This window comes from Enhydra lutris, unplaced genomic scaffold (assembly GCF_002288905.1).
Source record: "Enhydra lutris kenyoni isolate GAN:26980312 unplaced genomic scaffold, ASM228890v2 scaffoldscaffold39, whole genome shotgun sequence".
Classification (NCBI taxonomy): domain Eukaryota; kingdom Metazoa; phylum Chordata; class Mammalia; order Carnivora; family Mustelidae; genus Enhydra; species Enhydra lutris.
The window spans coordinates 27960112-28022991 of record NW_019154123.1 but is presented as its reverse complement, the minus strand read 5'-3'; the positions used below and the strand labels follow the sequence as shown (position 1 = coordinate 28022991).

At 51.3% G+C, this 62880-nt stretch overlaps 1 protein-coding gene across 6 annotated transcripts; it reads left to right on the top strand.

Moving 5' to 3' along the window:
* Positions 1-10740: 10740 nt before the first annotated feature.
* LOC111154990 (tyrosine kinase non receptor 2) lies at positions 10741-57082 on the top strand. Of its 6 annotated transcripts, XM_022514964.1 has the most exons (15): positions 34180-34421; positions 38477-38657; positions 39731-39801; positions 41740-41961; positions 42969-43121; positions 43602-43879; positions 45327-45453; positions 45845-45991; positions 46076-46170; positions 50989-51183; positions 52498-52589; positions 53929-55283; positions 55403-55498; positions 55685-55812; positions 56260-57082. In XM_022514964.1, the coding sequence occupies exons 1-15, from the start codon at positions 34344-34346 to the stop codon at positions 56264-56266; spliced, it is 3225 nt and encodes a 1074-aa protein (XP_022370672.1). In that variant the 5' UTR covers positions 34180-34343; the 3' UTR covers positions 56267-57082. The 6 variants fall into 6 exon arrangements, with proteins under 6 accessions (XP_022370677.1, XP_022370674.1, XP_022370672.1 ...); XM_022514969.1 differs by lacking the exons at positions 34180-34421; positions 38477-38657 and adding an exon at positions 10741-11978; XM_022514966.1 differs by lacking the exons at positions 34180-34421; positions 55403-55498; positions 56260-57082 and adding exons at positions 31508-31690; positions 53153-53197 and having other exon boundaries at positions 55685-55816.
* The last annotated feature ends 5798 nt before the right edge of the window (positions 57083-62880 follow it).

The following is a 62880-nucleotide window of genomic DNA, read 5'->3' as shown; positions in this document are numbered from 1 at the left end:
GTTGGAAGCCATTCCTTCACCTCAGTAGCTATCGAACTGGCAAGAACTGTCTAAAGTAACTTTTGGAACTCAAATCTAGTTGAACATTCACAATGGCCAGGGTAGACTTTGATGAAGAGGCTAGTAAATTTCAGTAAATTCTAGTTAATATTGGCCTTTCACATAGTGGCTACCATCCCCCTACTTCCCAGCCTCAGCAAGTAGTTGGAAGGAGAGACAGTGGCCCACATTCCTTGTGAAGCTTCCTGGAGACAGAGTTAGCAATAAGGATCTTGTCCTCTAAACTAAAGATTTTATTTATTTGTCAGAGAGAGAGAGCGAGAGCACACAAGTACAAGCAGGGCGAATGGCAAGCAGGGAGAAGCAGGCTCCCTGCTCACAGTAGGACTGATGATGCAGGATGCCGTCCCAGGACCCTGAGATCATGACCTGAGCTGAAGGCAGATGCTTAACTGACTGAGCCACACCCGGGTGTGGCTCAGTCAGTTAACCACTTTTTTAAAAAGATTTATTTTAGACCACTTTTTAAAAAAAGATTTATTTATTTTAGAGAGAGCATGTGCACGGGGATGCAGAGGGAGAGAATCTCAAGCAGACTCCCTGCTGAGCATGGAGCTCAATCCTGTGATCCATGAGATCATGACCTGAGCTGTAACCAAGAGTTAGTCACTTAACTGAGCCACCCAGGCACCCCTGCTCCTGATCACTTTGATTGTTTGTACCCCTATGGGCTGAAGTGACTTACAAGGGATTTAAAAAGACAATATTTCTCTTTGGGAGCCAGACATTTAAGGAAATTTGTATCAGGTCACTGGCTGGCTGCAGAGATAACAGAAACTTGAATGACACAACAAGCAATTCACACTTTGCAAAACTAATTTGGAAACATCACAAACACACAGCTCTAGTTCTCAACAAGCAAGATTTAACAATCCTTAAGGAGAATTAGATTTTCAGAATCACTACATCATGCTCGGTATGTCAAGTTCTCAATTAAAAAAAAAAAAAAAAAGGAAAAAGAAAATACAGCCACACTGGGGGATAATGATTTGAAAAATGACTACTTTAAATGTGTTGAATGAGCTAAAGAAACCATCGTCAAAGACCTAAAGGAAATCAGGAAAACTAAAACAAATGAGAGTATCAGTAAAGAAATAGAAATTATAAAAAGGAACTAAACATTCTGGAGCTGAGAGGTAAAATAACTGAAATGAAAAACTCAGAGGTATTCAGTGGCAAATTTGAGCAGGTAGAAGAAAGAATCTGTGAACTTAAAAGACAAGACAATTGAAATTATCCAGTATGAGGAGCAGGAAGAAAAAAGAGGAAGAAAAATGAACAGTGCCTGAGGTACCCATGGGACACCATCAAATGTACCAACATAGGCATTAGTAGAGTCCCAGAAGAGAGACATATGGAGCAGAAAAAACATTTGAAGAAATGATGGTTTAAAACTTACCAAGCCTGGGGTGCCTGGCAGACTCAGTCGGTAGACCATGTGACTCTTGAACTCTGGGTTCTAAGTTTGAGCCCCACGCTGGGTGTAGAAATTACTTAAAAATCTTAAACACACACACAAAAAACAAAACAAAACAACAAAAACAAAAACCTTTTCCAAATTTGAGGAAAGACATAAATCTCCATATCCAAGTTCAGTGAACTCCAAAAAAGATAAACTCCAAAAGATGACACATTATATTTAAATTTTCACAACCAGAAGAAAAAGGAAGAAGTCTGAAAGCAGCAAGAGAAGTAACTCCTCTCATACCAGAAAACCTCAATAAAATTAACAGCTGATTACCTCTGGAAGCTATGAAGGCCAGAAGGTAATGGGATGGCATATTTAAAGTCCTGAAAGAACTATCAACCAAGAATTCTGTCTGGCAAGACTTTTTTTTTTTTTTTTTTTTTTTTTCCCAAGAATGAAAGAGAAATTAACACATTGCAGGTAAGGTGCCTGGGTGGCTCAGTTGGTTAAGTGTCTGCTCAGGTCATGATCCCCAGGTCCTGGGATGGAGCCCTGCATTAGACTCCTGCACAGCAGGTAGTCTGCTTCTCCTTCTACCCCTTCCCCTGCTCATGGTCTCTCTCTCTCTCTCTCTGAATAAGTAATTATTTATTCTCTCTATAAATAATTATTTATAAATAATAAATTATTATTCTCTCTTAATAAATAATTAAATCTTTTAAAAAAAGACATCACATGTGAAAACTGAGGGACTTCATTATCAATAGACCTGATGTTCAAGAAACGCTAAAGGGAGACACAGAGACTGAAATGATAGAACACTAGAAAATAACAAAGAGACATGAGGAAAAATATAGGACCCTGGTAAAGGTAACTAGGTAAACATGAACGCCAGTATTCTTGTACTTCTGGTATGGTATGTAATTTCTCTCCCTATATGTTTTAATATGCAAATGCATAAAACAATAATTATATATCTATGTTAACGGACATACAATATATAAAGGTGTAATCTGTGACAACAACAGTATAAAGAGGGAAGGATGGAAATGTATAGGAGCAGAGTGTTTGTATCCTATTGAAACTAAATTGGTATTCAAACTAGGTTGTCCTAAATTTAAGATGTTAATTGTAATCCCTAAGGTAACCATTAAGAAAATAATTTAAAGGGCGCCTGCGTGGCTCAGTTGGTTAAGCATCTACCTTGGCTCAGGTCATGAACTCAGGGTCCTGGGATCTCATGTCAGACTCCCTGCTCAGTGAGGACTCTGCTTGTCCCACTCTCTATGCCCCTACACCCACTTGTGTGTGCCCTCTCTTTCAAATAAATAACATTTTAAACAAATAATTTAAAAATATACAGAAAAGGAAAGAAGGGAATTAGAATGTCACAGTACAGAAAATAAATACAAAAAGGGGCAGAAATAGGGGAATTGAGGAACAAAAAACCATAAAACACATATAGAAACCAAATGCAGGATACATGGCAGAAGAAAATCCTATTTTATCAGTAATAACATGAAACGTAAATGGATTAAACTCTCATCAAAAGGCAGGATTGGCAGATTGGAATAAAAAAACAGGATCCATCTATATGCCATCTACAAAAGACTTCCTTTAGATGTAAAGACACAGCAAAAAAGTTGAAAGTAAAAGAATGGGGAAAGATAATCTACGTAAATTGTAACCAAAAGAAAACTGGGTGGCTATATTATTATCAGACAAAACGGACTTTAAATAAAAAACAAAGCCAAAACAGGTGCATTGTGGGCAAAGATGGATAAACCAATTTTATACAAATTATGGTTGCATGGCCAAGAAGTAGCACAAACCAATCCTAAGGTAATTGACAAACTGATAAAAAGTATTTTCTCCACACATGAAAGGCTTCCTTAATATCTAAAGAGGTTCTATAGTAGCTTTTGATACAGCATCACTCCCCTGTCTCCTCCTTTTCTCTGTACTTGCTGCCTGTTTCCTGTTCCTCTCCCTGCTGAATAGTCTGTCCTACACAAGTGCCCACACCAAGGACCAGGAACCTCATCAGCTCAAACTGTGACTCTTATCTATGTCAGCTACCAGTATTCAAGAAGAGAGTGTATGTGGGTATGTTCATGTATGTGTAAGTTGGAGGGTAACAGGGAGGTCCTAATGGTCTAACCAGTCCCTGTGCTAGAATCCAGTCCTAGCCTCTCTCGATATCCAGCTGGTCCCTTCAACAAATCCCTTAAAGTGCTTTCTCAACACTCCCAACCAAGTGTATAGAGACCAGGCCACCATATTTAATCCTTATATATAAGTCCTAAACTCCATTAAAATATTTTTATTTTATTTTATTTATTTTTTATTTTTTATATTTTTTAGAAGGAGAGAGTGCACACAAGCCAGTGGTGGGGGGTCAAGGAGTGTAGAGGGAGAAGGAGAGAATCATAAGTGTGGAGCCTGATGCAGGGCTCGATCTCACGACCCTGAGATCATGACCTGAGCCAAAATCAGGAGTCGGGTGCCTACCAGGTGCTCCTCCACTAAAATATTTTCACTCTCTTAGCTTTGTTTTTGCAACTCAGCTTTGGCATGGCATACATATATGTGCTAGAGGGGCTAGGGAGTCAGGTGAAAGAAAATTAGAGTTGGTATCTGGGTCATGGAGATTCTAATCCAAGTGGAATCACCACTCTTAAATTGTTGGGTGTCCTTGGGTGACCTACTATGCCCCTCAGTTCCCTCACTTTGGGGGTGAGGCCTGATGTTCTCTGATAGCCTTTCTAGCTCTCACATAAAATCCTTCTCCCACTGAGAATGTGCATTTCCTCTTTCAACCCCAGATTTAGTTTTTTCCTTTAAGGGTACCATTATAATCCTTTCTTCCCCTTCCCAAGAGTACAGTTGTGCTATTGATGGGACTGTGTTAATCTGAACTTATCTTGTAGGCAATCTCAGGCACCTGTCCAGGTGTGTTGGGGGTTCCCCTTGGCCTCACCATCTGATCACCTCCTTTGAGGCTGTTGATACTGAGGTGTCTTAGACAACTAAAACTAATGTTTCTAGAACTTGCCTTTTTACTATGGACAAGCCCACTGTTGTAGGAGTTATAGGTTAGTGTCTTAGCTGGCTGGTGACTTGTATCTGCTGTTCTAGCTGCACCTCTCATTTCCAACATACTGACCGCCTTGTCTTCTGGAAACAGAATTTTCTTGTTTTCTAACCCGCAGAACTGTCTTGACCTCTAGTTTCAGCCTGTTGGCCCATCTGGACCCAATTTCTCATTGTTGCCAGGATGAATCACCTGCTGTGATTTGCAGACTACTTAGGGGGAACTGGGGAGCAATGAAAAGTTCTTGAGTAAGGGAGTAATATGATTAACAGGTATTTTAGAAACATTAATAGAGAATTAACAAGGAGGCAAAGAGACAAGTCGGTAAGGTCATGAAAGGACATTTGCGGTAAAACACCATCCACGGGATACACATATCACAGTATCATCTTGTCGAATCCATACCCTCTTCTAGGGAAGGGAGAAACAGAGGCCCACTGAGGAACGCATTTGTTCACCTCACAGGGAATTCAATGTGTAGGTAGATGTCTGGGTCCTTGATTACCACTTAAATGAAGAAGGTGGGCCCTGGGCCCAGATTCTCCCTAACAACACTGAGGTGGTGGCTGAGAGGACGCTAGGAGAGGAGGCAGGAGGGATGGTGGAACCCTACAATGTTTGGGGTCTGCAGAGAGTGGTGACAGACCAGATGAGTAAAGAGGTTGCCAAAGACCTGAGTCCGGTTTCTGGGCAAGTTTCTAGGGGAGTAAGGGAGACAGAGCTGGATTTGAGTTTGGATTCCGTTGCTACTTCCTCGGATCAGTGTAACCAAATCTAAGTGTCTGGGAGTCAATGAACATCGTCACTTGTCACTCCCGCGGGGGCCGCAGATGCGGGAGGCTCTGTCCATACAGGCCTCATTAACCCGGATGTGTGCGGGTTAGTGGATGTGAGCTTACCAAGCTGAGAGGGTGTCTCAAAAAGCAGCCGGAAGGGGCTTCTCCGCGATGGTCATCGTTGGAGCAGAAGGAGAGAAGAACAGGCAGCAAAGGACTGTGCTGTGTCTACACTACCAATGGGGCGATCTGAACAAAGAAGGAGAGATGCAAAAGTGATAAAATATCTTGCCATTTAAGGGTAAGCCCTGACAGCTTCTCATTTCTAAACTTAGGACAGTGAATTCCAGGGGTGGAATTCAGATTTCAGGCGTAAAGGAGTAATAGAGCATAAAAGGAGCCAGTCTTTCATATGCCCAGTCAGTAGCAGTTTCTGGATTATGCCATGGGGCCATGTCTTACACAACTGTGCGGGGCACTGGCTGGGCACAGGATAAATTGTGGGAGACCTGTACCCACGGGTCCGTTTGTTGGTTACTAAACTTTAATTCTAGGTGTCCACCAGGGGGCGTCAGAACCCAGGGCTGCGGTGCTCCGTTGTGAATAGCCACTGTTGATGGAGGGTTTGAAATCTGTTGGCTCATTTGGCCTTTTCTGTGGCTGGGCAGAAGGGGCAGGCGCGTGGGAGCAGCTGGCAGCACTCCTCCCGGTGCCCCAGTAAGGTTTTGAAACTGTCTGACTTTGCCTGGGGGCACGTGAGCCCCGCCCATCTGAGCAGTTCCAGGGAGCTCTGACTTGCCTGATAGGGAAAGGCACGGTATGTTCTTAGTCCTGGGAGACGTGGCCTGGGTTAGCAGATAGCCTCATGCCTCAGAATTCCTTCAGAAATCCCTCTCCTCATCTCCACTAAGAGAGAGATTGTCCCTTCCTGACTAAGAAATCTTCTGCCCTTTGTCAAATTGAATTGTTTGCTAGGATACCAGTCGGGACCCCACGCCTCACTCCCCTCCTCCCTCAGCTCAAGCTTTCTCCTAGGCACTGGGGCTGTGCGGGGGACCAAGCCACTGCCTTTTCTGGTGGCTTCCTGGAATCACTGAGCAACGTTTGAAAACTGTGGATGCTGAGCCTCACCCCAGAGATGAGAATTTAATGACTCTGGAGTAGAGAGCCTGGGCAGTCTGTGTTTTAGTTTTGTTTTTTGTTTTGAGTAGGCTCCACACCCAATGGGAGGCTTGAACTCATGACCCTGAGATTAAGAGTCACGTGCTGTACCGATGGACGGACCCCCTCCCTCCCCTGAGCCAGCCAGGCGCCCCTGGGCATCAGTGTTTTTTAAAAGCTTCTCATGTGATTCTCATGTGCAGCATTATAAAAAATCTCTGGGTCCAGCATGCCTGGGTGGCACAGTCGAGTAAGCATCTGCCTTTGGCTCAGGTCATGATCCCAGCGTCCTGGGATCAAGTTCCACATCGGGCTCCTTGCTTGGCAGGGAGCCTGTTTCTCCCTCCGCTCCTGCCTGCCTGTGCCCTCTCTCTCTGACAAATAAATAAATAAAAATACTTTTTAAAAAAAGGTAGGGGGGAGCGCCTGGGTGGCTCAGTGGGTTGAGCCTCTGCCTTCTGCTCAGGTCACGATCTCAGGGTCTTGGGATCAAGCCCTGAGTCTGGCTCTCTGCTCAGTGGGGAGCCTCCCCCGCCCTGCATCTCTGCCTACTTGTGATCTCTCTCTCTGTCAAATAAATAAATAAAATCTTTAAAAAAATTAAAAAAAAAAAAAAAGAAAATCTCTGGGTCCAAAGCCTTGCTCTTCAAAGTATACAAGCTTCATAGAAATGTAGAATCTTAGCATCCCCTTCTGTACTTGCTGAATCAGAATACGCATTTCAACAAGATCCCCAGGTCCCTTGGTTGCTGAATGACACTGAAGTTGGAGAAGGGCTGATGTCATAATACCCTGGCTGCTCCCCCGTGCTCTCACCTGGCCTGAATCACAGCCTCCACAATGCTGTCAAGCTGGAGCAGGGGTTTTTGGGAGCACAAGTTTTTGACTGTGACCTACAGAAATGGATTTACTATCAAGGAGCAGAGCACATGTGTATATTTAATGGAACGAAAAGATGTCACAAGAAAAACCCCTTTACTACCTGTAAATGCAGAAAGAACCCTCCATCATTGTGCATTTGGGGAGGAAGGAGGGTCATCAGAGAGAAGTAAATCCTGAGGATGAAGGGCATGCTAGATTAATATAATACTTACTTAAAAAATTAAATGTGGAGGTCCATCTAGATGCTCATTATATATGCTCTGTTTCTTGATCTGGGTGCTGGGTATATTCAACTTTGTAAGGTGTGCATGTTTTTACACTTCCCTGGATGTATGTCACACTTTAATAAAAAGGTCAAAAAATTACATTCTCATATTTTCTATTTCATTATTGTCCTCTTCCACTAAAAAAGGGAAAAAAATCCAGTCAAAACCCACTGAACCCATTGAATTCAGGTCACCTCCCGCTCACAGGTTGCAACAGTAGTTTAAAAAAAATTTCTCTATTAAAAAAAAGAAAGAGAACAAAAACCTTCAGCCCAATCACTCAGCAGCATCCACTGCTCTTGGCTGAGCACCAGTTTGCAGGTATGAGCCAGGCGGCCCGTCACTGCCCCACGGTTGCCTTCCTTGGCCTCCTGTATACCCCTCAGTGCAGCCATCTCACGGTGGAGTCTTAAAGGCACCCCCACAATCTTGCCTCAGGCAGCTTGGTCTGCCTCCACTTAGAACGAGACCCAACAAGCCCTTCCCCCGCTCCACAGTCACTCTGCTGTGGGCAACTCTCAAGTTCCCCATCTGGGAAGAGACTGGTACAGGCATGTTACAGGGTTGGGGTTTATCCCCACAGCTGCCTTCTGAAGCTCCCGAGTTTTAGGCTTCTAGACTATGTCTCACTTCCTCCCATAAGCTGTCAGCTCCCTGGGGGCAGAGCAGTCTCCCTGGGTGTCTCCAGGCTACTAGTAGTACTGGGCTCGCAGAACAGTGCAGAGGAGACAGACGGCCTCAGATACCTCTCAGTACAGCCCCCAGGGCTCAGTGGTGGTTGGGGGGACAGTCCAGGAGTTGGGACTAGGCCGGATGAGGAAAGGGAGCAGGAGACCTCTTTTTTGTGAAACTAAAGCTCCAGATAACCTTGCACTAGGAATGTAAGAGGCGTGGATCTGGCTTGTGGGCAACTGGAGGGGAGGTGGAAGAAAGGGGAGTTGGCCTCCCTAGACAAATACCTAGCAGGGCAGACCAGGATACAAGTGCCTCGACCTCTTGCTTTGTTTGATTTGGAGCTTGATTTATAGGCTTGCATTTTTTGATCCCCCAAATCTAGTCAGCCCCAATTCATCCCAAGGTGAGGCTCCTGGGTTTGGCATTGCTTTCTGTGTGTTTGTGCTTTTGAGCGGACTCTGGAGTCAAAAACTGGATCAGGATTCTGACTTTAATACTACCAGCTGTACGACCCTGTGCAAGTTACTTAATGAGGTAAAGTCCGTCTTTAAAATGAGGTTTGTAGGGGGCGCCTGGGTGGCTCAGTCCTTAGGTGGCTGCCTTTAGCTCGGGTCATGATCCCAGAGTCCTGGGATGGGATCTAGCCTTGAGCCTGAGCCTTGTGTTGGACTCCCTGCTCTGCAGGAAGCCTGTTTCTCCCTCTTCCACTCCCCCTGCTTGTGTTCCCTCTCTCGCTGTCTCTCTCTCTCTGTGTCAAATAAATCAATAAAATCTTAAAAAAAGTGAAGATGGTAATGAGCACCTCATTCGATTGTGGCGGAGGTTAGATGGGAATACATGCCAAGTAGGGCCTTACCCACAGGAAGCTTCCCTAAACCTTAGCAAGGGTCATTACGGAGGTAGTGTGAAGGAATTTGGGAGAGGACGCCTCTCAGATTCCTTCCCCTCTGGCTTTTCCCCCTGAGATCAGGCAAGAGGGTCAGTCCTGCCTGCCCTAGACTCTCTTTTGGACCAGGTAGGGTGTATTCACCCTCTGCTCCGTGGCTCTGGCTTCCTGATTAAGGCAAGCTGCTCCACACACCATTATCAAATGATTTAGTGGAGGGGCACCTGGTGGCTTGATGAAGCATCTGACTCTTGACTCTTGATTTCGGCTCAGGTCATGATCTCAGCGTGGGATCAAGCCTTGCACTGGGCTCTGTGCTTACCAGGAGGCAGCTTGAGATTCTCTCCCTCTCCCTCAGCCCCTCCCCCTGCTTATGCTCTGCCCTCTTTCTCACTCTTCAAAAATAAATAAATCTTAAAAAAAAAAAATCATTTAGTGGAAAGTTGCCCTGCCTACCTCAGAGGGCAAGATACCATGTGCAAATCCACCCCATCCAGCCCCCCATATGTGTCTGGAACCCATCCCTTTTTCATTGCCCTCCTGCCCTCTGGCCAGGGCCCTGGGGCCCAATGCCCGACAATAGGGGTGCTGAAAGAGCCATCCTTACACAGATTGTTGATGTCTGATCCTTGGGACAGTTCTCTTTGGACTTGTTTTATTATTGTACCCATTTTATAGATGAGGCAGTCAGTAACAGTGCCAAATGGCCTTAAGCTTTTGGGTTCTAGGCACCACGGCTCAAGGCTGCCTTCAGCTAGCTAGGATCTGGGTCTGAGGGCTGCACTACCACTGGGGGGAGGAGCTCTGAATTTCCTCCTTCTTTGTGGCTACAGGGAGGAGAACACCCAAGAGGGAGCGGGGCAGGAGGGAGGAAGGCCCCTTTGCCAGGAAAGGAAGTGTCAAAGCCTGAAACCACCTCTCCCTTGTTGAAATGTCCTCCCTTGGCCCCAGGGAAAGTATGGGGGTGTCCTAGGTTCCCAGGCCTCTGGGCTCCTGCTGAGAGATGAGTCCCGCTCTGCAAACACTCACTGGACTGTGGCCTTGGAAACTTTCCAATCCAGCCTCCCCATTTTAGAAACAAAGCAACTGAGACCAGATGGAAGTGACTTTTCATACTGTTCACAAGGTAAGTCGGCAGCAGCTGAACTGCTGCTACTGAGAATTCAAGACTCCTGTTTCAGTGCTCCTCCACTGGGCCTGGTTGACTGCAAAGTCTCAGCGTGAACTCCTACTTTCGGCTTCACCTCTGTCTGTAGGCACTTAAGAAAGCACAAGGTGGATCTGGGGCGGGGAGATTTCTGCCGCGAGAAGAAGAGGCATTGGTGGTGGGACTGAAGAAAGGAAAGAGGGGAGGAGCAAGCGAGACCTGGCCCCCTTAAGAGGGCGGGCCAACCCCGACGGACCCCGCCCCCCTGGGGCGGCGCACGCGCAGGCGGGCTCCAGGAACTCAGGCGGGAGGGAGGGAGCTCCTGGCTCGCGGGCCGGCGCGCGGGGCCGCAGCACCTGCGGGGGCCGGCGCTGGGCGCGGCGCCCGGCGGGCGGACGTCGACGCCGGGAGGCTAGGGCTAGGAGGCAGGCCTGGGACGTGGGGGTGGCCGCGGAACCCGAGGGGGCGCCAACGCGCAGCCCCCTCCCCAGGGGTACGGGGCGGAAGGACCCGGGCGGTGGGCGGTGTGAGCGCGCGCCGAGGGCAGCACCATCTGGAGGGGTGGGACCGCGCGGCCTCTTGGGGGCAGGCGAGTGCGCTGGGCAGTGCGGGCGGGGGGCGTCGGGCGGGGAGCGCAGGAAGAGCACGGTGGGCTCAGCCCGGCGCTGCCGGAGCAGCAGCCACAACGGGTCGGGGTTCTCAGCTGGGGCCCGCAGCTGCTCCGCGGGCTGAAGCTCGGCGTGGAGGAGCAGGGGGGCGTGGGTCCGGCCGTGCAGGAGGAGGGCGGGGTGGGCCTGGGGGTGCAGGAACGGGGCGGCCGTGGCAGGGAGCCCAGCCTGGGGGTGGTGTGGGGTCTGTCGGACGGCGCGGACTGGAGGCGCCCGCCGCGGTGGACGGGCTCGGCGGGCTGGCCTGTGGTGCAGGAGGAGGGGCTGGGGCCCCGCAAGCAGCACCAGGAAAAGGGGGGAGGCAGCCCCGCAGTGCAGGAGCGTGGGGAGGCCCGCGCCGGGGTGCAGGAGCAGGGGGAGGGGAGCCCACGCAGGTTGCTGCAGCAGCCGGAGCCGCTCTCCGAGTTCGGGGACCGCTCCTGGGAGCGCGGGGAGGGGCTCGAAAGTTCTGGGGAGCAGGGGGGGCGGTACTGGGAGAGCTGCGGGCACCTCAGGCGGGAGGCGGTGGTCTTGGGAGCGGCCCCAGCACGCCGGGAGAGACTCGAGCTAGTGGGGAGGGCCCGGCCTGTGGGGCCCCAGGGGCCTGAGGGGGAGGGGCGCCTGGGGGTGCAGGAAGCAAATTGGCTTCCTGGGGTGCAGGAAGGACAGGTGGTGCGGGCTGTCCAGGAGACATACCTGGACGAAAAGGGGTCGAGGGAGGGAGAGGGGCCCCCTGAGGGGCCCAGGATCCGGAGGCGCCGGCGGAGGAGGAGGTGGTAACCTGCAGGCCGGCTGCCCCGCACCGGGATCGCTCCGGGGTCGAGGGGAGCGCAAGATGTAGGGGTTTGGGGATCGGAGCGTCGGAGCGTTGGAACCCACTGCGCGAGAGCAGGCAGTGTGTCCTACTGGATCTTCTGCCACCTCAGCCTGGACCTGATCGAAACTGTGTCGGCGGGGAGGCAGCAGAAGGCAGCAGGTAAGGAAACCGAATTCTCTTCGCAGCGGGAGTTGGTGTGTTTTGAAGCAGGGGGCTGCAGTTATTTCAGGAGAGGGTGGTCTCCAGACTGCTCGCGTCCCCCCTCCTGTGTTTAAACCTGGGGAGGGAGGAAGCAGTGCAGTTTTTGAACAGTAAGACTGGATCCCTCCCCCAACCACTAAAAATGCCAACTGGAGTGATGGGGCATTTCCTTAGAGTCTAGACTGGAGATGAGAGTGTCTGGGCCGCTGCCAGGCCTGGGCAGAAGGCAGAGAGGGGTAGCCCCAGGCTGAGGTTGCAGAGGCCTAGGTGGTCACCCCTCCAGCTGTCTACCCCTGTTGATGGGGTGCCTCCTGCCAGGGCCAAGATGGTGCAATCAACACAGGTTTCCTCAGGTCCTCCAGACACATTCCATAAAAGGGAAGGGGCAGCATTGCTTTAACAGGACCTTATCTAGGAACCCTCTTTGCCACGTGATCTGAGATGTGAGTGTGGCCGCTGGGGACTTGAGCACGAACCTGACCTGCTCCCATCACACCTTCTATTCACAGCTGATTAATAACCCAGGGCCCAGGGCCAAGGATGAACAGGGACAGAAGGGCAGAGAACTGCCGGTGAGGCCTTCTCCATGTGGGCTCTCAGGAGGGGTGGTTGAGGAGGGGATGTCCGTTCTGCTGGACTCTGGGCATCATCTGGGGCCCAGAGCTCAGCCTCACCCCATGGAGGTGGACAGAGGGGCAGCTGCGGCATCCTGAATTCTGTACCAGCCCGGGCCAGCTCCTAGCCCAGCCTAGAAATGCGGGCTTGCAGGGATGGGGACTAAATTTGGCTTCTTGTGGTCCCCCATGGCCTGGGTGCCAGACCTACTGATTCCTGGCCCAGAGGGGCTTTGTTGGCCGGTTTATGGACCTCATCTTCCTAGGGTTGTTCACCTCCTGGCACCATGTGAATTCCTGCTGCTTTCTCTAGCCCTTGGGTCAGGGTGGGTGCCGGGTTGCTGCCGGCCTTAGCTGGGTCCCTTCTTTGACCCAACCAAAAGTGTGGTCTTGGAGTAAGATGGGTCCCCCAGACCCTTGTCCGAGCCTGTGTGGGTGGAGGTAGTGCTTTCTTGTTGGGGCGGAGGGCCCGGCAAAGCCTTCTGCAGGTGGCTGCTGGAACAGTGCTGGAGGAGCCGGTTAGTCTGCTCCTCATGCAAAGCCCAGACCGGCTGTCAGCTTCGTCCCACGCCTGCTTGTCACCCCGCCACCCCCAAACACTCCTGCACTGGAAGTTCAGCTGCTGTGTCCATGGTGCCTGGCTCTTCTGGGATGGCCAGACTGGTTCTGGCTCTCTGGCTTTGGGGAGACTTGTCTGTTCTAAACACAGACACACAACCATTTATCTTTATCATATTTCAGGTCAGCTTTTTTTTTTTTTTTTAATTTTATTTATTTATTTGACAGAGAGAGATCACAGTAGACAGAGAGGCAGGCAGAGAGAGAGAGAGAGAGGGAAGCAGGCTCCCTGCTGAGCAGAGAGGCCGATGCGGGACTCGATCCCAGGGCCCCGATATCATGACCTGAGCCGAAGGCAGCGGCTTAACCCACTGAGCCACCCAGGTGCCCCTCAGGTCATCTTTTTTGAGTTTGTGGTAGATGAGGAGAAGCACTTTGACAGACCCAAGTTTAGGCCACTTACTAGCTGTGTAACCTCCCGGGGCAAGATAATGTCTCTGGGCTCCAGTTTCCATGCAGGACACTCTGAGTCCTGAGTGTAGAGGGCTCAGACGCCTCTCTGGCAGCCTGGTTCCCCTTTTCTCAGGGACCCTGGCTCCTCCTGGCAGAGGTTGGAGAGGAGGTGTCATGCTCCCAGATCTTGTCCTCTGGTTCCTAAGTCCAAGATTAGGCCCTGCCCTGGGCTTCAGTCTGAAAAATGAAGTGTTTATTCTTTTCGTTTTTTAATAACAGCTTTATTGAGGTGTAATGATATACAGTGAATGGAACATATTTAAAACAATAAGTTTTAACATATGTGTATATCTGGGAAGCCATCACCACAATCAAGACAATGAACATACCCATTATTCCCAAACTTCCAAAAGTTTTTTTGCCTCTCCCCGATTCCTTCATCCTGCCCCTCCTTTGCTCTCCCTTTTCCCCAGGCAATAGACCGGTCTGCTTTCTGTCTCTCTGTGTTAGTCTGCATTACCTGAAATTTTATGTCAATGGAATCAGACAGCGTGTTCCCTTTTTTTGCCTGGCTTTTTTCCACTAAGCATAATTATTTTGAGATTCATTCATGTTGTGTATTTCAGTAAGTCATTCTTTTTGATTGCTGAGTAGCATCCCATTATATGTATAAACCACAGTCTATCCATCCTCCTGTTAATGGGTTCTTTTTAGTTTTTGGTTATTACAAATAAAACTGTGAACATATGTATTAGTTTTTCTGTGGAGATCTTTTTTTTTTAATCTCTCTTTGGTGAATCCTTAGGACTGGAATTGTGAGTCATACGGTAGGGATACATCTAACTTTTAAAGAAATTGCCAGACTGTTTTCCAAAGTGGCTGTACTATTTTACATACCTGCCAACTGAGGATGAAAGTTCTAGTTTGTCCACTTTTTTGTCAACACTTGGTGTGATCAGTCTCTTTAATGTTAGATATTCTAATAGGTCTGTAGTGATTATCTCATTGTGATTTTAATGTGCATTTCCCCAGTGGCTAGTATTACTGAGCATCTTTTCATGTGCTAGATTGCCATTTGTGTATCTGGTGACGTGTCTGTGTGTCTGTTCGGATTGTTTACCCAGGGGCACCTGGGTGGCTCAGTTGTTAAGCATGTGCCTTCAGCTCAGATCATGATCCCAGAGTCCTGGGTTCGAGCTGACATCGGGCTCCCAGCTCAGCAGGAAGGCTGCTTGTCCTTCTCCCTCTGCCTGTTCCCCCACTTGTGCGCGTGCACGTGGTCTCTCTGTGTCAAATAAATAAATAATCTTTTAAAAACAACAACAAAAAAACCCAAATAGTTTACCCATTTTTCACTTGTGGGTTTTTTTCATATTCAGTTTTATGAGTTCTTTATATTTTCTGCATACAAACTCTTTGTTGAATATGTTGGGATTGTGTATGTTTGATTTGCAAATATTTCCTTCCAGTCTTTGGCTTGCATTTTAATTCTGTTAACAGTGTCTTTTGACAAGCGGAAGTTTTCAATTTTAATGAACTCCAGTTTAACAATTTTTTAAAAAAATTTTTATTAACAATTTGTTCTTTTATGGTTTTGCTTTTGGTGTCATGTCCAAGAAATCTTTGCCTAACCCAAGTACAACGGTTTTCTCCTATTTTTCTTCTAGAAGTTTTATTATTATTTTTAAAGATTTTGTTTTTAAGTAATCTCTACACCAGTGTGGGGGCTTAAACTCACAGTCCCAAGATCAAGAGTCACTCTACTGGCTGAGCCAGCCTGGTGCCCCCTTCTAGAAGATTTATAGTTACGGTTTTGCATTTAGGTCTGTGATCCATTTGGAGTTAATTCTTATCTATGGTGCAAGATAGGAATTGAAGTTCAGCTTTTTGCTTGTGGAGATCCAGCTATTCCACCATTTGTTGGAAAGCCTTGTCTTTCTGTGGAATTGCCTTTGCACCTTTGTCAAATATCAATGTCTGTGTATGGGTAGATGTAATTCTGGACTCTCTTTTTGTTCCATTGATCAATTTGTCTGTCTTTATCCTAGTACCACACTATCTTGATCACTGTAGATTATGGAAAATCTTGAAATCAGGGTAAGATCTTCCTTTTCAAAATTGTTTTAGTTATTCCACATTCTTTGCACTTTCCTATACATTTTAGAATCCATTTGTTAATTTCTACCAGAAAGCCCACTGGGATTTTGACTGGGATTGTGTTGAATGTATAGATGAATTTGGGGAGGTATCCATTATCTTATCAATGTTGAACCTTCTCACCAATAAACAATGTGTATGTCTGTATTGGATTTTTAAGATTTTCACCAATGTTTTGTAGTTTATACAGCTCTTTCACATCTTTTGTCAGATATACTTAAGTATTATGTATTTTTTATGTTATTGTAAATGGTGTTTTTTACATGGTATTTGGCTTTTTTATTTATCTTAACTGTAGTAAAATATAACATAAAATTTGGGGGCACCTGGGTGGCTCAGTGGGTTAAGCTGCTGCCTTTGGCTCGGGTCATGATCTCAGGGAGCCTGCTTCCTCCTCTCTCTCTGCCTGCCTCTCTGCCTGCTTGTGATCTCTCTCTGTCAAATAATAAATAAATAAAATCTTAAAAAAAAAAATTACCATTTTAAGCATCTTTCAGGGTATAGTTCCATAGTGTTAGGTACATTCACATTGTTGTGCAACTATCACCACCATCTATTTCCAGAACTTTTCATCTTGCAAAATTGAAAGTCTGTGCCTATTGAACAATAGCTCTCCATTCCCCCTCCGCCCCAGCCCTTGGAACCATGTTCTACTTTGTCTTTGTGAATTTGACTATTCTAAATACCTCATAGGGATAGAATCACACAGTACTTGTCCTTTGGTGACTGGCTTTTTTCACTTACCATACACAGTGTATTCAGGGTTCATCCATGTTGTACCATGTGTTAGAATTTCCTTCTCTTTTAAGGCTGAATAATAATCCATGGTGAGAATATACCACATTTTGTTTCTCTATTCATTTACTGGTGGTTGCTTTCGCTTTTTGGCTGTTGTCAGTAATGCTGCTATAAAATGGTATTTTTAAATTTCAATTTCCTATTGTTTGTTGTTAGTATATATATATAAGCACAACTGATTTTTATATATTGACCTTGCATCCTACCACCTGTTAAATGTATTCTAGTAACTTTTTTGTAGCTTCCATTGGATTTTATACATAGACTGCCATGTCATTTGCTAATAAAGACAATTTTACTTCTTCCTTTCTATTCCTTATGCCTGATAATTACTTCTTTTTCTTGTCTGATTGCACTGGCTATATCCTCTGGGATAAGGTTGAATAGAAGATGAGATTACTTGTTCCTGATCTTCAGGGGAAGACATTCAGTGTTTCACCATTATGCATGATGTTAGTTGTAGGTTTTTCATATATGATCTTTATCGGGTTGAAGAAGCTCCCACTTTTCCTGTTTTGCTTTTGTCAAATGTTTTTTTCCTGTGACTGTAGGATTTTCTTTTTTAGTTTGTTAATACGTTGAATTAACTGATTTGTTAAAACTGATTTTCAAATGTTAATTTGAAATGTTAATTCCTAGGACAAACTCCACTTGGTCATGGTGTATTAGTCTTTAAATGTATTGTTGGATTCTATTTGCTAAAGAATTTGTTAAGAATTTTGCATCTAGGAAGAGATTATGCTGAGTGAAATAAGTCAAGCAGAGAGAGTCAGTTATCATATGGTTTCACTTATTTGTGGAGCATAACAAATAGCATGGAGGACATGGGGAGTTAGGAGAAGGCATTTGGGGGAAATTGGAAGGGGAGGTGAACAATGAGAGACTATGGACTCTGAAAAACAATCTGAAGGGTTTGAAGAGGTGGGGGGTGGGAGGTTGGGGGAACCAGGTGGTGGGTATTAGCGAGGGCACGGACTGCATGGAGCACTGGGTGTGGTGCAAAAACAATGAATACTGTTATGCTGAAAATAAATTAAAAAAAATGTTTAAAAAAAATAAAAAATAAAATTAAAAAAAAAAGAATTTTGCATCTAGGGGCACCTGCATGGCTCAGTTGGTTAAGCAGCTGTCTTCGACTCAGGTCATGATCCCAGACTCCCGGGATCAAGTCCCACATCAGGCTCTCTGCTGAGCAGGGAGTCCGCTTGTCCCTGTGACCTCTCCCCTCTCATGCTCTCTCTTTCCCATTCTCACTCTCTCTCTCAAATAAATAAATAAAATCTCTTTAAAAAAAAGTACACAAAAAGTTAAAAAAAAAAAGAATTTTGCATCTAGGGATGTCTGTGTGGCTCAGTTGTTTAAGCATCTATCTGCCTTTGGCTCAGGTCATGGTCCCAGGGTCATGGGACCAAGTCCTGCATTGGGCTCTCTGCTTAGCGGAGAGCCTGCTTTTCCCTCTGCCTGCCACTCCCCCAGCTTGTACTCTGTCTCTCTCTCTGACAAATAAATAAATAAAATCTAAAAAAAAAAAAAGAATTTTTCATCTTTTTTTTTTTTTTACTTAAATTCAGTTAGTTAAAATATAGTGTATCATTAGTTTCAGATGTAAAGTTCAGTAATTCTTCAGTTGCATGTAATACCCAATGCTCATTAAATCATGTCCCCTCTTTAATGCCCATCACCCAGTTACTGCATCCCTCTCCCCACTCACCCCAGCAACCCTCAGTTAGTTTCCTATAATTAAGAGTGCTTTTATGTTTATAAGGACAGTTTTCTTATACTGTCTCTGGGAATCATAATATACATCTTTAACTTATAGTCTGCCTTTAAGTATAAATACCCATATTTTTATTAGTAATAGTATAAATAGATAATAGTATAAAATTTTTATTTCTCTCTGTTTATGCTGTTGTCAAAAATTACTCTTATACACGTTGTAAACCCACACTATACTCATCTTATTTTTGTTTAAATAGTCAATTTATCCTTTAAAGTAATCTAAATCATAAAAACATCTAAACTATTTAAACCATGTAGTTGCTATTTCCAGTGCTTCACTTCACTTCTTTTCTTTTTTCTTTTCCTTCCTTTCTTCCTTTCTTCAAGATTTATTTATTTATTATTTATTTCAGAGAGAGAGCGAACAAGCAGGGTGGGGAGGAGCAGAGGGAGAGGGAGAAGCAGGCTCCCCGCTGATCAGGGAGCTAGTTGTGGGGCTCAATCCAAGACCCTGAGATCATGACCTGAACTGAAGGCAGATGCTTAACTGACTGAGCCACACAGGTGCCCCTCTTTTTTTTTTTCTTTTTTTTTTTAAGATTTTTCTTACTTGGGAGAGAGAATGCACAAGGGCAGGGGGAGGAGGGGCAGAGAGAAAGGGAGAAACAGACTACCTGCTGAGCACAGCCTGATGTGTTACTTGATCCCAGGACCCTGAGCTCATGACCTGAGACAAAGGGAGATGCTTAACCAACTGAGCCACCCAGGTGCCCCCTTTTCTTTTTTAAGATTTTATTTATTTACTTATTTGAGAGAGAGAGAAACCATGAGCAAGAGGAGGCATGGGGTGGGCAGGGTGAGGGAGAGGGAAAGAATCTGAAGCAGACTCTGTGTTGAGTGTGGAGCCTGACCAGGGACTTGATCTCACAACCTGCAGATCATGACCTGAGTAGAAACTAAGAGTTGGATGCTGACTGAGCCACCCAGGTGCCCCTCTTTGTGCTTCATTTCTTTGCGTAGATCCATATTTCTATATGGTATTATTTTCCTTCTATCTGAAGGACTTCTTTTATAGTAGTGCAGGTCTGCTGGTGATGAATTCTTTCAGCTTTTGTAGGTTTAAAAAGTTTATTTAGTCTTTATTTTTTCTTTTTCTTTTTCTTATTTTATTTTTTTTAATAATGGAAATTGAATCTTTTTTTAGATTTTATTTATCTATTTGACAGAGAGAAATCACAGGCAGAGAGGCAGGCAGAGAGAGAGAGGAGGAAGCAGGCTCCCCACCAAGCAGAGAGCCCGATGTGGGACTTGATCCCAGGACCCTGAGATCATGACCTGAGCCGAAGGCAGAGGCTCAACCCACTGAGCCACCCAGGTGCCCTATTTTTTCTTTTTAACGATTTTGTTTATTTGAGAGAGAGAGAGAACATGAGCAAGGTGAAGGGCAGAGGGAGAAGCAGACTCCCTGGTGAGCAGACCCCAATGTGGGGCTTGATCCCAGGACCCTGGGATAATGACCTGAGCTAAAGGTAAATGCCTGACTAACTGAGCCACCCAGGCACCACTAGTCTTAAAAAAGATTTCCATTGGGCTAGAATTCTAGGTCATTAGTTTATTCTTTCAGTACTTAAATAATATTTTGACACTGTCTTCTCATTTCCATTTCTATAGGAAATCTGCTGTCATCTTTTTTTTTTTTTTTTTTTTAAGTAAGCTCTGTGCCCAGTATGGGGCTTTACCTCACAACTCCGAGATGCTTAACTGACTGAGCTACCCAGGTACTCCTAAAAAATGTATTTTTAGAGAAATTATAATTGAACTTCTAGAATAAAAACTACATTGTATGAGGGGCTTCTGGGTGGCTCAGTCAGTTAAGCATCTGCCTTCAGCTCAGGTCCTGGAATTGAGCTTCATGTCAGGCTATCTGCTCAGCAGGTAGTCTGCTTCTCCCTCTTATTCTCCCTTTGTGCTCTCCCTCTCTCTCTCTCTCTCTCAAATAAAATAAATAAATAACTACATTGCATGAGATGAAAAAAATAAACTGAATGGAATTAAAGACAGATTAGACACTGCAGAAGAAAAACTTGGTGAACTAGAAGACACAATAATAGAAACTCAGTCAAGTGAATGTAAAGGTCTAGGTTGGAAATTGCCTTCCTTTGGCATCTTGAGGATATTGCATTTAGGTTCTAGAGTTAACACTGAAATCTAAAGTCATTCCACATCCTGTGTGGGACCGATGTGGGACCCTTTCCCTTGCCCAGAAGTATGTAAGATCTTGTCTTTATCTCCAGTATTCTGTTTCCTAATGATTTCCTAATTATGTAGCTCATTGTGGGTCTGTTTTCATCTTGTGCTGTATACTCAGTGAACCCTTTTGATTTGGAAGCTTGTACTTCAGGTCTGGGAAGTTTTCTTGTATTATTTTGGCCATTTCCCTCCCTCCCCTCTCTCCTCTGAACTCCTTTTGTTTAGGTATTGGACCTTCTTGTACTGATCATCTGGTTTTATTTCTTTCTCTCCTTTTTGCCACCTTTATGTCTTTTGCTCTTTATTGTGAAAGACCTGAACTTATCCTCCATCCCTTCTATTGTAATTTTAGCAATTTTGATAGCAGTAAATGTCTGTTGATATTATTTTATCCCATGTTTGGCATGGATGAGATGGACACAAAACTACTAAATTCTACTTTAGTAATAGGAACATTGGGAAAATGGATTAGGATTTTTGGTTAGGAAAATATCCACATTTCACTAAAACAAACAAAAACCTCCTCCCTAAAAGGGCTTAACCTGAAAGTTTTAAGGTCCAAAGTAACAAAGAAATTAGGAAGTTCAGGGTAAGTGTGAGAATCTAATAAGGACAACATTCTCAGAATGAGTATCTTGGGATTCAGTAGAATGATTTCTCCATCCACTGACATTAACAGGACTTACACAGAATTGAGGAGCATCATCGGTGTAGGAAGTCATACCGTAAACTGATGCTGATGGCCACGGTGAGAAGGGCCTTCAGAAAGAGTGGTCAGTGTCAGCAGTGGGAGAGAACATGGGAGAACAGGACAGTTCTGGCCAGGTCAAATGATTGACACAATTACAGGCTTTCTGTGGAGCATTGGTTCTCAACTCTGGTCTGGATTCATCTGGAGAGGCTTTAAGCTATGTCTCAGTCTCATCTAGGCCAAGTTGATTAGAGTCTCAGTGCGTGGGGCTGCCACGTGACACTCTACTAGCTCCAAGTAATTTTAATGCCTAGCCAGTGCAAAGAACAGCTCCAGAAGACCCTTGCTTCCCAGAGTGTGTTCTGCTGGACCAAACCATGTGTCATTTGGGAGCTTGTTAGAAATGGAGAATCTTAGGGCCTACCTCATATCCATGGAATCTGAATCTGCATTTTAACAAGGTCCTGGGTGATCTGTGTGCATTAAAGCTTGAGAATCACTACTTCATTTATCCATTCAGTAGATACTATGAGTGAGCACCTGCTGTGGGCCAAACTCTGCTGGTTGGAGTGGGGATGTATCTGTTGAATTTTGTATGTCACCTACTGTGTTTGTAATCCCCACCCCTAATAATATCCAGAAAGACAATATCTTGTCTCTCTGAATATATATTAATGAGCGTTTTTTTGTCTGAAATTTTCTTCTCCTGAATAGTTTGTTTCCTCTTGGTTGTCTTTTCCTATGTATTTTGCTCTCTCTCTTCCATGTTAGAGGCTTGCCTTGGGTGTCTGGTGATTTTGTGTTGTCTGCTCTCAGCACTGGATGGGCTTGTTGATGGAGCTCCTTTGTGTGGTGACCTGGATGGGCCATTTGTTGAGAACTGGTGTTTGTATCTTTATGTATTTCTTGACCTGGTCAGAGTCACCAGAAAAGACACTCTTTTTGTTTTTTTAATAAATTTAAAAAAATATGTATTTATTTGACAGAGAGAGACACAGCAAGAGAGGGAACACAAGCATGGGGAGTGGAAGAGGGAGAAGCAGGCTTCCTGCCAAGCGGGGAGCTCCATGCGGGGCTTGATCCCTGGACTCTGGGATCTTGACCTGAGCTGAAGGCAGTCGCTTAATGATTGAACCACCCAGGCACTGTCCAGAAAAGACTCTTGTCTCCTGCCAAGAGGTGGAAGCCAGGCTCCATGTTCGAGGAAGAAGTAAAGAAGGGGACTGGGATCTCAACATCTATGTGTGCTTTCCTTATTTTTGATGTAGCGCGCGCGTAACACACACACACACACACACACACCTCCCTCCTGCCCCTTCCTCCCGTCCCCCATTCTCCAATCAGGCCCTCTGTGCCCGAAGGGATGGTCCATTTATCCCCTCTAGGGGAATCCCTGCCTTTTGCAGGATGGTAGAAGGATAGTAACCCAGTGGCTTTGTACGGGGTGGTGGTGGGGGGTGTCTTACTGCTTCTTAAATAGCTTTAAAGTAATACTCTATATTTTTAGCACTTTACCCTCTGCCACCTCTTCCTCTCGGGGAGGTTTTTGAGACTTCTATTTCCCAAGCTGTTTAAGGTTTCTGTGGGGTCAGATGCTTCTCACCTTGGGGGTTGTGACTTTTCTCAGCTTGGCTCCCACTTGTCACTGGCCCAGCTGCTTTCCAGCTTCCAAAATTTTGTTGTGGTTCTTTCTTCTGCTGTCCTTCCCATCCTTAGGGACTTCTGCTATTCAAAAAATTTCTCTTAAAGTTTTTGTTTTCTCTTTTTAAAATTGTAGTTTTGGTGGGGCTTTGGGAAGGAGTGGAACTATGTGTGGGTATGCAATCTCCTGTCTTTTTCTGAAACCTCTATCCTCTCTTGAAACTTCCTCACAGAATCCCTGAATTCATTAAGTATATATAAATATATATATATATATTTTAAGATTTTATTTATTTATTTGACAGAGAGAGACACAGCGAGAGAGGAAACACAAGCAGGGAAAGCAGGAGAGGGGCCAAGTCTGGAGTCCAATACGGGGCTCAATCCCAGGACCCTAGAATCATGACCTGAGCCGAAGGCAGACACTTAATGACTGAGCCACCCAGGTGCCCCCATTCAATATATTTTTAACGATGGGACTCTGTGGGCCCGCATCTTTGAGCCAAGAAATTCAGTGTGCAGCTGTATAGGAGCTGAGTTCTGGCTTTCTCTCTTACTCTCTGCGTGACCCTGGTCACCTCTCCAAACCTCAGTTTTCTCATCTGTAAAACAGGAATAATGCAGGATAGTAAGGGGAAGTTTGTAATCAGTCAATGCAGATAAAGCTTTTTTGTTTTTAAATTAAATTAATAATTAGATCAAGATAATTAGATCTTAGGTCAAGATCATTAGAGCTAATTAATAATTAGGTCAAGACCCAAACTGAGATCAAGAGTCAGATGCTTAACCCACTGAGCCACCCAGGTACCCCTAGATAAAGCTTTTTAAGAACCTGTACATAGGGGCACCTGGCTAGCACAGTGGGGTAAGCATCCCATCTCTTGATCTTGGGATCTTGAGTTTGAGCCCCATACTGGGCGTAGAGATTATTAAAAATAAATTAGTTAACAAAAAATCCATTGCTTTCCATTAAAAAAAAAAAAAAAAGAACCTGCACATAGTGTCTTCTTGAGGATGCAGACTGTAACTTCTCCTGCCTTTTTATTTCCCCCAAACCCTTGCACAGGGTGAGCATGTAGTAGGTACATGGTAAGTGACTGAGGAGGGGGTTGGAGTAAGAGTTTTGGCCTGGTCTCTTCCTTCAGCAGTGGTGCCTTCTGGGATCCCTGCAACCAAGGGCCTCAGCTTGGTGTGAGAACACCAGGTTCTACCTTTCTCTGCCTGTCTCCTATTTTCTGTGTCTCTTAATAAAGCAGGTCTCTTCTCCTGGCCCCTCATCTTTACTCCTCCCTGGCTTGGCATGGCTGCCCCTCTGTGGCTAGAAAAGAATCACTCACCCAGGTCCAAATGATAGCTCTGTGAGTGCTTTGAACTGGGCAAGTCCCTTCTCTTTCAGGTTCTCAGTTCCGTTATTGCTAAAGTGGAGAGGCAGAATATAGTGGGTGGGAAGTAGTTCAACATTTCTTTTGCTCCCGATTTCAGACTCTTCCTCTCTTGCGTCCTGCCGCCTGCCCTGCACTGGGTGTTGCTAGTTCCTGGGGTTCTGGTTATGGATGTGGTCCAGAGGGGATGAGCAGTCCCTCTTGTAGAATAAATGCTCTACCAGTCCCAGCCCTGGCTTCTTTCCCCACCCCACCTCCAGGGCTCAACAATGGGCCCCTTCAGCTCTAGGCTTTTGCTGAAGGGGTGGGGGTGGGGCGAGGCCTGAGCCGGCAGGCGGAGAACTAGGCAAGGACCAGCCCTGGAAGAGCTCTGGGAGTGGCTGGCTGCCAGCAGCTGGACTGCCTCCCTCGTCCCTCCCCGGGAGTCACTGCATCACTGGTGCTGTGGTGAAGATGCCTGGGCCAGAGGATTGGCAAGAGACGGCCCTCTGCAGAACCCGCATCCCAGCACTGGCAACAGGACGTGCCTGGGGTGCGTGTGCACAAAACCCAGACAGCTGCTGGAATTTATCCTCTGCCACACACGGGTGGTGTTCTGTTGGTGGGAGGAATGCTCCAGGAACGTGTTAGGGCTCTCAGGGTCCTGTCTCTGGGCGTCAGGGTTGGCAGGCCACTCTTGAACTGCTGGAGCATGAAACAGCACCAGAATACTTTCAAGACCAAGTTGGTACAAGTGGGGAGGTGTTGAGTTTGATCGGGGTCTGTGCAGTGGTGTTCAGTCAGATTCTTTCCTTTCTTCTCTGGAAGTCACACCTCTGCTGCAGTCTAAGACGATGAAGCTTAGCGGGTCCCTGTATCTGCTTCTGTGCCCTGCCTTCCCCCCAGCTTGGTAAGGCTGGGATGCCTGACAAACTGGACTTCCTTCCCATTAACGCTGCAGTGTGTGTACTCCAGCTGTCCCTGCAGAATCTAGTGAGAATGCAACCTTCTCCAGAAGGCGGATTCTGGGCTCTCTCTGCCAGAGGGACTGCCCGTGTCCTCCCAGGTGCTGAACTGGTTTTGCGGGAGCAAAGTAGTTTAGTGGTTCTGGGACAGGAGGGGCTGTAATGAAATTGGCAGCCCCTCTCTCCGCAAAGGTGCTTGCTTTTCTGGATTAGAAATATTGGGAGGGAGCAAAGCTAGGGTGGGTGGAGAGGGGGGAGACAGTGAACCTTATTCCTGGTATCTGCTGGAAGTAAGGCAACCTTCCTTTCTCCAGGGTCCATCTTATGGGTTTGAAGTCCCTTTCAGCAAACTCTCTTGGCCAGGTACCTTGTTGGCTTCTGCCTTCAAGTTGACAGGTGAAAACAGATGGTGACTTTTACAAGGTACAAACCAGAGTAGAGGTTTGTGTGTAGAACTCTCAGTAGAATTATGTACCAATACAGATTGTTATAGGAATAGTTACCCATTAAGGATCAGAGCATGATGGATAATTAAACATTTTCAAGTTCATTTGGCTATTTTTCACATGTACTATACTGTAGTTGACTCTTGAACAATTTTGGGGTTGGGGCTGCTGACCCCTCTCACACAGTTGAAAATCTGCACGTAATTTTTAACTCCCCCCAAACTTACCTACTGATAGCCTACTCTAACTGGAAAAATTAATCAATAACATAAGCAGTCAGCACATACTTTATATGCTGTATGTATTGTATACAGTATTCTTAGAACAAAGTAAGTTGGAGAAAAGCAAATGTTACTAAAAATCATAAGGAAGAGAAAATACACTTCTAGTACTGTACCATATTTATGGAAAAAAATCCACATATAAGTGGAGCTGCCTTATTCAAACCCATGTTGTTCAAGGGTGAACTATATTATATGTTTATACCATTCCTGTTTTCAAATATCATTTTAACAGTAACAGAAAGAATGGCAAAAAAAAAAAAACCCATTTGGGGGTAGGAAATGGCAGTTTACAGAGGAGATGACATGGGTCTTGAGGAATGTGTCATCATGTAGACAAAGAGAAGAACCATCACGAAGAGAATAGCTCAGAGACATTAAAATTAAAGGAGGGAGTAGGTCTAGGGAAGGGCAAGTATCTTTCTAAAAAAAAATTTTTTTTAATTTAAATTCAGTTAACATATAGTGTATTATTAGTTTCAGCAGTAGAGTTCAGTGATTCAACAGCCTTTTTTTTTTTTTTTTTTTAAATTTTATTTATTTGTCAGAGAGAGAGAGCGAGAGCGCACAAGCAGGGGGAGTGGCAGGCAGAGGGAGAAGTAGGCTCTCCTCTGAGCAAGGAGCCCAGTGCTGGCCTTGATCCCAGGTCTCTGGGATTACGACCTGAGCCGAAGGTAGTTGCTTAATCAACTGAGCCATCCAGGTGTCCCGATTCATCAGTCTTTATATAGCACCTAGTGCTCATTACATCACATGCCCTCCTTAGTGTCCCTCACCCAGTTACCCCATCCCTCCACCCACTTCCCCTCCAGCAACCCTCAGTTTGTTTCCTATGATTAAGAGTCTCTTCCGGTTTGTCTCCCTCTCTGATTTCATCTTGTTTTATTTTTTCCTCTCTTCCCCTATGATCCTCTGCCTTGTTTCTTAAATTCCACATATCAATGAGATCGTATGATAATTGTCTTTCTTGGGTTGACTTACTTCGCCTAGCCTAATACCCTCTAGTTCCATCCATGTCATTGCCAATGGCAAGAATCCATTTTTCGGTGGCTGAGTAGTATTCCATTGTGTATGTGTACACACACACACACACACACACCCCACATCTTCTTTATCCGTTCATCTGTCGATGGACATCTGGCTCTTTCCACAGTTTGGCTATTGTGGACATTGCTGTTATAAATATTGGGGTGCACATGCCCCTTCAGATCACTACATTTGTATCTTTGGGGTAAATACCAGTAGTGCAGTTGCTAGGTTGTAGGGTAGCTCTATTTACAACTTTTTGAGGAACCTCCATACAGCTTTCCAGAGTGGCTGCACCAGCTTGCATTCCCAGCAACAGTGTAGGAGGGCTCCCCTTCCTCCATATCCTCACCAGCATCTGTCATTTCCTGACTTGTTAATCTTAACCATTCTGACTGGCGTGAGGTGGTATCTCATTGAGGTTTTGATTTGATTTCCCTGATGCTGAGTGATGTTGAGTAATTTTTCATGTATCTATTGGCCATTTGGATGTCTTTTTTGGAGAAATGTCTGTTCCATGTCTTCTGCCCATTTCTTGATTGGATTATTTGTTCTTTGGGTGTTGAGTTTGATAAGTTCTTTATAGATTTTGGATACTAGCCCTTTATCTGATATGTCATTTGCAAATATCTTCCCCCATTCAATTGGTTGTCTTTTGGTTTTGTCGACTGTTTCCTTTGCTGTGCAAAAGCTTTTTATCTTGATAAGTCTCAGTAGTTCATTTTTGCCTTGAGAGACGTGTCTACAAGAAGTTGCTGCGGCTGAAATCGAAGAGGTTGCTGCCTCTGTTCTCCTTCAAGGATTTTGATGGATTCCTGTCTCACATTGAGGTCTTTCATCCATTTGGAGTCTATTTTTGTGTGTGGTGTAAGGAATAGTCCAGTTTCATTTTCTACATGTGGCTGTCCAATTTTCCTAACACCATTTGCTGAAGAGGCTGTCTTTTTTTCATTGGACATTCTTTCCTGTTTTGTCAAAGATTAGTTGGCCATGGAGCTGGGTCCATTTCTGAGTTCTCTATTCTGTTCCATTGATCTTTGTGTCTGTTTTTGTGCCAGTACCATACTGGCTTCCCAGAAAGAAGTTATTACAACTTTGTAATAGAGCTGAAAGTCTGAAATTGTGATGCCGCCAGCTTTGGTTTTCTTTTTTAACATTCCTTTGGCTCCTCAGGGTCGTTTCTGGCTCCATACAAATCTTAGGATTATTTGTTCTACCTCTGTGAAAAAAGTTGATGGTATTTTGATAGGGATTGCACTGAATGTATAGATGCTCTAGATAGCATAGACATTTTAACAATATTTGTTATTCCAGTCCATGAGCATGGAACGTTTTTCCAGTTCATTGTGTCTTCTTCGATTTCTTTCATGAGTGTTCTGTAGTTTTCTGAATATAGATCCTTCACCTAAACCTGGTTAGGTTTATTCCAAGGTATCTTAAGGTTTGGGGCGCATTTGTAAATGGAATTGACTCCTTAATTTCTCTTTCTTCTTTCTCATTGTTCGTGTATAGAAGTGCAACTCATTTCTGCTCATGGATTTTATATCAGGAAGGGGCATGTATCTGATTTCGTTGGAAAATGGAGACATTTGAGGAAAATGATAAGGTGTGGAGGTGACAAATAGGCAAGGAGTGGATCCTGAAGCACCTTGTATCTGGCTTATTGAGGAGTTACAGAAGGATAGAAGCAGGGGAGGGACTTCAGATGACAATAACGGCAATAGGCAGCTGTGTGCCAGGTGCTGTACTAAGTGTGCTATTCATTATCTCATTGAATCCATAGTCTCATTGAATCTACGAAGGAGGTGCTGGTTATTCCCATTTTACAGATGAGGAAATTGAGTCTTAGAGGTTAAGTCATTTGCCCAAAAGTTGCCCACTAGAAACTGACAAGAGCCAAGATTTCAGCTCAGATCTGTCTGATTCTTGATCCCATTGGTATTGATTGGATTTTGTGGCTTGCCCAGTGGGAAAGGTAGGGAGTTACGGTTGGGAGAGGTGGGGGTGAGGTTTCTAGCCTGGGTGGCCAGTGTTGGCTTGTGATATCTTTAGTCAGTATATAGGAACATGTGTTAGCTAGCTTTAAGGGGGGGTATTCATGAGCTCAGTTTGGATATATAGAATTTGTGGTACCTGTGCAACGTCCTGGTGGAACTGTCCTGGAACTGTCTGGAAACTTGGGCCTAGAGCTTCAGGAGGTTAAGAAATGGAGACAGAGCACGTGGTAATTGGAGCCCCAGGAGGAGAGAAAGTGACACCCAGAGAGCAGAGCATCCACTGAGAGAAGGAAGGGCGAGTTCGGAAGTCTTTGGGAAACATCAGTTAAGGAGATGGGTGAAGAGGCTCCAGGGCTGGACTTGGGGCCTGTGGGCTCAGCACCACTAAGCCAGTATGCCTCAGCTTTGTCTCTCCTCAGAACCACAGCTTGCCAAGCTCTCCTGGGAGGGGCTGGGCCCTGCGTCCTGGAAATGGAGAGGGTGTGGACAGCCATGGTGTGTGTCTCAATCACCCCCTCTCTCTGTTGGCCCCAGGCCAGCCTCCTCCCCAGACCAGTGTGATGTCAGACCTGGCCTGACCTGAAGGTGTGGGGTTGCCTGCTGCAGTTCCCTCTGGGATGAGGTCCCAAGGGGAGCCAGCCTGGCTTTGGTTCAGAAGCTTGGGGCCTGTGTACAGCAGGTGAGCTGAGGCTGACTGGGCTTGGTGGGGCTGGCATGTGGAGGTAAGATAATCCTCTGGCTGGGAGAGGAACTATAAGCCCCCCTCCTTTTCCCCAATATGTTGTTTTCCCTCCAGGGCTTAGAGAAGAGGGAGGGTGGGGGTAAGAGAGGACTGGCTTGGAGTTGAGGTTGGCATATATTCCCAAGAATACGGTAGATTGTTTTGGAAAAAAATCTCTTGGCCGGAAATTACATGTCATGTCTGCTCCTCAGTGTGGATCTGTCACTTCACTGATGCTGCTGGAGAGGCTGGGGGAAGGAAGTGGACACCAGAGGCAAGCTGGTTCTTAGCCACTCCCAGCTCCCTTTAGAGAGGGGGCAGGTGATAGACCAGAGGGGTTTCATGTAGGGTGGATTCCCCAGATCCTAGAGGCGGTTTGGATCCTGTGGATATCTTACAGCAGGATGGCATTAGGAAGCAGGGGAGTTGGAGAAAGCAGGAAGGAGGAATGATTTGGAGCAGACCCTTCATCCCTCGATGGGCCTGGCATTTTCAGCCTCTTCTTCTAACTTTGGGTCAGCACAGCCTCCTGACTTTGGGTTCTTATAGCCTCCCACAAAGCTAGTTTCTGCTATAGCTGTGGTACGGTGCCCAGGAATTTCTGCCTTGAGTAGATAGATCACCTGCCTGGCGGGGTCATCCCCCACCCCAGCATGCTTCAGGGTGGAGAACGAGCTTGTGAGGGGAGTGAGCCTTGTGGGAACGCACCTAGTCTCCTCCTCAGTCTTGATGTTGAGTTTTTTGGGGGAGGATGGAGGGGAGCGGTATCTCAGCATCACCCCCTCCTCCGCCCAGCCCCGGAAGGGGAGGGTTCCCTGAGCTCAGCCCTAAATACCTGGCACTAAGGAGTCAGTGGATGCTTCAGATGCCTGTAGAATGAGAGGGTGCGTGGGGTACCGTGGGGCCCTCAGGGCTGGTGGGAGAGGAGGAGCTCAGCAGTGGGACTTCCTCTGCTAGCAATGGCCTCACCCCAGTGCTGGATGGCAGAGCCCTGTGTGGGCACGTGTTGGAGCGCCTCCTCCCGCCGGGAGTGTGGGCACTCGAGGCACACTGCTGAGGCTAGAGGTCAGCCCCAGCGCAGTGCCCTGCCCTGAGCTCCCAGGCCCACTGGGGGAGGGGGAGGGGGGCAGACAGGGAGATGTCAAGGCCGGGCTGGGAAGAAGCGTGGGGCTGGGCCGGCCTGTGGTCTCCCTCCGGGTGCTGGAGGCGTGGCTTCCACCGCTGGGCAGGTTCTTGGGCGCAGAGGGAGTGGAATGCTGAGTGGAGCAGCAGGGAGCCCGGCAGGTGGGCGCATGCTTGGAGCCTGGTAGTGTGGAAGCCCGGCGGGTGGAGGGATAGGCATCAGGCCCGAAGGAGGGGAGGGGTCTCAGGTCAAGTCAGGATGGGGCTCCTCTTCTGTGAGCTTCTATTATGTGAGCCCCCTATTCCATAAGGAGGCTCCTTTTTGAATCCCCAGGAGCTAATTGGTGGCGGTGGAGTCCTGGAGTCCTGGGGGTGGCCCAGGAGCTGAGGGGAGCTGTAGCCCCTCATCGGAGGTGGGGCCACACCACGGCACCTGGCTGTCTCCGGGGGTCAGCGGGTGGTGGTGCCGCGGAGAGGCGGCGGCTCCTTGGAATGGAGGCTGGGGACAGGGTTGGGGGAGGGGCGGGGCGCAGCGCAGGCGACCGCGACCATTCGGGTTGGGCTCGGGCTCTGGCCGGCCAGCCAGCTGCGGATGAGAGGCTGTGGGTGGGTGTAGGGGGGTTGGGTGGGGGAGATGGACCGGCCTCCCCTGTTGAGGCGCTCTAGCAACCCCTGCCCTTCTGGAGGATGCTGGAGGCCCGGCCCCTCAGGACGCAGGGCAGTGACGCTGTGGCTGCCGGTGCTGCCGGAGGGGCGGGGGCTGCAGGAGGGCTCTGCTCCCCCCTCCCTGGCCCCAGTGCCCGGAGTGTGGGTGCCATGGGGGAGAGATCTGCGTATCAGCGCCTGGCTGGGGGTGAAGAGGGACCGCAGGTAATGGGAGAAGCCTGGGGGTTAGCCAGGTACCCGGGTGGTAGACCCCATCATCCGCCAGTGAGCTGAGGGCCCAGCCCTGCTCTGCAGCAGCCTCCGAGGAGTGAGGGGTATCTGTGCTTCTGAGCCCCCAGAGGGATCCTGGGGGTTGAGGGGCTGGGTAAGGAGGTGTTCATGTGTGTAGGTGTTGGGTGAGGGGCCAGTGATTGGTGGTAATTACAGATTACGGATGCTGCCACCTGCCTCAGTGTCTCTGGGTTCTCAGGGACCCAATTAAACTGTCTTTTGGGCTTTCTTCCGCTCTCCATGGGAGCCTCCAGGAGCAATGCCAGGATTTGGGTGTAGTCTTTTATGGGCACTGAATCCTTGTTCCCTGGACATTCCCACTTACTTTCCGAATATGCATATGAAGCCAAATGTCCTTGTTTGCTTTAGAAAAGATGATCCTATATTCTTGGGGCTGCTTCCCTTCTTGGAGATCATGCACTTTCTCTCTTGGTCGGCAGAGGGCGGTAGCTGATAGGACAAAGGGGGACAGAAAAGGTGGAGGGTGTTTTCCAGGGCTAGGAGAAGGGGTCCAAGAACTGCCTGAGCTCTGACCTCTGACTTCTGACCATGCTTTGCTTTTCCTCACAGCCTTTTCCAGCTGGATTGCTAAGCAAGCTACTGAGGCTTGTTCTTACCCGACATCTAAGGGAAGAGTTAGGTATGGGGTTCTGATGGATTTGGGGCACATCTTTTGGGGGTAGTTAGGATTTTTAATCTGGCCATTCTGATCCAGCAGCCCCTGTCTTACAGTAAAGGGAGTAATTTTTCTTAAATTGTTTCCTAAAGTCAGGTTCCCGGAGCTCCTTCAGGGTGGTGCCTGGTGGGAAGTAGGCAGTAGGCTTCTCTGAGCCATGGGTATTATCTGCCAGGGTTTGGGGAAAAGTCAGTTCCAGAATGACCTCAGCCTGACTTCATCTTGTCCAGTAGTTCTGACCCCAGTCTCAGACTGGTGATTCACTGGACCAAGGGGAGGCTGTACCTGGCTGGCTCCACAAGCTTTCATGGTGATGACATGGGGCTGGGTAAGAGGGACTGAGTCCTGGGAGTGTCCACCAATACCCACACCCCCTACATACCTATCCCCTCCAACACCCCCCCCCCCCCATGGGGTTGGGGCAGGAAATGGCTGACCTTTCAGGTAACCTCCCTGCTAGGAAGCTTGGGTCCTAAGAGAGGTCCTGGAAAGAGAGCCCAAGATGCTAACTCCCCAAAACTCTCAGCCAGCTGCCTGCCCCACCAGCCAGCTGGGGTTCCCAGAGCCGGTCGCCAGCTGGATAGGGACAAGAGAGCAGTGTACAAGAAGTGGGCTCCCTGGGCATGGTTGCGGGGGGGGGTGGGGAGGGGTTGCTGAGGGAGACTGTGAGGACTTCCTGCAGCTGTCAGGTGTGTCTGGGGGCTGTAGTGAGGGGGGTGTGAGAGCAGCTGGTACTCTTGAGGAGGGGCAGAGGGATCATTTGTCAGCTGTAGGAACATGGGGGGCCTATGGGGGCTTGATGGAGTGTCTCCAGTTCCTTTTAGCTGAGGCTGTTGTCTTTGTAGGGGGGTGCTATACAAGAAACATCCTATAGTCTGGAATCCTATTGCTTTGGGGTGGGGGCATCCCAGCAGGGTCTGGGGGCATATTTGTTTGTTTTGAGGGGGCTTTGGATCTAAGCCAGCTGGTCTGGGGGAGGAGGCACCCTGGATGTTGTGGGCAGAGCAAGGCAACCCCAGGGGAGGGGGTGGAGATTCCTCACCCCCACAACCCCCCCTTGCTGTTGGCTGGACTGCCCCATTCTGGCAGGCTGCCGGCCTCCTATTTCCGTCGGGCACCAGGGTAACGGGGCCACATTAGGGTCTGAGCCAGGAGACGCCCAGCCAAGGCTGGGACTTGGAGATGGGGGAGGGTCTCTGAGGGGTCTGTCTACAAGGCCCGAAAATGACTTTCTGGGGCCCAAGCCCCCAACTCAGGCTGTCTTCTAGCCCCCGCAGCCCCAGACAAGCCCATGTGGGAGCCTGTAGCCCCTCTTTGTACATTGCTGCTTGATTCACATAGCTCCCACCCTAAAATCCCAGGAGTTGTCTGCAACTATGGGGGTTGGGGTGGAAGCCAGAGACAGGGGGCCTTGTGTATGGGGAGGCAGGGGGGGCCAGTGCGGGTGGCTGGGAGGAAGAGTCCCCCCATTCCCGCCACCCTCTTGGCAGTGATTCAGAAAGGTCCTTTTTCAGCCAGTGTCAGAGCTGCTCAGCTGGGGAGGGAGGGAGGAGGGAGGAGGGCGGTCAGGCGGGGGAGCCAGGGAGTACGGCTGAGCTGTGACCACTGCACTGAAGAGAAGTCAGAGAAACAGGACAGAGCACCCAGGCTGCAGCCAGCCCGGAGAAGAGCTAACCTGCTCCTGCCAGACCAGCCAGCTGTGGAAACAGCTGTGCAGCAGGGAAAAGGGGCTCGCCCTGTTCTTCTGCCCCATTTCCCACCCCTGGTGTGGGTTTTGGGGAACTCCTGGGACAGACCTCTGGTCAACTTCCATTCTGAGCAGAACCTTGAATTCAGGAGCTAAAGCCCTTGCTCCCCCACTTCTTGGGCCAGAGCCCCAGTGACCTGGTCAGGGGGTCCAAGTCCGTGGAGATGCCAGCAGCTCGTCGGTTCCCTGGCCTAGAGCTCTCCTTCCCTCTCCTGGCCAGACTACGGCGACGCCTGTACACAGTGAGTGGGGGCTGGGGGTGTGGGTAGGACTGACCGGGGACTGGGCCAGGCCCCCCCCGCAGAGCCAGCAGTTCACTGAAGGGTAGAGTACAGGACTGGGAATGGCTGAGGGCTTGATAGGGGTTTTGGGCTTAGGGCCTCTCCCCTTGGCCCCTGCATCCTGGTTGGCCCCTGCATCCTGGTTGGTGCGTGTGTTAGAAAAATGTACGTGGGAAGTGTGCGGGCTAGGAGAGTGCTGCACCCTGTGTCAGACACAGGTGTGGGACTGCGGGTGTGCTGGGGGCTGGGGGCCAGGCACACGCAGAACTGGAGAGTGTGAGCAGGGTCAGGGAGAAGCTGGGCCAGTGCCCTCCCCGTGCTCTGTAGACAAAGAAACTTGCTATGGAAGGGGCACTTAGCCGAGAAGAGGGGGCCCGTCCAGGCTTACCCTGGGCCCAGCGGTAAAGTCAGGACTGAGACCCTGATTGCTTCTCCTCACTGGGATCCCAGTGTTCTTCTAGTTCCCCGCACACCCCTACGCAGAGCAGCCCTGTTCCTGGGGCTGGAGAAGCAGGGAGGGGAGTGTCCAGCTGAGCAGGGAGATCTGTTCGCTGGTGTCTCAGGGAAGAGAAGCAGGCCAGGCTGGGCTTTCTGAACAGCTTCAGGGGAAGGGCTCTGTGTCTCCCCCAGTCCTGACCACCTAGGGCATGGCTTTGAGCTATTCTGAGGAGCAGCTGCCTCCAGGGGAAGGTGGCAGTGAGGAGCCTGGTGAGACTTGGAGCCTGGGCAAGAAGAGGAGGGGGTCTTTAGACCGCTTGCCCTGCTGGCAGGCACATGCTGGGGCACGCAGCGGGTACAGTCCCTTTGGTCCAGAGACAGGGTAGTGGTGGTGGAAGGACTGGCCAGGCCGCCGAGGGCTACAGTCAGTGATTTTTCACAGTGTGCCCTTGGGGCCTTCTTCTGGAAAGCGGCAGCTTCCTGCCCTCTCATTATCCACGCTCCCTCGTGCGTAACAGATAGTTTTGTTGAGGAGAAGTGAGTTAATGCAGCAAGATGCTTAGAACTGTGCCTGGCGTGTAATAAGTGGAGTTCAGGTGTCAGAGTTATTTTTACTGTTACTCTTCTTCAATTAAATTATTAGAAACATGTCCTTTTTACCATGTGTGTAGTCCGCCAACATGATGTCATCTGTAGTTTGAAGGAGACATGAAAGTGAGGATGACATTTTAGGTATTCTGTTATGTCGGGAAGGAAGAAGTACTCAGCGCTGAGCCCTCCAGTCAGTGTGGAGGCAGCGCCTGCAGGTGCTGACTGAGAGGGGAGTTTTGAAATCATAAAGGCAGGTTGCCTTCAGTGACATTTTTCTGACTAGCGAATAACTTGCAGTGAGTTCTGAACAAAACAAAGGCCAGTTTTCCCTCAGCTTACGCATTAGTTCCATTCGAGGAGGGTTCAGTGTATATTGAAACTGCAAAATAACTTTTGTTCACACGTAAGATGGGATTCAGTTCTAGGTTCAGATGATCATAAACCCGTTTTTCACCTGCATGAACTAAGTTGTGTGGGATGTGGGACAGTGAGTGAGATTTCCCTGTACGTTACAGGATAACTTGTGTTCTTGTCTCCCAACCACCCACGAAATGCCACTTGTGGCCCCCCAACGTGATGACAACCAAGAATGTCCCCTAGGGGGCCGTCCAGCTCTTGGGAGAACCTTCTGGGTAAAGGGTCACAGCTTGAAGTTTGGAACACCCCTGTGGCCCAGCTGCCTTTGCAGGGGTGGGGGGTGGAGAGCGCAGGTTTGAACTGAGGGCCTCTCCATCCCATGGGTCACTCTTTGTACTGCCCTGAGCTGCCTGGGAGTCTGAAGTCCTGGCACTGGGCTGGCAGCGCCATGGGGAGTTGTGGGGGCAAGAGGCGCATGGCGGGCCTGAGCTGTCAGTGTCTGCTTTTCTGAGTGCGCCTGGCGGTGAGAGCTGGGGGCCAAGGCCACCTCTGACTTGTTGGAGGGCGGTTGAGTGGTTGCTGGCCTTTTCCCTCTCGTGGTTCTTCTTTGGTGGGGAACTGAATGCGGGTCAGCCCTCAGCTCTGTGGTGTCTTACTTGGACAAGGATGGGTTTGGGTTCAATCCGTCAGGCTGCTTCATTTCAGGGGGGCCCCTGTGTCCTCTTTCTCCTGGCTGCAGAGAGTGTAGGTCACAGGTTGTTCCCTGGCGGCCCATTGGCTGATTATAGCCTGCACTTGTATTTTGCTTGGCCAGCACAGAATGCATGTGCGCGTGCACACGTGTGTGTCTGTGTTTCAGAGTTGAATTGGTTGACATAATTAAAAAGTTAGGAGAAAGATGTAATATTAAGTGAAAACAAGGAAGAGAATGGTGTGGTTGATGGGTGAATGTTGGTGTAAGTGAAGAAAACAGTCTGGAAGGATACGGAGAAGTCATTTATGGCAACTGGCTTTGGGGGTGGGGGGCTAGGTGATGTGCAGGAGGGCAGGGAATGAGAATTCATGGCTCCTGTGTGCCTTTTGAATATTTTACCATGTGCATATATTACCTTTTCAAAAAGAATTTTAGTGGCGAGATTTCACATCTAGATTCAGATTTCCAGTATTCCTTGAAAAAATTGGAAACTTTAATGACGTTGGACAGTGGTCTGTGGTGACAGCGGTCAGTGGAGCTAAGCAGGGCTGCCTCTTTGAGCCGGCATCTAAAAGTCCACCCCAGGGGCACCTGGCTGGTTCAGTCAGTTAAGTGTCTGCCCTCGGCTTGGGTCATGATCTCACAGTCCTGGCATCGAGTTCCACGTTGGGCTCTCTGCTCAAAGCTGCGCCTGCTTCTCCCTCTGCCTGCCGCTCCCCCTGCTTGTATGTCTGCACTGTCTCTCTCAGTCAAATAAATAAATAAAATCTTAAAAAATAAATAAATAAAAGGCCACCCCAGCCTCTGCTCCCTTTTTATCTTTCACTTGTGTGGTCCTGTCGGGCACTCAAGTGGTCTCCTGTGGGATGGTCTTTGGATCGGGAGGGGAGGCTCTGCTGATGTCAGGCATTGGGTGGAACTCAGAGCTCATCTAGTCCACAGTGCTTTCTCTGGGGTCCATCAGGTCTGGGGACCCTATGGGTGGGTCTCAAGGGACCCTGTACCCCACCAACTATATATATATATATAGTTGTATGTATACAACTATATACATATATACATATATATATATATACATACAACCCCACCAATATATATACATATATATATATATATTAAGTAGGCTTCACACCGAGCATGGAGTCCAGCGCGAGGCTCAAACCCATGACTGTGAGATCAAGACTTGAGCTGAGATCAAGAGTCAGACACTTAACCAACTGAGCCACCCAGGTGCCCCTAGAAAAATTTTATTTTTAAGTAATCTTTACATGCATTGCAGGGCTCGAACTCACAGCCCTGATCCAGAGTCACATGTTCTACTGACTAGGCCAGCCTGCTGCTTCTCCCCAGTTTTTTTTTTTTAAGATTTTATTTATTTATTTGACACAGAGAGAGATCACAAGTAGGCAGAAGGGCAGGCGGGTGGGGGGGGGAAGCAGGCTCCCCACTGAGCAGAGAGCCTGATGTGGGGCTCCACCCCAGGACCCTGAGAATGTGACCTGAGCCAAAGGCAGAGGCTTAACCCACTGAACCAGCCTGCTGCTCCTCCCCAGTTTTGTAATGAAAACTTTGTAAGAATGTGTCTGTTTTCCTGGAGACACGATCAGTAGTTTTCGTGGTTCTCATAGGGTTTGTGCCTCTGAGAACAGAGCGGTGGCTCTCTGGTCACTCAGCCGCAGATGCAGTTTGGACTTAAGACCCCGACGCCAGGGCTTGGGCTGTATTCTGGCTGTCGCAGCTCCGTCCTTGTGGCCAGTGGGAAGAGGGCACAGGGCTGCACGGCTGTACAGTTTGGGGGAGCGGGCAGGCTATTTGGGCCCTTTGTTGAAGCAGCTTAGTAGGAGGTGGGTGAGCCAAGGGCCCTCGGGGAGAGGTCCCCCACCCCCTGCCCACACCCCAGGTCCCTGAGCCGTCCCTCCCCCCCCCCCCCCCGCAGAGGCTGGGGAGCAGCAGCATGCAGCCGGAGGAGGGCGCGGGCTGGCTGCTGGAGCTGCTGTCCGAGGTGCAGCTGCAGCAATACTTCCTGCGGCTCCGTGATGACCTCAACGTCACCCGCCTGTCCCACTTCGAGTATGTCAAGAATGAGGACCTGGAGAAGATCGGCATGGGCCGGCCCGGTAGGTGGGGACATTGGCCTTGCCGCTTGCTTCCCCACTGACCGTTCACCTCTCTGCCCTCAGGACGGCCAAGTGCGTGGAAGAGCCCTCCTCCTCCTGGCTTGGGGTGGCAGAGCTGAGGACGCCCGCGGCCTGTCCTGGAGCCCCCACGGTGGGCTGGAGGGCCATCAGTAGATGCTGCACACCGTGAGCACAGGAGAGCAGTTGGCAGTGGGAGCGGTGACTTGGAGCTGGAGGACAAGGCAGTCTTAGAGCTCTGGAGACTCAGGATTAAACACACACCCCTTCTGGCTTGTTCAGACGTTTGGGGATGCATTCCTCCAGCTCCTCCTCCACTGTGAATGTGGACTTGAGTCTGCCCTGCTCACCATTCTGAACCCCAGAGGGGCCGGGGTCCAGAGATCCATGTGACTAGGAGAAGATAAGAAACCCTCAGATGGTTAATTTTGGTCCATTTTCTCTTAATCTGTCTCTTTCTCACAAAGATCTGCTGTACAGTGAACTCATTCTTTCTCTTTCCCATGAACCACGATCTGCCATGTCAGTTGACCTCATTTTTTTCCTATGTATTTATCCTAAAAGTACTGACTGTAACATCTAGAAAAATGGTATTTATTCCTTGCATTAAACTTATTAGTACATTCAGCTTAAAATAGCTGAATAAGTAATAACATGCTAAAGTAGACATCGGCACAGGCTAGTTTTGGCTTTGATAGTTGGTATCTGATGCCAGGAACATAATAAAATGGGAGGAAAAACTCAAAATTGGGCAAATTCTACCCATTACCTTTTTTTTTTTTTTTTTCTTGAACGCTGGAAAAAGACCACTGCTGTTCAGTTTTGGTGGTTAAACGCCTCCCTCTTGTTCAAGAACCACTGCCTAGATGTGGAATGCCGTCTGGTTAACTGTGGCCCCTGGTTGGTTGGAATGGTCTGTTTCCTGGTGTCACTGTGCTGGGCAGTACCTAGCGGTGGATGCACCCCAGGGAGACCAAGGAAGGATGCAGGCGGGCAGCTTCTCTGGGGGATATGAGCTACCTTAACAACATCTGAAACCCCTTCCTTCCCCGCAGGCCAGCGGCGGCTGTGGGAGGCTGTGAAGAGAAGAAAGGCCATGTGCAAACGCAAGTCTTGGATGAGCAAGGTGTGTGGACAAGGAGTGAGATGGGGCGGGCAGCCGCGCAGGCCTCCCTGTGAGGTCAGTCCTGGGGATCTCCCCCGAGCCCAGGCAGGTGTGATTTGTACCTGGTCCAGACCTCCCTCCTCCAGTGTCTTTCTGGGCAGGGTGCCTACAGAACTGCCCAGCTAAGTGTCTCGTCCCCACTGGAGAGGGCATGTGAGTAGCCCGTGTGCCGTGATGTCTTCCCGCCCCCGCCCGCAGTGCAGTCGCGTTGGGCGTGGAACAGGCACTCGCTGACAAGTGCGCAGTAACCTGAGCCCTTCCTCTGTCTGCCTGTTGGGGCCAGTGTCCAGGGCAGAGTGGTGGGGACTGTCTGGACCCAGGACATCTTTGCCTGGCTTCCCTCCTCCCCCACTTTCCCTAGTCGGCAGGGGGTTTCTCTGGTCATGTGGTCCTGCTGACAGCTTCCTTCCCCACTGCCTGCCCCCCTTCTCCCTTTGTCCTAATTTGGGTCTCTGGAGTGGTGAGTCCCTGGTCTGACTCAGTGGAACTTTGCCCATTGTCTGGAAGACAATGCGAGAGGAAGTGAACCAGCCAGGGCCTTCCCTCCCCGCTTCTGGCCTCAGGGCTGGGGTGGGGGGTGGGCAGGGCAGAACAGCTGGACCAGGATTGGGCAGCAGAGATTTCCTGGCTGTGATCTGGCCAAGGGGCTGTCTCTTGGGACTCTGTGGCCTTTTCTGGGGACACTGTCCTGGTCCCTTGCCCAGGTTTTAGGGAAGGATGAGTTTGTTGGGTGGATAAAGGCAAGAGGGAAGAGCTGTGCAGTGCGCCTGGATTCAGGGGTCGTGGACCTACCACACAGGACATCTTCGGCTTGGTCGGTGAACCTGTCCAGACCTGAGGCCTGTCTTCAGTGAGAGTGCTGGCGGTACTTGTCTGGCTCACCTCATTGGGCAGTGGAGAGGGTCCCTTAAGATAAAGGCTGAGAAGGGCCTTGTTAGCTGAACACTGCCTGCAAACATAAGGTAGTTTAGTTACTGGGAGGAAGGACAGAGCAGAGGCTAGAAGAGGCCCTCATATTGGAGACACCTCCTAACCCATACAGGTAAGGCTCTGCCAACCTTTGGGGGCCAGGGGCCCAAATGGACAGGGTCTGCGGCCTGAGACCAAGGCTTCGGATGCCCCAGTGCAGGGGGCCAAGTCAGATCGATGGGTCCAACTCTGCTACTCAAGGCCTCCTTCCTCCTGTCCCCTGACCTTTGGCCCCTTCCCACCACAGCCCAGGCTGCAGAGTCCCCTCCAGTCTTCCTTTCTCAGCTCTCAGCTCTAGGCACCCCTCCAGGAGCTCAGCTGTCTTCCTAGGCCCTTCCCCAGCAAGGCCTTGCTTCATCTGCACTCCCCCTCCTCCCGCCACACACACACATTCATGGTCCAGCCTCAGGCTCAAATTATCCTCTCCCCCGGCAGGATGAAGGGCAGTCAGCTCCCCAGGGAGGGTGGAGACAGACAGCGCCAAATGGGCAACCCAGAGAAGGGGCCAGGGCTAAAAATGGAAAGGGAGGTGTTTGTGGAGGGCCCCTCGGGCTCCTGCCCATATGCTTGGGTTAGGGGCTGGAGTCTGTGCTGGGGAGGGGGACAGGGAGGGACAGGTGGTGCAGAAGATGGGTCTGGAGGGGCTCTGGGCTCTCTCTGACCCCACAGCTGGATGTGGGGCCACAGCAGTCACAAGCCACATGCCTGTCAGTCCATTTCTGGCACATACCCCAAGGCCACATTGAGACTGTGGGTTCCTGTTTGAGGGTGTGGTCTAGAGGAGGGGGGGCCTCCAGCCCGGCTGCCCCCTGGCAGCTTGGCAAAGCCAGGACCTCTCTGGAGGCCTAGTTGACGATCCTGTGGGGCAGGGCTGAGTGACCTGCTCCGGGACCTCAGGCTTCCATCTGGCCCCTGGTTGCCTTCAAACAGGTGTTCAGTGGAAAGCGACTGGAGGCTGAGTTCCCTCCTCACCACTCTCAGAGCACCTTCCGGAAGACCTCACCCACACCAGGGGGCCCAGCAGGGGAGGGGCCCCTGCAGAGCCTCACCTGCCTCATTGGGGAGAAGGACCTGCATCTCTTCGAGAAGCTGGGAGATGGCTCCTTTGGCGTGGTGCGCAGGGGCGAGTGGGATGCCCCCTCGGGGAAGACGGTGAGCTTTCTGGGTCCAGTGGGATGTGGCAGAGGGACAGGCCTCTATGAGACTCTGGCAGAGTGTCCCCAGTGCTGCCTCTGAGGCAGGTCTTTCCCCTCTACTGGGATGTGAATGGGGCTGGGCACAGGTCGGAAAGGGGCTTGCTGTGGACTCCATGCTCACCTTTAACTAGACACGTCTATTTCTTTTTTTAAGTTACAAAAATAATGTACTTATTATAAAACTTCAGAAATTATTTTAAAAATATGAAAAAACAGTTGTTTGTAATCCCACCACTCAGGAAGCAGAGTTAGCATTTCAACTTAGTGAGTTTTTATGAATGCACAGATCTATGTAACCACTGCCCTGATTGTGACAGAGAACAGTCCCAGCACCCCAGAAGGCTCCCTCTTGTCCCTCCACTGAGTGTCCTCTTCCTCCATGGGAAGCACTCTTTTGATTTCTCTCACTATAGGTTCGATTTTGGCCATATATGTAGCTTTTTGGGAATATATGTGTATATAAACATATATATACATATATTTAAGACTTCATTCATTAGAGAGAGACAAAGAGCGTGCACAAGCGGGGGGGTGGTTGGGGGAGAGGCAGAGGGAGAGGGAAAAGCAGATGCGGGGCTTGATCCCAGGACCTGGAGATCATGACCTGAGCTGTAGGCAGATGCTTAACCCACTGAGCCACCAGGCGCTCCTTTTGGCATTGTATTTACAGTGTTTTCCTTCCACACCAAAAACATTTTTAGTGTTCCATTTATGATAGCATTTTAATACTCTGTCACCACACTGATCATCTCTTTTTGTCGAGTTGCTCTTTCATCTGGGCGTTTCCCCAGGAAGGGGAGGCCCTGCCCCAGCCAGGCCACAGGCCCCTGTGATGTCCTAGCCACCCCAGATGAGCAGACCTGAGTCAGGGCTGTTTGGACTGAGTCGGAGGGAGGAGCAGGCTGGCGCAGAGCACGGGAGCCCGGCACCCGTCCTGACCCCGTCCCATCCCCACTCCGGCAGGTGAGTGTGGCTGTGAAGTGCCTGAAGCCTGACGTGCTGAGCCAGCCCGAAGCCATGGACGACTTCATCCGGGAGGTTAACGCCATGCACTCGCTGGACCATCGCAACCTCATTCGCCTCTATGGCGTGGTGCTCACGCCACCCATGAAGATGGTGAGTGCTGCAGCTGGTGGCCGGGGGCTCAGGCAGGGTCTCTGGGCCCCCAGATCTGCCTGTCCCCTGCCTGTGCTGGGCTTTGTCCCTCCATCCTGATGAAGGACACGTGGGTCCCCTACCTGATGGGGCCGGGCCTGGTCCTGTGGCCACTGGAGCCTGTGTCCATCTCTGGGTTTTGTTTATGCTCACTGGCAGAGAGTTGCACTCATCGGAGGGGCTGGCCTTAGAGTTTCATTTTTAGAATTTCTAATCTGAGCCTCTGCGGTTGCTTCTTTTGGGGCCTTGGGTTCCCACGTTACCTGGAGGGAGAGGCTTGGGGAGCCGGAGAAGACCTAGAGGTCCCCAGAGGACAGGCCAGGGAGGAGCACGGAGCATGGCTCAGGCCTTCAGCAGAGGGACTGGGAGCCCAGCATGGGGCACCGGGGAACAGGCAGGGCTCTGCCACACTGACTCCTCCCGCCTGCCCCGTGGCCTCAGGTGACAGAGCTGGCGCCGCTCGGATCGCTGTTGGACCGGCTACGCAAGCACCAGGGCCACTTCCTCCTGGGCACTCTGAGCCGCTATGCTGTGCAAGTGGCCGAGGGCATGGGCTACTTGGAGTCCAAGCGCTTCATTCACCGAGACCTGGCTGCCCGGAACCTGCTGTTGGCTGCCCGTGACCTGGTCAAGATTGGGGACTTTGGGCTGATGCGTGCACTGCCCCAGAATGACGATCACTATGTCATGCAGGAGCATCGCAAGGTGCCCTTTGCCTGGTGAGGGACAGGAGCTGCCAGCTCATCGGGTCTGGACACTGACCTGCTCCACCCCGGTCCTTGCACACCCCGGCCTCGGAGCCCCCAGGGCTTCAATGACCACAGTAGCCTTTGTCTTTTCTGGACCTGGGGTGCCTGTCTCGTGTGCAGTCCACCCACTCATCCATCTAGGAATTCTCTGGGCCTGTGTGCTGGGTAGTGTGATGCACAGGGGTGAGGACTTTGGGGGCTCGGAAGGGCTTCCTGGAGGACTCCGTAGGAAGCTCCCGAAATGTCTGCGGTTAGCCAGGCAGACTGGTCAGCAATTACGTTCCAGGGAGTGCTAGCCGCAGGCAGGGCCGGACCGTGCCAGGCCTGTAGGGCTGACAGGGACTTTAACCTGTGCACGGAGGGTACGTGGCCCTGTGCCGGCCCTTGTGTGAGCTTCTCCTTGCTTAGGCCATTGTGGTCCATTGCTTCCAGACACCCCCGAAGGACTGTGGTCTCCTGGCTTTGGGCTGCAAGGAGTAGGCCTGGTTCTCCTTGCCAGAAGATCCTTCTAACCCGGGATGCACGGCCCCCCTAATTAATAACCTACTTTATATGTGGGGTGACCACACATTCCGGACTTTGCCTGTTGTTCTGGAGTCAATAACAGTGCCCCCTTCATACCCAGGCATCCCAGGTGGGGTGGTAAATGATGAAGTCCCCTCATGACAGCCACTGTGAGACGAGCAGGTTATTGTCACTCCCGTTTCACAGATGGGGACTTGGGGATCTTGAGTGACTGTCCCCGTGTCCTGCCCCCTTGGAGTGGCAGGGCCAGCTCTCCAGTCCCAGGAGAGAGTCTCTGGTTCTGTTAAGTCGGCTTGCCCAACACCCTGCACCTTAGCCCCCCAGAGAGTGCCCTTCTGCTGCCTATACTGTGTGGCATTTCTCTGTCTCACCCAAAAGGGAGTCCCAGAGGGAGTATGGGATACTTGGGTGAAGCCAGTGTAACTGTTTCCAGCCATTTCGGTTCTTCCCCAGACCCTATCCAAATTTCCCACCCACACCTTCCTGCTGAAATGACCCAAATCTCAGGATCCTGCCCCAAATCCGGAAATTGTCCTCCTCCCACCACAATTAGAAAACAGCCTGAGATTTTATCCAATCTCCTCCCCCTCACTGACTCCTGGAACCCCTGACCTCCCCCTCACCCCCAAATGCTTCCCTGACCTGCAGACTTCCCCCTCATCCCGCCCAGGCTCCAGGGGAATAAAGACATGAGCATAGATGATTTTCCACAAGTCTGTGCCTCCCCCAGTTGGTAAGTCCTGTCCCTGATCACTTCACTCATGTCACCAGTACCTATTGGTGAGCCTGGCACACAGGCCCACCATATGGTGAGTGAGTGTTTAATGTCCGGTGGGCTGATGTGGGTGGGCGTGCTCTGAGAGGCTTTCCGTGTGACCCCTGCCTCTGCCAGGTGTGCTCCTGAGAGCCTGAAGACACGCACCTTCTCCCATGCCAGTGATACCTGGATGTTTGGGGTCACACTGTGGGAGATGTTCACCTATGGCCAGGAGCCCTGGATTGGTCTCAACGGCAGTCAGGTGAGGGGCTAGAGATGCTCTCCCTACAGGACGGGTGGGGGTCGATTGGGTTCCTGTTGGAACTGGCTCTTACTCACTAGGGTCCCTGTCCCCCCTGCCCTGTGGCCTCATATGACCTCCCAGATTGCTGAGCAGAGAGAAGGGCCCCTGATGGTGAGGAGAGGGCCAGACTGGGGCTGGCTTACCTTTTTTCCCTTGCCATGGCCACCTACCCAGAGGCCCCAGCCAGGGGTTGAGGGTCAGAGGCCTGGGGATAGGTTCCTGGAGACCTTTCCTCTGGGGTCCAGGCCTGGCAGCCCACAGCTCCAGGAGTTCCATGGGCTGGAGGGAAGGTGGGAGGCAAGGATCTGGGGGCTCTGCTCATGTTCAGACTGTGCCACCCCACCCCCAGATTCTGCATAAGATTGACAAAGAGGGGGAGCGTCTGCCACGGCCCGAGGACTGCCCCCAGGATATCTACAATGTCATGGTTCAGTGCTGGGCCCACAAGCCAGAAGACAGACCCACCTTTGTGGCCCTGCGGGACTTCCTGCTGGAGGTGAGGGGAGGCCGGCACCATGGGGCTGGGGTATCCAGGCAGGGGTCAGGCCCAGGCTGGGCAGTGACCTGTGTCGGCCCCCAGGCCCAGCCCACAGACATGCGGGCCCTCCAGGACTTTGAGGAACCAGACAAGCTACACATCCAGATGAACGATGTCATCACCGTCATCGAGGGAAGGTAGGGAGAGCGGGGTTGCCCCTGCACTGCCTCAAGGGGTGCAGGGTGGGGATGGCAGAGAGCTCTGCTGCCTCCATGGTTCCCATGACAACATAGGGTGCGGGGAGCCTGAGCTGTGCAATAAGGGGAGGATGGGCCTGGCTTCGCTCTCGAGTGCCTGGGGTTAAGTACCAGACGCTGCCGCTCCAAGGGAATGTCCCTGACCAGCACCACCTCCTTTACCCTTTCCCCACTCGGCTCCAGCCCTGGCTGTGTGGGTCAGGGCCAAGCTGCTGTGACGGTGAGGCGTAGGAAGTGGCTCAGTTGGCCTCGGGGCCACAGCTAGGGACTCTGGAACTCTTGAACATTCCTCTCATCTTCCCCTTCCCTTCCCACCTCCTCCCAGGACAGGGACTCTTGACTGAGTGCCTGTCAGTACCCCCAAAGCAACCCGCCCTCTTCCTGGCAGCCTCTGTCCTCCCACTGAGCCTTATTGCCCCTTCCCAGGGCTCCGCTCCACTCTCTGCTGGGCTGCCCACATGGGATCCCAGTGCCCTCTGTTCCTGAGCTCTCCCCGAAGCCAGACACCTGGGATGCTTTCCTCTGCCTCCAGGCGGCATCTCCTGAGTCACGTCAACTTCCTGCAGCCCCTGTTGGAGCCCTTCTGCCCAGGAGGCCCTACCCATCACTCACCCCACCCTCTGTTATCTGATCCCCAGGGTGGCTTGAGGAACTGGTTGGGGCAGCGCAGGCTTGAGGTGCCTTTGGGGTAGGGGGTGAGTATGGAGGACCAGGAAGAGGAGCGAGGCAGAGGAAATCCCCTGTGTTCCCAGCTTCTGTGATGCATGGCCAGGCTGGGGGGTGGGAGGTTGGGGGCAGGGGTCGCTTCCCATGGAGCCCTTTCCCTGGGCCTCAGGTTTGGGGGTCTGAGCTCATAGTTAAGTCCTGTCCCCATGGGGGTTGGTAAGGGAGGAGAGCTTCTGGGTTGAGTCAGAGTGATGGAGTGGGCCTTGGAGCCCAGGGTGCTTCTGGGGACACACACGCCCCTGCCCTCACTGTGGCCAGACCAGGGCTCCCCTAGCCTTTGGGCCCGGTATCTGGAAATACAGATGACATATCAGCGATTTGTGGGGGTGGAGGTTTGGGGAGTTAGTGGTGGTGGACAAAAGCAGAAAGCTTCTAGGAGGTGAGAGGCCCCCAGGTCAGGAAGGTAGATAGTCTCTGGATTTGGGTCTGGGGGCCAGGCAGGGGACTATAGGCATGGGTTTCTGAAGAGCATTGTGGAAATAGGAAGATGCCCCATCTGGAGGGGCATGGCAGGGCCTTAAGTCAGAAGTCTGGACCCATACCATTCCCACCTTCAGGAACCCGAGGACCTTGGACCTGACCCCTCTTGTGCACCGTAGCCCTTGGGTCTTTATTGCCTCCCAGTCAGTGGGGGCCCAGTGTTCCCCAGAGGGTGACTCAATTGCTACTTGTGTTCTGGAGTGTGTGTCTCAGGAGTTGGTGGCCTAGGTTTCCACCAGAGCCAGGCGGGCAGCAGGTGGGGCCCAGGGGGAGCCACTCCTCTTGGGAGGCACCATGGTCGTGCCCTGCCCCACCCTTGGGTCCCAGGCCTTGGTTGGCCCCAGCTGCGGGCTTTGCAGCTGCCTGCGGGTGTGAGCTCCCTGGGCTCCTCCTCCAGGACCAGCGCCGACTTGGACCACGGTGCCTGCACATGGTTCCTGGAGCTGCTCAGGAGGTGGGAGGTGAGAGGCAGCCGGCGAGGCTTTGGGGGTGGGTCTGTGTGCTTTCACTCTGGCCCCTTGTTTTCTCGGTGCCCAGATGTCTCTGTGTTTGTTTGGCTGACTCTGTCTCCATGTCTCTGGGTGGAGGGTCTGGGCTTGTATGCGTGGTTCTCTGGTTCTCTGCTTCCCCGTCTCTTAGCCTGGCTCGCAGCTCTGTGTCTGTTTCTCTGGCAACCATGGGTTCCCTTTGCAGAAGCATTGCCAAGTCTGGGATCCCCTTGTCCATAGCTTGGGGCTTCTGGGGGTGCCAGGCATTGGGCAGGAGAGGACACCCAGATGCTCTGTCGAACTTGTGAGGTGCTGTCTAGATGGAGGGACAGATGACAAGCGGGTCTTGTCCAGGGGGATCTTGTTTGGAAGCTGGGATAGCCGTAGCACTTCCGTGTTGTGTTTTTATAGAACTAGAGAAGGGAGACCGGTGTGGAAATCTATTTTCAGGGCCTTGGCCTGGCCTGGCCTGGTCCTTGGAGCCTCTGCTTCCAGGGGTAGGTGGGGAGGGAACCAGGGGCCTGGGTGGTCCAACACCAGGGATGCCTGGGTCACTCAGAAGTGGGTGGGGCTGTGTTTTGAGCAGGATGTTTAAGCAACAGTTATCAGCCGTTTCTGGGCTGGACTACCTTGGGCCAGGACTGGGTGGGGGCTGAGATTTCCAGAAGCTGGTCCCAAGTAGAAGCTGGGGTAGCCTTAGGCAGTTCTCAGTTCAGACCTAGGTTTCCCAGGTGCCACTCAACTTCTTGCCTGTCCCTGGATGCCAACAGGCAGCAGGAGACAGAACGTTTGTTTGTGCCGGAGGTGCTGGGCCCTGGTCTCTTTCCCCGGGGACTTCTGTCTGCACGGCAGTGTCTGCCCACAGTGGGCCTGACCCCTCCCATTGCTGTGGAGACTCTGGCCCATTTATGGGGTGGTGGGGGTGGTGGTGGTGGGGAGCGTGGGTGTGGCCAGTGCAGGCCGGGTAGGACGGGTGGCTTCCCTGTGTGAGCCGCTGGTGCCTGGGTCCCACCAAACCTCGGAGGGAGTCGGTGGGCAGCGCAGGAGAGCGTCGGCCATCTCAAGAGTTACGTCCGCTGCTGAGTGTGCTTGGGATGTGACTCCCAGAGTGTCTTTTTCCTAAGCGTGCTCTGCATCCCCAGCTCCCCTCCCCGGGGAGCAGAGTGTGGGAACTGATGTCACTGATGTCAGGACTCTCAGCAGGCCCAGCGCTCTTGCTCGGCCATACCCGCAATAAGAGGAGGGGGGCTGGCATCTGTCACTCTCCTAAGTGGGTCCAGAGGAACCCCTGTGTCAGGACTTTAGCTGTGCTGGCAAGAGGCAGAGGGTGGAGGGAGGGACCTCCTGGCAGTCTCACCTTGCTCAGGGTCCACAGGGAGGGCATGGTCACAGGGCGGACCTGGCCTTGGACGTGATTCGGTTCTCCACCGGACTGTGTCTCTGCCTCAGCCGCCTCTCTCACCCAGGTTAATGTGCACCTCTGAAGAGGCGTGGAGAGCAGAGTCCATTGTCCAGCCTGGTTGGGCGTCCGAGAAGTCTATGGAGAGGCCTGCAGAACCCAGGGTGCCAGTGGGCACAGAGGGGAGGGGAGACCAGCAGCAGAGTCCCCTGGTGGCAGGCGTCCCTCTTCGCCCTGCTTCATGGGTGGATGTCAACCTCAGCCTGCCCCCTGGGAGCTGCGGTGCTGGGTGGGCGTTTCTCTCCTCGGAAGGGCCCTGCTATATTTCAATGGCTTTGTCCCTTTATCCCTTCCTGGGTGTTGTCCTCTCTTCTTCCTTCCTTTCCTGCCCTTCCCACCCCAGGGCAGGGTGTAATCACAGGGTTGCTGTGTCTGGTGGTAGGCTGGTCTGCGGTCCTGTTTTGAAGGAGGCTGGCTTCCCAGCCCTCCCCTGCCCCACCTCTTGGCTTCCCGAGAACAGCCGGACTCGTGTGGCTCGACCTGACCTCTAGAGCTGGCGGTTTGAGGTCAGCTGCTCCCAGTGGGCCATGTTACCTTCCAGAGGAGGCTCCAGGAGCTCAGCCTCCATGCCTCCTCGGCCCCTGCAATCTAGCCCCAGCTTGGAGGAGACCTTTACGCTCCCAGTCTTGTGGGTGGGGGATGACTGGGTATGCACACGTGCTGCATAGCAGCATGAGGCTGTCCTTCACCTGCCTCAGCTTGGATTCTGCCCACGTCATCAGGTGTAATGAGCCCAGCAGCAGATAAGGGAGCTGCAGCCTGCCATTCGAAGTGTCCAGGAGGGCCCCCTCCTGGCCTGACCCCCACCCTAGGCCCGGGCTTAGGCTGCGTCAGCAGAGATCAGAGTGAGGAGCTGGGTCCCACAGTCCAGCTACACTGGGACACTGGGTCCCTTTCTAGACCTTGTATTTAAGACAAGAGTGGTGTTCCCCAGGAGATGGCTGGGGATAAGGGCGAGGGTCCCACAGCCCTGCTGAGAGGTTGCAGAAGGCACTGGAGACGCAGAACTGGTAATGGGACAGCATGGATTGCTTTGAGTGCTTCCAGGTGCATGAGGGGCTGTGTGCAGGAAATAGTGTGGTTGGAGGGCTTGGTTTCAAGTTGAGTGCTGAGACCATGGTGCTCCTTTGGACCCTGCAGCTCAGGATGCCGGGAAACTCGGCTGAAGAGCAAGGTCCGGTGGCCAGAGGGTGGGGGTTCAGGCCTTGCTGGGAGGAAGGAGGTGAGGCAGCTTTGTAGGAAGGGTGCTGGCTTGCAGACTAACTAAATTTGAATCCTGGGTCTGCTATGATCTTTCTGGGAACTGTAGGCAAGTCCTGTCACTTGTTTGAACCTGTTTCCTTATTTGTAAACTGTAGGAAAAGCTGTCTGACCCACCTCGGTATCATGGGGTAAGGTGTGTGCAAACAGCTGGGCCCTGTACCAGAGGAGTGACTGGTCTTGGGGCTCATAGCAGACTCCACTGGTCTCAAGGTTGTAACCCTCGGGCCCCTTCTGCCCGGCTGTTCAGATAGCATGGCTAGAGAGCTTGGTATGGGAAAGGTCCCGCTCCCTGCCCCCACCCCTACATGCCCTGGGGTTCACCATGTCATCTCTGTTGAGCAGGGCTGAGAATTACTGGTGGCGTGGGCAGAACACACGGACGCTGTGTGTAGGCCCCTTCCCGCGCAATGTGGTGACCTCCGTGGCTGGCCTGTCGGCCCAGGACATCAGTCAACCCCTGCAGAATAGCTTCATCCACACGGGACATGGCGACAGCGACCCCCGCCACTGCTGGGGCTTCCCTGACAAGATCGACGAGTGAGTGTGATTGGGGTGGGGGTCACCTGTGGCTCTGGAGTCATAGGCTCTTGCTGGCTTCCGAGGTCCTTGTCACAGCCGTGGGGCAGAGGGTCTCTTACTGCCCTTACTGTTACTGTTCCCTGCAGGCAGAACCGGGGTTAGGAACTTGGGGCCTGGAGACACACTTCTGTTTGGTGGAATCCCCCACCCCTGGTGCACTGACCTTAGGAAAAGGGACTGGGAACAGCCTTCGGAAGGAGCTCAGCAGGGAAGCTATGATGCTCCCTATGTAGAAGCTTCCCTTCTTGGGCTGCTAGAGTCCTGGAGACTGAGCCTGTGGGCCCAGCGGTCAAGTGAGCTCGTGTTCCCAGACTCGGGGGCACAGTGAAAGAGCTCCCTGTGGGGAGACGCCAGATGGAAGGTTAGGCAGCACCCCCACTTGCCTGCCAACTCTGTACCTGGTGGGGGTGTTCAGTCTCCTTTAAGCAAAAGGATGAGGTCATTGGGGGGCGTCTGGGGAGGACACGGAGAAGAATTAGTCATTTCCTGAGTGCCCTGCCCTAGGGGGCTTCCAGGCAGCCCTTTCTCCTCTGACTTCTCCTGACGTTTGGCTCTGCCCTGAGAGGCCCGTGAAGCAGGCCTTCCCCCCCTTGCCCTCACACACCAGAAGCGAAGCCCTGCAGAGCAGCTGGTGTTGCTCACCTCCCAAGAGCCAGGCGCGGGCCTGAGGGAATTGGGGCGAGGTGTGGAGACGCCTTCCGAAAGGAGGCCCGGTGCCCTCTGCCCTGCTCATGGCGTGCTGTGGCCGGCCCAGCCCCATTCCTCTGGGCTTTAATCAGCCCAGTGACTAAGTCCCAGGGCCTGACAATCAGCACCGGGCTGGAGAGGGTGAATCGGGAGCGGGCCAGACAGCCCGGCCCCTCCTCCACCTGGCCGTGGGGCAAGAGTGTGCCTCCTGCCCACCCTGCCAGGGTCGTGTGGCTGGGTGCTCCCGAGAGGGCCGGCAGGTGGCTGCCAAGTGTGGGTGGGGTGCCCTAGCCATTGCGGACAGCAGCTCTGCTCCTGGAGGGTATTCTTCAGCCCAAGCCTTTCAGCCTGCACTCAGGACTTTTGCCCTGCCATCTCTCTGTGACCCCTGTCCCTGGGGTACAGTTTGCGGGGAACCGCGGGAGTTGGAAGTCCTGTGCTCCCGGCCCAGCTCTGTGCAGGGCTTGGACAGGATGGTTCCTGGCACGTGCCCAGGGTCTTAGTCTCCACCTGAGGTTTCCCCACGGTTGCTACTGCACAGCCTTCCCCCTGCTTCCCCCTTCTGACTTGGTTGTCTCCCTACAGACTATACCTGGGAAACCCCATGGACCCTCCTGACCTGCTGAGTGTGGAACTGAGCACCTCCCGACCCACCCAACATCTAGGAAGGGTGAAAAGTAAGAACCCAGCCCCCCCAAGTTCGTCAGCTGCCCAGGAAGAGGTACTGTCCTCTCCGGGCACGCTGAGCCGGCTGCTCTGGCTCTGGGACAGTTGGGTCAGGGCTGCTGGGGGACAGCTGAGCCCTGGCTCCGGCTGGCCATGGGGTGGAAGATGAGAGGCAGCTGTATCCGCCGAGGTGGGCACCCTCGGCCAGTCCTGTGCTGGCCTGCCCACCTCAGCTTCCCTCCGCCCTCCTTCCCGCCATGCTCAGATCCTGGCTTTCCTCACTCCCTCTAATCCTGCTGTCCTCTCCCGAGCCAAAACCACCCCACGGGCTTCACCCTGGCCAGGAGCCTCATCCATCTCCCGGATCCTGTGCCTGTCGTTCCGGAACACGGTTCCCCCCATCCTGCCGCCCCACTGCTTCCCATTGCTGTTGGGTTTGTACGTTCACGCGCCCCTACTCACTGCTCTCTCTCTGTCTCTGTCCACGCTCTGCCCTCCCGTCTGGCCCTCTTCCCTCCCCGCCCTCTGTCTGTCCCGCTCCGCCCCTCTGCTCTCCGCACGGCCTTTCTTGCAGGGCAGCCTCCGCCTCGCCCACCTCAGCCTGCCATCTTCTCTCAGAGTAAGTGGGGCTGCTCTCGGTGCCTTGGCCCCTGCCCCTGTCCCCTCTCTCCTCTCATTCCTCCTCTCCTTCTGGAAGGTACAGAGCCCCAGTGGGCTGGCTGGGTGGGAGGGGGTGTGGGGTGTGTGCTGTGAGCTTTCGCCGCTGACCTGGCCCAGCATGCCTGCCTCTCCCCCGACCCCTAAAAGCTTGGGCTTCTGGAGCAGGTGTGTGGTCCTGGTGCCCACCTGTCCCCCATCAGCTGGCCCTGCCCCACTCCCTTTGGGACCTGCAGAGGCGACTGCGTCTGGGCTTTTGTGGTGTTTGGTCAGGAGCTCCATGCTCTCCAAGGACAGCACCAGCTGCCCTGGGTGGTGGGCGATTGCCCGTAGCCTCCATCCCACACTAATGGCGTGCCGAAACGGGGTGGGGGTAAGCAGGGACTGATGGGGCCCAGGAGCCTGGGGTATTTGGGGGTCTTGTGTGTTGGGGTGTCAGGCTGCTGCAGGGTGTTGCTTGCTCTAGCCGAGATGGAGGCAGGGGTGCGTCAGCCCCCCCGGAGAGCTGGCAGTGTCCCGAGCAGTTTCTTTGCTCCTGTTTGAATAGGGTTGGTGTGCACTGAGAATTTTGGCAGCCGAGGGATAACCTCTGGGGGCAGTGGGAGTGGGGAGTTGCAGATGATAACTTGCCTTTCTTCCCCTGTCCCCCGGTCTGACACCGCCTTCCTGGTGGGGTCTCCCTTTCTATCCTAGAGCCAACCTATGACCCTGTGAGTGAGGACCAGGACCCCCTGTCCAGCGACTTCAAGAGGCTGGGCCTTCGGAAACCAGCACTGACCCGTGGGCTGTGGCTCGCAAAGCCCTCGGCTCGGGTACCGGGCACCAAGGCGGCTCGAGGCAGCGGGGGTGAGGTCACGCTCATTGACTTTGGCGAGGAGCCTGTCGTGCCTGCCCCGCGGCCCTGCGCACCCTCGCTGGCGCAGCTGGCCATGGACGCCTGCTCCTTGCTGGACAAGACCCCGCCACAGAGCCCCACACGGGCCCTGCCCCGGCCGCTGCACCCCACGCCCGTGGTGGACTGGGATGCGCGCCCGCTGCCCCCACCTCCCGCCTACGACGATGTGGCCCAGGATGAGGATGACTTTGAGGTCTGCTCCATCAACAGCACCCTTGTGGGTGCAGGGGTCTGTGCGGGGCCCAGCCAGGGGGAGACCAACTACGCCTTTGTGCCTGAGCAGGCACCTCTGCTCCCTCCCCTGGAGGACAATCTGTTTCTCCTGCCCCAGGCGGGGGTCAAGCTGCCCAGCTCGGCCCAGACTGCACAGATCTTCCAGGCGCTGCAGCAGGAGTGCATGCGGCAGCTGCAGGTCCCGGTGGCCTCCCTGGGCCCTTCTCCTGGCCTGGCGCCAGTGGGTGAGGACAAGCCCCAGGTGCCCCCCCGCGTGCCCATACCCCCGAGGCCCACTCGCCCACGGGGCGAGCTGTCTCCGGCCCCCTCGGGTGAGGAGGAGCTAGGGCGGTGGCCCGGACCTGCCTCCCCTCCCCGGGTGCCTCCCCGGGAACCCCTGTCCCCTCAAGGCTCGAGAACCCCTAGCCCCCTGGTACCACCTGGAAGCTCCCCGCTGCCAGCCCGGCTCTCCAGCTCACCGGGGAAGACCATGCCCACCACCCAGAGCTTCGCCTCCGACCCCAAGTATGCCACGCCCCAAGTGATCCAGGCGCCTGGCCCACGTGCAGGCCCCTGCATTCTCCCCATTGTCCGCGACGGCAAGAAGGTCAGCAGCACCCACTACTACCTGCTGCCGGAGCGCCCACCCTACCTCGAACGCTATCAGCGCTTCCTGCGGGAGGCCCAGAGCCCTGAAGAGCCCGCCCCTCTGCCCGTGCCCCTGCTGCTGCCCCCGCCCAGCACCCCAGCCCCTGCCGCCCCCACGGCCACTGTTCGACCAATGCCCCAGGCCGCCCCAGACCCCAAGGCCAACTTCTCCACCAACAACAGTAACCCAGGGGCCCGGCCACCAGCCATGAGGGCCACGGCTCGGCTGCCACAGAGGGGCTGCCCTGGGGACGGGCCAGAGGCTGGACGGCCGGCAGACAAGATCCAGATGGTGAGTGCCGGGCCTGGGCCCGGGTGCTGGGGCGGGGGGCAGGGGGTGGGCAGGGGCCCCAGGGCCCCAGAGGAATGGGCCCAAGCGGAGCTGACGGGTAGGTGGGTGGGTGTGCCCAGCTGCAGGCCATGGTGCATGGGGTGACCACAGAGGAGTGCCAGGTGGCCCTGCAGAGCCACAGCTGGAGCGTGCAGCGGGCTGCCCAGTATCTGAAGGTACCGCCACCTCCCGCCCACTCTGGCTTTCAGGGACCCTGAGGACTGGTTCTGCTGCACTCGCCTCCCCCTGCCCCTCCCCACCAGCCTGCCTCTGGCTCTCCTCTGCCCCCACCCTGGCCGCCCCGGCTGCCTGCCGCCCTTCAGCCCCGGTGTGTCCCATGGCACCACCCTCTGCTCCCTCAGGTGGAGCAGCTCTTTGGGTTGGGTCTGCGGCCGAGGAGCGAGTGCCACAAAGTGCTGGAGATGTGTGACTGGAGCCTGGAGCAGGCCGGCTGCCGCCTTCTGGGCTCCTGCGGCCCTGCCCACCACAAGTGAGTGAGCCCCGGCCTGAGGAGCCATGTCCCAGCGGGCACTGCGCCAGGAGACAGCCTGGCCCCTCATGGGCCACACACCCGGAGGCGGGCAGCAGCCCTAAGCCAGGACAGGGACAGCTCTGGGGGAGAGCCGTTTCTCCTGAGTGCCTGTAGACTACTTAGCCCCTTGGTTCAAATGAACTAAAGAGTAAGAGGGAACTAGAGCCTCTCCTCTCGTGGGGCTTGTTTACTGTGCCTGTCGCCCTCTGATCGGCTAATAAACAATACTGCTGTTCTCTTTATTATTATCATCATTATTAAAGGTAAAAGGTATCCCAGGATGATAAATTCCAAAATTACTGCTGACTTTTTCAACTCGTGCCCACCCACGCTGGACGTTCCCTGCTCTGTTGCATCCACCCCTCTGTTGATAGAGGCCCTTTCTGGTTGTTTCCCACCCTTCAGGCGCTGAGATGTCGGGAGAGCCAGAGGGTCTGCCCTGAAGGAATCACTTGAGCCTGTCCATCTGACAAGGGTGGGGAGAGACCCTGCCCCGGGCCTGGAGGACCTGCTGCCACTCGCTGCTCCTAGCGGCAGGGCAAGGCCAAGTCTGCGGGAGACTGGGAGCCCCGCCTTGCCATCCCTCCCTCACCCAGTGCTGTCCCTGCAACTTTGGATCAGCCCTCGGTGCCCTCAGCCAAGGGGCGGGAAGAAGCCCTGTGAAGGCAGGCCTGGTGGTGGCCTCAGCATGCCCTGCAGCCAGCCTGCCTCTGGCTCCAGCCCTGGGTGTGGGGCCTGTGGCCAGAGCGTGTCCCCAGGCTCTGCTGGCCGGGAAGCCAGGCTGCACCCGTGCAAGGAGGATGTGTTGGCCACACAGAAAGGGGGACCAGCACCCACAGGCCCTCCTCAGGGCAGGGCCCTTCTCCAGGGATCCCCTGGTGGGCTGTTGGGGTGTCGGAGAGAATGTGACTTGTGGCCTCGCCATGGATACGTTATGGGACTTGGCTGGTCTTAGGATCTTATGCCTGGAGATAGCCCTGAGTGGCTCAGGAAGCAGAGCAGGGGTGCCAGATTGTTCTCTGGCAGGGACCAGGGCCCAAGGCCCCAGGGTTGGAAGGAGACCAAAGGGGCAGCTGCCCTGGAGGGACACCAGAGCTTCCTCTCTGACCCAGCTCCTCCCCTATGCTGTTCCCTGTTTTCCTGCCAGCCTCTGCCGCCAGAGTTGCTGCCCCAGCTATGGATCCCTGCTTCTTCCAGATAAATAAAGCTAGTTTCTATTTTATGTTAACTTACTTGTGCCTGCCTATTTCTTTGCCCCTTGGTCAGCAGCCCAAGGCCCCAGGGCTTCCCAGGCCACCATCTGTCCAGGCAGCAGGCCCCGTGGCGCCACCTGTGGACAGAGGGAGGAAGTGCAGCCAGGGTGACCCTTCCGGCTCCCTCCCCTTCAGGGCTGGTAGAGGAGCAGAGCCTCCCTGATGCAGACACGTACTTACAGTCCCTCTGTTCTTGCTCTAGAGTTCCCAGAAGGCAGGGTATACTGCAGGGGAGAGCTGGTGCGAAGCCAGAAACTTCTGTAACAAGGAAAGCTTCAATAGGTGTTTAAATTTCGTTTTTCTGAGTATTTCATGTGGTTTAAAGTTCAGAAGGTATCGAGGAGTCTCTAGTGAAATCTCCCGCCCCAGCTGCACCCTCCCCGCCCCGCCAGAGGCTGCCTTTCAGCATCAGAGTCTTTTCCACTTATAGTATTTTGAGGAGTTCATAGCCATACTGAACGAGCATCCCCCTTCTTGTTTGGGGTTCCATGGCTGTACCATGGTCGTTTAACAAGGCCTCACAACCATTGCTGCAGTAAAACGGCACATGCGGATTAATTTTCACTTACGAGTCAGTCTGAAAGATGCGATCCCAGGAGCAGAGCTCCACGGTCAGAGCATGTGCTTTCATGATGAGTCTTGCTGAATGGCTGTCCGTGGGGGAGGTGGTTCCGGCAGCCACGGCCACCAGCGCAGGAGAGCTTTCCATGCGTTACTGAGCTTTCTGATTTTTGCTGGAGAGACAGGTCTCCCTAGCTTTAATTTGCATTTCTCTAATGAGGGCATACACACAAAAAATTATTTGGGCCATTTGTATTTCCTTTTCTGTGAGCCACCTATTAACACCCTTGACCCATTTAAAAGGTAAATGATTAGTCTGTTAGTGGTTCTTAGAAAATGACTGGATCAAGGGAATTAGCCCTTTGGGCTTAACCCTGCCTCTGAGCAGGACGAGAGCTAAATCATGGAGAGGAAGCTGATGGTTTGGATTTGTTAAAAACACAAAGACCACTTAGGATGGTCTTGGGGGCTGTCTGTGAATCTGCTGCTCCAGGCTGGCCTGCGCGGTGGGCCCTCAGGCCTGGGAGGTCTGGAGCCTTCAGATGGAGACGTGTTTAGCGTGTGTTAGCGTACTCTGTGTGCTAAGTCAAGAATTCAATTATATTTAACTGCGATTAAAAAAATGCTTATTTTAAAAGATTTTATTAGAGAACGTGTGAGTGTGTGAGCACAAATTGGGAGTGGGAGAGGGAGAAGTAGACTCCCTGCTGAGTGGGAGCCTGATGGGGGGCTCCCAGGACCCTGGGATCATGAGCTGAGCCCAGGTCAGATGCTCGACTGAATAAGCCACCCAGGCACCCCTAAAAATATTTGGTCACAATGTATCACCAAAGAGAAGAAGTTAATATTAAGTTAATTTGGGGCTTTGCTGTTAGATCTAGATTCCATTCCAGTTGTGTCTGATCTTGGAAAAGTTACTTAACCTTTCCAAGCCTATAACCCCAGGGACAGTCATCCCTGCTTTTTAGAGTGGTTGTGTGGATTACATGAGGTTGCACAGATCAAGTATTTCGCTTAGTGCGTGGACCATGAAAAGTACCCATTAAACTGTAATCATTGTACGTTTTATTTCTTCATGTTCCTGCTGTTTCTCATTACTCACTGACCGCAACTCTGGTGTACACACACTTGTCTTCTCTTCCCATTTCCCTTAATTTCATTTTATTTTTAAAAAATAATTTGTTCTTTTGCTACAGAGTCATTCCTTTTTGTCACTCATAGACATTTTCAACTTCATTTTTTGAAATGTTTCTGGGTAAGCAACTGCAGAGCTAGTACATTTCAGAAAGATATTTTGCAAGGGTGACTCCAAAGGATCGGGGGCTACTCCGTGTATCAGGAAACCGAATGTACTTTTGCCAGATCCCCAGTTCCCTAAGTCCCAGGGCTTCCTGCTGTTTCTCTCACTCCAACCAGCCTGCCAGCTTTTGCCAGCATCTCCTGGGTTTACTGAAAAGATCTTAAGGGAGGCTTTTGAAAAAGTTGACCCAAGCTTGTTTGCCAACAAGGAGAATCAATGAATCAGCAAGGATTCACTGGGTACCTTACTGAGTCAAATCCTGAGGAGGGAACACAAGCTGAACAGACAGTGCCCAGGGGACGCCACCATTCTAACCAGGTGACAAGTACTCTCAGATCATTATGTGCCAGGTCCCTTGGGAGCAGAGGAGGTGGCTTCCTGGAGGAGGTGACATTGTGCTGACTTGCTGGAAAAAACTAGGCAGGTATCGGGAAGGTGAGGGGCATGTCAACATTGCAGCTGGAGGGAACAGACTGGGTTTAAGTGCTGAAGTTCGGTAAGGCTGGAAGCCATCCTTCTGTTGTGTTTTTGGGATGAGCTGGAGGTGGCTCTTGTCCGATTCTGATCCTGATGAGTGAGGCAGGCCTCGATCATGAAGCTGCTGGTGTGATATCCTGAGTCCTTTTGACAGCAGAGGAACGGTGTGATCAACCTGTGTGGTGTTTTGTTTTTGTTTTTAATATTTATTTGTCAGAGAGAGAGCATGCACAAGCAGGGGAAGCAGCAGGCAGAGGGAGAAGCAGGCTCCCCACTGAGCAGGGAGCCTGATGCGGTACTTGATTCCAGGATCCTGGGATCATGACCTGAGCCAAAGGCAGACGCTTAACTGACTGAGCCACCTGGGCATTCCCAACCTGCGTCTTTAAGAGATAGCTCTGCTTAAAAGTGGCTCACTGCTCCACTTTAACCACGAGTGGAGGAAAGATCTAGTAGATATGTCTCACTGCACACTGGGAACATAAAGGCGTTCTTAATTTGAAGCAAATTGATTTTTGTGGAAATTTGACGGGGAATAGAGGGAACTTCAACTCCTGGAATCCTTGGCTAGAGCAGGGATTCCCAAAGGCCAGTTCAGCACCAGTGCTGGTCTAGGGTTGCGCTGGTCTAGGGTCAAGTTTTCACTGGTCTGAGTTGAAATGACAAGAATAAGAATCATACAACGGAGTTTTTCTTAAAATGTATTCACATTCAAGAATTGTCTTTATCCTGAGATTTCTGTCTTCCTACACTTACATTGAAATGGCTAGTCCTGTGTGATGATGGTAAGGATAGTGGCAGGTGGTAAGTTTGTCTGCATTCCCTTAGGTAGCTATGCTATGTCAGCCTGCCCTCTCCGGCAATTATTACAAGGATCCCTGAAATCGGTCTTCAGAACCGCGGGGCACTAGTGCTTTCGTGTTGCACAGCACCACCTATTGGCCAAATCAGACATTGCAGTCTGGTTTAATTTCAGATTGCAAAGAGATAAGATTGTGTAAAGTCATTGCCCAATAAATCCGTTAAATCCAAAAGCTGCTGGCCCGGGCCCATTGGTGCTTAAAGGACTCATCCCAGAGAACCTGGGAGGGGAGGGAACCGGTTTGCCCACCATCTGGAGCCAAATGGGGGCCAGCTAGGATCTAATGCCTGCAAAACGGACTGGGTAAGAGGCTCTGAAGACCAGTGCTAAATCTAGAAAAGAAACCAGGGACTGACTGGGAGGATGCTGTGGGCTAAAGGAGTGCATGCAGTCACTCACCAGTGACCAGTCCTAGGATGACACCAGCACCCTTTGGGAAACCCCAGGCACCACTGTATTTTTTGTTAACGTTTTTATGATTGCCGTACACTCTCATTGTTCACTGAACACTCAGAAAAGCACAATGAGAAAATTAAAATTACCCAGAAAGCCACCTAGAACTTTGATATATTTTCTTCCAGTTTGTTTCCTGTGCACATACATGTTGTGTGTATTACAGTGTTAGAAATTAAGGTCATCCTGCTTCGACTATTTTTTTTTTAAGATTTTATTTATTTATTTGACAGATAGAGATCCCAAGTAGGCAGAGAGGCAGACAGAGAGAGGGGAGGGGAAGCAGGCTCCCTGCTGAGCAGAGAGCCCGATTCGGGGCTCGATCCCAGGACCCCGAGATCATGGCCTGAGCCGAAGGCAGAGGCTTAACCCACTGAGCCACCCGGGTGCCCCCTGCTTTGACTATTTTATAACCCTTTTTTACTTAATATTTTATACCAAAGATACTTTTTCCTATCTTGAAATTAATTCTCTCAAATGTCATTAAATGTCAAATCTTAAAACCCTGCATGGTTTTCATTCTGTAGAAATGAAATGCAGAAATTTTGTTAATTTAATCCACTGTTTTGTTAACATTTTTATTTTGTAACAAACGATCTTTTAAAAGATTTACTTATTTATTTGAAAGAGAGAGAGAGTGTATGCGGGCTTTGGAGAGCTGGGAGAGGGGAAGAGAGAGAGAATCTCAAGCAGACTCCCCGCTGAGCGTGAATCCTGATGTGGGGCTCCATCCCATGACTCTGAGATGACAACCTGAGCCGAAATCAAGTCAGTCACTCAACTCACTGAGCCACCCAGGCGCCTGTATTTGGTGACAAGTTATTTTACCAAATACTGCTAAATGGCTTTTGAGAAAGCTTTCTCTTCTTTATTAAAACAAAGCATATAGTTAGTAAAGACAGGACTCATATTCTGGAGATATGTTTTAAAATATTTTTGAGTGAAGTGATCTGTTGAGAATAGTCTGGATGGTTGGAGGAAATGGGCCACAAGTTGATAACTGTTGAAGGTGATGACGGGATAGGAGGGGTTATGGTGAATGCTCCTTTCCACAAGAAAAAGAGAAGCAAAAATGCATGCGTCCTCCAGCTGGGGACACTCCCACTGGGGCCCCTGTCTTCTCTGAAGTTTGTGGGTTTCCCTGTTCCCGCTGCCACAACCAGGAGGCTGCCCAGGATGAGTGACTTGCCCCCTTTGCGGCCCCGGCACAGAGTGTTCAAAACCCCTTTCTCTTGCCCGTCTCTGTGAGGTAGAGTCAGGGTGGAGTTTTACAAACCACAGAACCAAATCCTGAGAGAAACCTCTCCAGTCCTGTCACAAGCCTTGTCACAGGCCCCATACCCTGTGTTCGCCCTTTATCCCGAGGCCTACTAAAAGGGTAGCATGATGTCCAGCCACAGCAGCATCACCTGGAAACCTGTCAGAAATGCAGAACCCAAATCCCATCCTGGACCTACAGAACTAGAATTTTAGTTCTACCAAGATTTCCGGGAGGTCATGGAGATGATCAAATGTGTAAAGCCTTGAACTAAAGGCAGCTCTGCTCTAATCCCAGAGAGCTGTTGGGCCTTGGGTAACCCCTCTTGGCTGTCAGGAGCCCCTGGTCTCTCAGGCCAGAGCTGTGCTCCCAGCTTTGTCCCACCCACGCACCCCCATGACCCATCACCCATCCTAACTGCTCTTTTTTGAATAAGTAATTCACTTAAAAATGTATGCAAGGAATTTAATTGCCAAGTGTTCATAATAGTAATCAACTAGAAGCCATCAACATGTTTTGTAATAGAGGATTGGTTGAATATTAACTATTTTATCCAAGGAATGGGAATCAACACAGCAAATCAAATAATCCTTAAAAGAGTATTGATTAGTATTCAATTAACATTAAAATTAATTATTTCTGAGATATGAGAGTGTGTTTTTTTAAACTTCTGTATCCCGTTCTAGTGTAAAATGGCTTCCTGTTATAGTTTTTTTTTTCCATTTTTTTTTATTGTGGTAAAATACACATACCATAAAACATACTTTTTTTTTTTAATAGCAGTCATCCTAATGAGCATGAGGTGGTATCTTGTGGTTTTGATTTGCATTTCCCTAATGATTAGTGATGTGGAACATCTTTC

Bases quoted from the DNA above. Each gene is read 5' to 3' on its own strand.
- LOC111154990 (XM_022514966.1), top strand. From the start codon at position 31,508: ATGCTGGAGGCCCGGCCCCTCAGGACGCAGGGCAGTGACGCTGTGGCT. The intron at 45,992-46,075 runs GTGAGGGGAGGC...GTCGGCCCCCAG, and splicing joins TGCGGGACTTCCTGCTGGAG to GCCCAGCCCACAGACATGCG. The intron at 46,171-50,988 runs GTAGGGAGAGCG...TCTGTTGAGCAG, and splicing joins ATCACCGTCATCGAGGGAAG to GGCTGAGAATTACTGGTGGC.